Source organism: Lactuca serriola, chromosome 6 (assembly GCF_051521515.1).
Source record: "Lactuca serriola cultivar US96UC23 chromosome 6, Lser_US96UC23_V15, whole genome shotgun sequence".
Lineage (NCBI taxonomy): Eukaryota > Viridiplantae > Streptophyta > Magnoliopsida > Asterales > Asteraceae > Lactuca > Lactuca serriola.
Genome location: NC_136413.1, coordinates 4,514,686 through 4,586,774, shown reverse-complemented (window position 1 = coordinate 4,586,774; position 72,089 = coordinate 4,514,686). Strand labels below are relative to the sequence as shown.

The 72,089-nt window shown below is 37.6% G+C and overlaps 5 protein-coding genes across 5 annotated transcripts; 1 reads left to right on the top strand and 4 right to left on the bottom strand.

Annotated features, from left to right (window-relative positions):
* Positions 1-25,300: 25,300 nt before the first annotated feature.
* Positions 25,301-27,289, bottom strand: LOC145058959 (NADH dehydrogenase ubiquinone 1 beta subcomplex subunit). The gene is made up of 4 exons (XM_079006835.1): positions 27,024-27,289; positions 26,658-26,744; positions 26,458-26,553; positions 25,301-25,541 (listed from the first exon to the last, which is right to left on the bottom strand). The coding sequence occupies exons 1-4, from the start codon at positions 27,159-27,161 to the stop codon at positions 25,485-25,487; spliced, it is 378 nt and encodes a 125-aa protein (XP_078862961.1). The 5' UTR covers positions 27,162-27,289; the 3' UTR covers positions 25,301-25,484.
* Positions 27,290-29,499: 2,210 nt separating this feature from the next.
* On the bottom strand, positions 29,500-30,901 carry LOC145058327 (L-lactate dehydrogenase A-like). Its single transcript, XM_079006248.1, has 2 exons — positions 30,224-30,901; positions 29,500-30,151 (listed from the first exon to the last, which is right to left on the bottom strand). Exons 1-2 carry the CDS (start codon positions 30,830-30,832, stop codon positions 29,699-29,701), a joined length of 1,062 nt encoding a protein of 353 aa, XP_078862374.1. The 5' UTR covers positions 30,833-30,901; the 3' UTR covers positions 29,500-29,698.
* A 4,522-nt stretch (positions 30,902-35,423) lies between these two features.
* LOC145059470 (uncharacterized) lies at positions 35,424-40,890 on the top strand. Its single transcript, XM_079007320.1, has 9 exons — positions 35,424-35,451; positions 35,543-35,665; positions 35,801-35,950; positions 36,064-36,231; positions 36,315-36,560; positions 36,650-37,085; positions 37,180-38,120; positions 38,247-39,464; positions 39,590-40,890. The coding sequence occupies exons 1-9, from the start codon at positions 35,424-35,426 to the stop codon at positions 40,888-40,890; spliced, it is 4,611 nt and encodes a 1,536-aa protein (XP_078863446.1).
* A 7,712-nt stretch (positions 40,891-48,602) lies between these two features.
* On the bottom strand, positions 48,603-50,648 carry LOC145057952 (autophagy-related protein 8f). Its single transcript, XM_079005867.1, has 6 exons — positions 50,510-50,648; positions 49,943-49,985; positions 49,805-49,860; positions 49,451-49,503; positions 49,257-49,375; positions 48,603-48,860 (listed from the first exon to the last, which is right to left on the bottom strand). The coding sequence occupies exons 2-6, from the start codon at positions 49,977-49,979 to the stop codon at positions 48,766-48,768; spliced, it is 360 nt and encodes a 119-aa protein (XP_078861993.1). The 5' UTR covers positions 49,980-49,985; positions 50,510-50,648; the 3' UTR covers positions 48,603-48,765.
* Positions 50,649-69,111: 18,463 nt separating this feature from the next.
* Positions 69,112-71,012, bottom strand: LOC145057983 (autophagy-related protein 8f-like). Its single transcript, XM_079005901.1, has 6 exons — positions 70,880-71,012; positions 70,329-70,371; positions 70,189-70,244; positions 69,790-69,842; positions 69,547-69,665; positions 69,112-69,338 (listed from the first exon to the last, which is right to left on the bottom strand). The coding sequence occupies exons 2-6, from the start codon at positions 70,363-70,365 to the stop codon at positions 69,244-69,246; spliced, it is 360 nt and encodes a 119-aa protein (XP_078862027.1). The 5' UTR covers positions 70,366-70,371; positions 70,880-71,012; the 3' UTR covers positions 69,112-69,243.
* Between the last annotated feature and the right edge of the window lie 1,077 nt (positions 71,013-72,089).

Here is a 72,089-nt window from a genome sequence, read left to right as displayed (position 1 = left end):
ACCCTAACACTAAGAATCAACACCAAAACTGAAGAAGGTCCGAGAATAATACCTCAATGCAATCTCTATGAGCTCAAAACCACCAAAAATCACACCTCCTTCAGCCTCCTCTTGCCTTAAACACTTCCTTCTTACAAAAACACCCACCAAATTTCAAGATTAGCCTTTCCTTCCTCACAAACGCTCTAGATCTCTTTAGGGTTTCTCTCTGGGGTTGGTGGCCGCAAATGACGGACATAAGGCCCTTTAAATAGGTCTCAAACCCTGTAAATTAGGGTTTCATTAAACAGCGTGGACTCGCCGAGTCCAGCTATGAACTCGCGTACAAATCCGCGACCATACTCGACGAGTCTAGATGCCAACTCGCCGAGTTCCCCCACAAAACCCAAAAATAAAAGAACAAATATATCATACCTGGGAATCCGGGTGTTACAATTCTCCCCCACTAGAATCAGACTTCGCCCTCGAAGTCTCACTCTACAAACAACTCCGGATGCTGCTCCCGCATCTCACGCTCCGGTTCCCAAGTCAACTCTGACCATTTCCGATGCTGCCACTGGACCTGCACCAGCAGCACTTCCTTGTTCCTCAAAACCTTGATCTTCCGATCCCTGATCGCCACCGGTCTCTTGGCATAATTTAGGCTCGCATCCACCTGAATATCTTCTAATGGCACCACTGCCGACTCGTCGGCTATACACTTTCGCAACTGCGACACGTGGAAAGTGTCATCAATCTGACCCAACTCTGCTGGTAACTCCAAACGATAGGCTACCCTGCCTACCCTCGCGATCACCCTGAAAGGTCCAATGTATCGGGGCCCCAACTTGCCCCTTTTCCTTAATCGGATCACTCCTTTCCAAGGAGAGACCTTCAGGAGCACAAAGTTGCCGACCTGAAACTCGAGCTCGGACCGACGTCTGTGCACATAACTCTTCTGACGACTTTGAGCGGTCAACAACCTCTGCCTGACCTGTTGGATCTGCTCTGTCGTCTGAAGCACAATCTCTATGCTGCCCATCACACGCTTCCCTACTTCTCCCCAGCAAATAGGGGTTCGACACCTTCTCCCATACAACAGCTCAAAGGGTGGCATGCTAATGCTCGAGTGATCGTTGTTGTTATAAGAAAACTCCGCCAAGGGCAAATACGTGTCACAACTCCCGCCGAAATCCAACACACATGCCCATAGCATGTCCTCAAGCTTCTGAATCATCCGGTCACTCTGCCCGTCAGTATGTGGGTGGTATGCAGTACTAAAATGCAGTTTCGTACCCAATTCCTCATGAAACTTCTTCCAGAATCTGGAAGTGAAACGTACATCTCGATCTGAGACAATCGAGATCGGCAATCCATGTCGCGATACCACCTCTCTCACGTACACCTCTGCCAACTTCTCCGCGGAAAAGCTCTCACTGATGGCCAGGAAATGAGCACTCTTCGTCAATCTGTCCACAATCACCCAAATTGCATCGACACCCCTCGCGGTTCTTGGCAATTTGGTGATGAAATCCATGGTAATATGTTCCCATTTCCATTCGGGAATCTCTAATGGCTGCAACTTACCATGTGGACACTGGTGCTCGTCCTTCACCCTGCAACAGGTCAAGCACCTCTCTACAAACCATGCGACATCCCTCTTCATACAAGGCCACCAATAATCCTTCTTCAGGTCCAAAAACATCTTAGTGGCCCCGAGATGGATTGAGAATTTCGATCCATGAGCCTCTTCCAACAAAATGGCACGCGTTCCACCCACAGACGGTACCCAAATCCGGCCCTGAAATGTCATAAGCCCCCGGATATTGGTAACAAATTCCGACACCAGACCGACAACTCGCTCCCTCTTCTGGCTCTTTGGCTTCACAGCCTCAGCCTGGGCCCCACGAATAGCATCCAACACCGGGGTCATCACTGACAATCTCAAACGAACATCTCGAATTGGGGCGCCCTCCGCCCTATGGCTCAATGCATCGGCTACCACATTAGTCTTGCCCGGGTGGTAAAGGATCTCACAATCATAATCCTTGACCACGTCCAACCACCTCCTCTGGCGCATATTCAGGTTGGGCTGATCTATCAAATACTTCAAGCTCTTGTGGTCCGTGTATATCGTACACCGGACCCCATACAGATAATGTCGCCAGATCTTGAGAGCGAACACTACCGCTCCCAACTCCAAATCACGAGTGGGGTATCTCGACTCATGAGGCTTAAGCTGCCTCGATGCATATGCAATCACATGCCCCCTCTGCATAAGCGTCGCTCCCAATCCGGATATCGATGCATCACAATATACCACAAAATCTTCCATCCCTTCCGGAAGGTCTAACACTGGGGCCGCGCATAAATTCTGGCGAAGTGTCTCGAACGAGGTCTGCTGCTCCGGACCCTAAGAAAACGCAACACCCTTCCAGGTCAACTTGGTGAACGGCACGACGATCTTGGAGAAATCCTTAATAAATCTCCGATAATAGTCGGCCAAACCCAGAAAACTCCTGATCTCGGTGGGTGACCTCGGCACCTCCCATCTCATGACCGCCTCAATCTTGGCCGGATTGACCAATATCCCATTCTGGTTAACGAGGTGTCCCAGAAACTGAACCTCTCGTAGCTAGAACTCACATTTGGAGAACTTGTCATAAAGCCTCTCCGATCACAGAACTCCGAGGATCTCCCTCAAATGTTCCTCAAGCTGCTCTCTGGATCTCGAATACACCAAAATGTCGTCGATGAACACGATCACTGACCGATCCAACATCGGTCTGCACACCTTGTTCATGAGATCCATGAACACCGTCGGTGCATTGGTGAGTCCGAAAGGCATCACCACGAACTCGTAATGCCCATAACGAGTCTGGAATGCCGTCTTCTGGACGTCCTCCTCCCGCACCATCACTTGATGATACCCAGACCTCAAATCGATCTTGGAGAACCAAGATGCTCCCTGCAACTGATCAAACAAATCATCGATCCTCGGCAATGTGTAACAGTTCTTGACCGTTAGCTTATTCAGCTCACGATAATCAATGCACATCCGGAGCGAGCCATCCTTCTTCTTGACAAAAAGGATCGGCGCCCCCCATGGCGAACTGCTCGGCCTGATAAACCCCTTCCCCAGCAGCTCCTGAAGCTGAGAGGATAACTCATGCATCTCCGGAGGCGCAAGGCGATACGGCACCTTAGCGATAGGCGCAGCTCCTGGAACCAACTCATTACCGAACTCTACCTGCCTCTCCGGAGGCACACCCGACAATTCCTCTGGAAACACATCCGGAAACTCGCGCACTATCGGAACCTCATCCACCAACTTCGGTCTATCTGAAACAACCCTCACATCCATCACATATGCCACAAATCCTCTACAGCCCTGCTGTAGACTCTGTCTCGCTCTGGCGGCCGAACAAAATGCTGACCCCACACATGTACCCTCGTCGTACACTGTAAGAACTCCCCGACTAGGGTCTCGAATAGTCATTAACTGACGCTCGCAGTCTATCACAGCTCCATATCGGCTCAACCAATCCCTATCCACTATAACACACACGTCCCCCATCGCGATTGGAACCAGATCTATCGGGAACTCCACACCGAAGATCTCAAGGACACATCCTCGAATCACATCTGAAGCATACACTGCTCGCTCATCAGCTATGGAAACTCGCAGAGGCCGATCCAACACCTCTCGACGGACACTAATATGCTGACTAAATGCTAAGGAAACAAACGACCGACTCGCACCCGAGTCAAATAATACCAACGCAGGCACAGAACTCACAAGAAAAGTACCTACGCATATCATCATATAAGCATAAAAACTCAACTCAAATAAAAGATGAAAAGAGAATACATACCAGCCACAACATCGGGCGCCGCGCAGACCTCTTCCATGGTCAACTGAAATGCCCTCCCACGAGCCTTCGGGGCCTCGACCTTCACCGGCTGAACCGTGGTAACCCTAGCAACAGGCACAGATCCCTATGTTGATCCCTAAAGAAGCTGCGGGCACTCGGCCTTCCGATGGCCGGTCTGGTTGCAATGAAAGCACACCGAAAATCCCTTGGGGCAATCCCTCGCGATATGCCCCTCCTTCCCACACTTGTAGCACACCCCATCCCTGCACGTCCCCTCGTGACTCTTACCGCACTTCCCACAGGTGCGGCCCTTCGCGCCACCAGATCTCGAATCAGCGGGTCTAGCCCACTTGGCTGCCGGCTGAGACTGATCTGGTCGCCGATCCATCCTCTGAGACTCGGCCTCCTCCCTGGCCTGAGTCTCCAACTCGATCTCCCCTTTCCGGGGATTTGCCTGGAGCTCAGCAAATGTCCGGTAAGTCAAGTTCGCCACGAACTCCCGAATATCTTCATCAGCACACTCAGATAACGGCTCATACGAGCCTGCTCAGACGACACCTGCTCAGGGCAAAACATCGCCCTCTCATGAAACTTCCTGGTGATGACTGCCACAGAATCAGTACCCTGCTTGAGGGTCAAGAACTCCTGAATCAACCGTTCCCTCTCCACCGGGGGAACATACTCCTCTCTGAACATAGTGGTGAATCTCTCCCGGGTCACCTCAGAAATCTCAGCCAAAGTGAAGTTCGGCGTCACGAACTTCCACCAATCCTTCGCTTCCAGGCGGAGCTAGTTAAAGGCGAACCGAACCCTCAAGTGCTCTGGACAGGAGCACGTATAGAAACATCCCTCGATTTCAGAGATCCATCTCATAGCGGCAACCGGGTCCTGCGTCTCGTCGAACTCTGGTGGCTTCGTGTTTCTGAACTCCCGGAACAACAACGAGTCACCTCCCTGAGATCTGGCAGCAGCAACAGCAGCAGTAGCCACAGCTGCAGCAGCCTCAGTCAATGCTGTGTACCGCTCATCAAAAGTCTCAATCAACGTGGTCTTGATGTCCCCAAACATCTCAGGAATCTCATCCCGAATGGCAGCAACAACCTCCTCATGAATCAATCGACGGATCTCCTCGTCGCTGAGACCACTGCTCTCAGGTGTGTGTCGAGTCCCAACCATGATGCTTCCGAAATACAACAAAAATTATCAGAGGCCCAATCGAGCATACACATACTCGATGACGCAACCCTACTTGTCCTCCGTTGTCCAAAAGATTCTTACTTGGAATGCCGACTGATCCGGTGTCTTCAGTAGTACGGGACCAATACTACTGACCACACCGCATCAGTATTCACTCCAAGTCCTCCTCCTTGGATCTTGGATTACAAGTACTCTACTCTCAAAGCATCTCAGCAGCAGAAATCTCCTAGGCTAAGGCATCACAAATCAGGCCACTCTAGTCCTAATATGTATTCCTAGCCTACTCTAGCATGCATAACATAACATATCTCATAACACATAATGTAAGGGTATTTTTGGGGATTCACCGTTCGGGCGCTGGCTGATCGTAGACACGGCTCTGCTCTGTTTGTCTCAAAACTCTTTTTACTCTTTTCAAAATTTTTACTTTATTAACAAAAATTTTCTCAATTCCTCAGTGTGAGTTCAGATACGCCCGAAAATGCATCTGAATCCATCAAACCAAGGCTCTGATACCAACTTGTAACAACGTAAATTTTCAAAATAACTTTTTCATTTTTAAAACATTCATTCATTCATAAATATTGTCAAACACATTGTATCAATGTTATTATCACAAAACATTTCCCCAAAATTGTAGCACCTGGTTCCTGGTACGTAAATTTCATTTGAGCTTTTTTTTTCATTTTAAGCCTTGGACTCGGCGAGTTGTAGGTCCGACTCGCCGAGTAGAGACGGGACCCGGGACACGTTTAAGTTGGCGACTCGGCGAGTCACCGCTGTTTGAGGAAACCCTAAGTTTCAGGGGTTTGCACCCTATTTAAGCCCTCATTCCACCCCAAGCCAGCCCACATTCACCCTCAGAGCCCTAACCCTCGTTCAAAGCTTTATTCCTTGAGAGTTTGAAGCATTCTTAGTGTGTTTTGAAGTTTTGGAGAAGGGAGAATAGTGGATCAAGAAGAGGAAGAGGAGGTCAGCCATCTTTGAGCAATCTCAGTGTTTTCCTTGAGGTAAAACTCGATTTTCCCCTATGATTTCGTGCTTATTGTTCCTTATAACTCCATCTAAGTCCTTCTTGAGCCATTTCCAAGCTTGTGTATGTTTAAGGATTCGTAATAAGCTGAGTAACCTCTAGATCTAGGTGGGATTGAGCTCCAGGAGCTTGGATCTACTACCTTTATGGACCCATATTGCATGAAAACCCTAGATCTACTCTTTTGGTGCATTTTGAGCCCTAAAACCCTCATTGGTGAATATCTACACGTAAAGTTGGAAACTTTACGTGTTATTTGTGCTCTAGGAAACCAGATCTATGGATAGCATAAGCTGGATTCAAGCAAAATCGTGTATGTAGTAGTTGCATGTGGCCGACTCGGCGAGTCGTTCATCTGACTCGATGAGTCGAGTCGCGAGTCCCCGAGTTTTCCCTTTTCGCGTTTGCTGAGTGGGAGTAGTGAGTCACAGGGTGTGACTCAGTGAGTTGGAAGCCGAACTCATCCATGAAGGAACTCGGCGAGTCAATGCCCTGACTCGGCGAGTTCAAGGCAATCTTCTTAGATCAAGAACAGACTCGGCGAGTTGTTCATACAACAAGGCGAGTCTCAGTATAAGTGTTCATCGGATGAAGATGAACTCGGCGAGTTGTTCATACAACTCGGCGAGTAGGATGAAGGAGTTGAACATCAGTTTAGAAGGAGAACTCGTCAAGTCAACGCCTAACTCGACGAGTAGAGACGGGATTCAGGACAATCGATTGGATAGGGACTCGGCGAGTTGGAGAGCCAACTCGGCGAGTCGGGTCAACTGAAAGTTGAATTTGACCTTGACTTATGACATGATCAGGGGTAAAATGGTCATTTTACCCAAAGGACTATTATCAGTAATTGATTGAGTATGTTGTGGGAATTGCAGCCGGAGGATTTCCGGAGTAGCAGCAGCAGCAGTAGGCAGTCAGTTCCCGATCAGATCAGCAGCTACTTCGAGGTGAGTTACCTTCCAGTAGCGGTGGGTCTACGGCCACAATGCCGGCCCACCAGTAGGAGTTGTATGTAGATGATTGTCTCCGTGATATTCATCTAGGGATTTCTACTACCTGTGTTTTGTTTATGTGCTAGTATGATATGATGATATGTGCTAGTGACAGTAGGGGAGATAGTCCCCCAGATATCCGGTCGGTAGGGCCGAAGGGGTAGTCATACTCAGCCATGTTAGATAGATTCTGATATTGTGATACATGTTATGTGGTAGTAGTAGAGGGGAGAAATAATTCCCCAGCATCCGGTCGAGAGGACCGAAGGGGAGGCCAGCACCCAGATATGCTAGGCAGTATCCGGTCGAGAGGACCGAAGGGGAGGCCAGCACCCAGATATGCTAGGCAGAATCTAGTCGAAAGGACCGAAGGGGAGGCCAGCACCAAGATATGCTAGGCAGTATCTGGTCGAGAGGACCGAAGGGGAGGCCAGCACCCAGGAATGCTAGGAAACGTCCGGTCGAGAGGACCGAAGGGGAGGCCAGCACCCAGGAATGGTCCAAAATGGTGATTTAGCCCCAAAAATGACATTCCAAGCTTATGACTTCCAAAATGACTCATAAAGCTCCAAGGGTTAAGGTCTCTGGACCTCTTTGGGTCCAGATCCAGAACACAAACTCGAGGAGGGACCAATACACCACTTAATCAATCTCTAAAAGGTTTAGGAAACCCTAACACTAAGAATCAACACCAAAACTGAAGAAGGTCCGAGAATAATACCTCAATGCAATCTCTATGAGCTCAAAACCACCAAAAATCGCACCTCCTTCAGCCTCTGCTTGCCTTAAACACTTCCTTCTTGCAAAAACACCCACCAAAGTTCAAGATTAGCCTATCCTTCCTCACAAACGCTCTAGATCTCTTTAGGGTTTCTCTCTGGGGTTGGTGGCCGCAAATGATGGCCATAAGGCCCTTTAAATAGGTCTCAAACCCTGGAAATTAGGGTTTCATTAAACAGCGTGGACTCGCCGAGTCCACTCATGAACTCGCTGAGTCCAGCTATGAACTCGCGTACAAATCCGCGACCATACTCGGCGAGTCTAGACGCCAACTCGCCGAGTTCCCCCACAAAACACAAAAATAAAAGAACAAAATATCATACCTGGGAATCCGGGTGTTACAAAAAACTTTTCATTTAGTTTGTTTCCCTTAAATTTATCAAAGTGCTTATTAGAGATGAAAACTATTTTACTTATGTACCCTTGTGAATCTTCAAAATCACTGTTTTTAACCAAATCTATTTCGGTTTGGTACCTCATAATAAGCACTTTTGATTAAGTTTGTTTCACTAAACACTATGAATCTTCATTATTATATCGTTCAAAATCACGGTTTTAACCAGATCTATTTTCGTCTTTGTAATCAAAATCCTTGTTTCAAAACCCATCAAGATCCACTATGAATTGTATTAGTTAAATCCATCTTTTTGGAAGGATCCTAATGTCCATGTCAATTATATGATTACCTTTTATTACTTTATATGAAGTAAGTTTTATCAAAATGTATAAAATCTAACAAATACAAAAGCCATGACAAGTTGACAACACGTCCATGACAGTCTTTGTGACAGAGATTTCCATCCTTCCTTTTCTTAAAAGAAATAAAATAATAAACAGGAACACATCTTTATTAGAGATTAACATACACATGGGGATTGTATTCTTGTATAATAATCAATGAAGAATCACTTATGGGTGGGTTTGCAGAAGCAGATGAGGAAAAACGCAATAAAACAGAAGGAAAATAAAGAGTGAAAATTTGTCTTGATTCAAAAACTTTATATTCAACGGGAGCAAAATATTTGTCTCTCGTTTCTTCTTTTTCTAGTTGTCTGATCCTATCTTTAATAATAAAAAACATGTGATGTGTACTAAGCATTAAGAGGCCAAGAACAAGAATACTGATATGAACATAGGGCTCAATAAGCCATATCTGACTTAACCTGAGGCAAGTGTAGTCACCATGGAATTCCAAGCCACTGAATGATTCAGCCAAAAATGTGAAAACAGATAGAATAATCATGGGCGCACGGCTAGGGTTCATAACAGAAGAAACAATAATTAGGTTTTAGCGTGAAGGGAAAGAGTAAGATTTGACCTTCGGCTTGTGGCCCTGATTAATCTTAATAACTATTTAGGGAAGAAATAGGATAAGAAAGGTTCATTTAACTTAAATTTTCGAAGTTCAAGAGTTTTTCTGACGATGCAGTTTTTGCCAAAGAGGGAGAACATGGTAGGGAATGAAAATCTGGTGTGTAATGATGAAAGTTAAATCGATTCAGGGTTGTTGTAATCTTGAATACCTGGTGCTTGATCTTCATGGAGAGAATGAGAGGAAGAGGAAGAGAAGGATTCACATAACTCAAAATCCCCATTAAAGAAAACAGAAGAAGCAAATCCTATCCCAACCAAATCAGTTGTGATATTTTTTGCGTGATGTGATTGGAGTTGTGGTTAGAAAAGATAGAGTCAATGGATGAATGCATAGGATACTTGTGTTTCTCAGAGAATGGGTACTAAAATGATTTGAGGGATTGTACAGGAGTTCCGCTAGAAAAAATCCTCCCTTCTGAAGGTTGTACGTGAGGAGGATACTTCATGCGGCGATTTGATTTGATGTTATGTCCATGTGTAACATCTGTTTTCTTGAACGAATCGAATTAGGGTTTCAGAGGGTCAAAAGGTTAGATTTTGGTGAAAAAAGGGGTCCTCACGACATGAGGAGGGACGCATTAAGATTCCATCCAGAACTGAGCTCACGACGTGAGTAATAAGAACTCACAATGTAAGGAGCATTGCAGCCCATTCCAACGAGTTTAGGGTTTCCCATGTATTTAAGCCCTCTTATCTCGGTTTCAGGGTTCATTTCTCATAATCCACCTTCTCCTAACTCAGAAAACCCTAACCCTAATCTATCTTGGTGATTTTGAATCCATTTTAGTGTTTTGGTGGCTAGAAGAAGAAAAAGAAGAAGAAGAAGACGAGGCTCTAGAGTGTTGGTTCAGCAAGGAGGCTTCATCATCATCATCATCATCTTGTGCAAGTTTTAGACCATTATAAGTGTCCAAGATCCAATCTTTATGAGCTCAAATTGCTAGATCTAAGTTCTAGGCTCCTTTTGACATGGCTATGTTGGGTTGCATGCTTAGGATCCATAAAGTTGGCAACTTTATGGATCAATCAGTCATTCTCTATGATTTAGTCATATGGATCTAGAGTGTGGTTGTGATTTATGAATCTTGTTTGAGTTTGGGGCCATTTCTTTTCATTTTGACCTAAGATGTGTTTAGGACATGCTTGGGCACGCATGTCCATCAAGTAATCATTTTTATTGGCCTTTGGAGTCCTCGTTAGCTTCAGAAAGAAATAGGATTGAAGTCTTAATGGACTAAGGACTTAAAAGTTGGATTTTTAGCATCAGACTGTTCTCACGACATGATCACATAGGGTCTCACAACATGAGAAGCGTTGGTCCCATTTCTGGTCATCTGTTTGGGCTCACGATGTGAGAAAGGATTCTCACGACGTAAGGGCAGCCTCATTGACTTTTTCTTTGCTGAGTTGACTATGTTGAGTCGTGATGAGTTGGGAACTAATTGAGTAATCTCTCACGACGTGACCAAGGCTGGTCATGATGTGAGATGTGGTTTTGGGCATTTAGACCTTGTTGGGCCCTTGTTTTCTATATGTGGGCCTTTTGGCACTTGGGCCCATTTGGATCTTTAGGTTATGGACCAATTATTAATTTGGTATTATTTGTTGGTGCTAGCGTGCGGGGATTTTCCGGATCGGCAATTAAAGCTTTTATCTGAGATATTTGGCAGTTTGAGGTCAGTTTTCCTCACTGTACTTTTGGGTTGAAGGCACCAAGGTTGGCCCATTGGATTATTATCCTGGTTTATTGTATGCCAATATGTTGTAGTGATCTGTTAGATCTGTATCCTGGTATATAGAATGATGGTATGCTTAGTGATTTGCAGATCTGATTGATTGTATGTTGACTGGTTATATGTTTACATGTTGCACATGTCGACGTAGTGTGGTTGGGTTGAGACTGTACTGCTTCATCCTGCCAGTGAACAAACCCAGTAATGTTTATATCGATATGTTGTTATTGTTTGTTGGGCTTATATATGTTTATTTGTTATGTATATATCGACATGTTATATGTGGTTGGGTTGAGGCGGACCAGAGGAGACTGAAGGCCAAGAGACCCAGGGCAGCCCAGATAGACTGAAGCCCCATGAGGCGGACCAGTCAGGCCGAAGGCCTAGAGAACAGTCCAGATAGGCTGAAGGCTCGGTGAGGCGATCCAGTCATGCTGAAGGTTCTGTTACAGGTCCAGGTAGTCTGTAGGCATGCGAGGCGATCCAGTCATGTTGAAGACTCTGTATGCATGTTGTTTGTTTGTTATTATGTTTATGTAGTGGTATTTGGGGGAAATCACTAAGCTTTGTGCTTACAGTTTTGGTTTATGGTTTCGGGTACTTTAGTTGACCTTGGCAAAGCAAAGGCGTGACCGTCTACATCCATGGTTTTCAACTGATCTAATCTTGGGAGACTCTGCTTTTAAATAATGTTTTGAAAACAATGGTTTTGTAACACTTCTTTTAGTAAATGGGTTGTTTGAAAAGGTTTAAAATTGTTGAAATTTTTAGGATGTTACAAGTTGGTATCAGAGTCTTGGTTTGAGTGAATTGGAGGAACACTCGTGTGAATCCAATCTCAAACTAAGGAAAAGATTTAAAAATGATTTTCAAATTGTTTTCAAAATAATCAACAAGGATGCGATGTGTACGATCATTCGGAGCCAGTAAGTTGACCCCAAATTACCACACTGTTATTTGATTTTGTGATATGTTAGAACAACATGTTGGTGATAGGCTATGGATCTTCTGGAATTACATGATAGAATTGTCTGATTATATGATGTCTGATAGTCGAGGTCTTCCTTATATGAAATTGACATCATTACTGTAGTTGCTTAGTGTATGCATCATAGTTGTACATAACTAAGATTCTATAGACTGAGAATATGTGGTTTAGCCTTATTTCCTATTCTTATTTAACGAAGGTCTTAGGGTAGAATCAAGTATTCAACTGTCTATAGGATCGAGTGTTATGTATGATTAGGATACATGAGTGTTGTAGGGTTAGTGGAAGTTTGATAAGTGAGTGCAGTTCATGGTCGGATAGTGCGTGGGTTGGTTAGCCACTCTTGAGATAGTGAGGTTAGGACGAAGGTGTATCCGAGATGCTAGGAGTTAGCGATCAAGAATTTCTTATGAGGACCTGCCTTATTTTTATTATGTCTTAGTACCAGTCGTCTCCGTTGCTCAAATGTTGCTTGCTTTGTGCTTTGTGGGCTCACATTGATGTGAGATAATTATCGAATGAATACATTAAGTTACATGCTATGGAGGTTATATAATCTTAGAGTGAAGGATTTAGAACTATTGCATAGCTCTCATTTGAGTCTAACCGTTGTAGGGTTGGGTCCTTTAGTCGAAGGATTATTTAAGTTTTGTTGCATGTAATTGTATTCATGAAGTGATTAGTTGACATTGATTGGAGCCCTTCAGCAGCTAATGGCAGGGGGTGGGGGAAAACCTATGAGAACCTAGGAAGTATTTTAGTGCGGTTGTTTCGCTGTTGAGCACGTATCGGGAGTATATTTTTGGAGTAGGTCTTAGAGAACCTAAGATGATTCTTGAGGAAAGTATGGATAGGTGTGGAAGGTAGTATTGGGCCTATACTACTAGAAGCACATGATTCATACTCAACTCGAGGATAGTTTCGGGGATTCTAAGGGATGATCAGGAGAGATAGCATGGTTTGATACCATGATTTGTGGCAGTAGTTCCGTATCTGTCGATCTTGTGGTTATGGTTACTCAGGCTTGAGGATGGGTCTAGTAGTTGTGTAGGGCCCCAGTGGCGATATCGGTCTAGGTTAAGTGGTGCAGACCTAGATAAGTTTGTTGGTTTTGAAGTCTCGAGGGTTTTACTCGAGACCTTGCTTTCGAGTCGCGGGACTCAAGAATGGAACAACCATTATGATCGACTTGGGAATTGCAGTTGGGAGTAGAATGGTTGATTGATATTTTGGTATGTCGCTATTTATGGTGGGTATTTTCCCTTTCGGTTTTCCGAGTTCGGGGATTGTGACCCTCAATTTGGGATGTAAGCCCAGCTTGGGGTCTGTTGGTCGCAAGGTTTGGCGACGGTATGTCAGTGCAGGAGTGCGCAGGTGGATTAATATGTTATGGATGCTTTGTGATGTGATTAAGGGTCTGTGTTATTGGGTTATAGCAAGACCAGTATCGGATTGTCGGTTGGGATTGCAGTTAAGGGGGACGCGTTTTGGATCGTAAGTCGGGAATTGCTAATGTTTTGTGTGAAATCCCTAATGTTGAAATGGTTATGATTGGAAATTTCTGAGGTCTTCAGCTGAAATTCAGGATTCTCTTAGGATTGGTTTGATCCCTATCGGGAAGGTCATCCTGCATGTGTTATACATTCCAAGATCAGAAATGGTTGTACCTAGTTGAGCCAGTTGAGTTATGGTTTGGTTTCAACACTAGTGGGTGGTAGTTCGAACCCTAAGTGGGGGAGAACTGGGCATCCTGTTTGGAGGGTCATCGATCTGTTCGAGTTCGTGATGTTGGAAGAATGGCTCATAGTATCTTTATTTTTTATTTTTGTCAAGATTAAAGTATTTTTGCTTGAATATTTTAAATTGAATTTCTTGAGACACAGAGACTATAAAGATTAATCCATAAAAATAACCATGCACAATCAACCAAAACATCCACCAAATTCTAATTTGATTCCATTCCCTAATTTTCTGACAATCGGAGTCTAAATTCCATGTATTAATTTTTTAATTCATGAGCAAGGTAAGTAATAGTAAACTAAAAAGGTTTAGTACATAATCCGGCTCACATGGACGATTTTCATTACTCTTTGCTCTTTATTGTATTTGTACCTACTCTACGTAACAACTCAATTGTTTTTTCTTCCTCTTTCCTTTCTCTCTGGATTCACCGAAAGGTAGCACATCTTGATTGATTTCTATCTTTTCGGTGCACTATTTACCGTTATCCCAGCCTAAAGGTTATGAACGAAATATAATAATGTATAATTTGTCATTGGGTCCTTTTGTCACTCATTCTATATGCCACATACAAGTCATGTGGCGTATTTATTGCATATTCCAGTCGATATAATATATCGTTTATTTTAGAAAAATATCACAAAATATTGACGAAGTTTTATATTTATTTCAACCTAGCATCTCAAACTTTTTAATAATTTTTTATCACTCAGGCTTTAATTTTTATTGTTGTTATGAAAGCAATTAAGGAAAAGTAATGAAACTACAAAAACAAAAACAAAAACAAAAACAAAAACAAAAAATAAATAAATAAATAAATAATAATAATAATAATAAGAATAGAAAAAATATGGTTTGGATGATGTGACCTACGTCTACAAGCAGAAACCAGAGAACTTTATTATTATTATGTTGTTTTTAAAGTGATTACTTTGGAAATGCATGTCTCGGTGAAGAAAAAAGTATAGTTGACATGATTTTTTGCACGGGAATCTGGTATATATAAAGATTCAGGAATGACAGTTTTTTCGGGAGGCACTCTCAAACAAAGCGAGATTGTTGATTACATCCGTCAATTCTTTTTTATTTGGTATGCTAATAGAAATACAAAATGTAATATAGATAGACTTACTTGGTTTTAAAAACCCTTGAACTCTTTGAAATTAAGTTCTAGCTTTTTGCTAGTTTGGTTTTCTTTTCGTTTTATATATGGTTTGCTATTTCTAAAAAAAACATTGGAATCTGTAGCTATAAATATTTATAACCATAAGACATAAACTCTAACAACTTCATGGTCCGAACTCATATACATCTAAACATGGAATAACTAAACAAGTTGCTTATCCCTTCAAAATCATCGGTCATGTTTATACACATTGTCATGGGGCGGATTACTTATCCGGATCATTAAATTCCAAGTCACGCTCTAGCAATTTCATTTATACAAAATTAAGTAATTTGTAAATTGTATTTTGTTAGTCTGGTAACTTGATAATGACGTGCGCTTGGCATGATAGTGACGTGAGACATATAGTTGGAAGCAATTAAATCAAATGATAATCAACAGGGGCGGTCCTGAGGAATTAAATATTCTCAAAGGTCCGGAACCAACAAGGAAAAAATAGCCCTTTTCGTTATTATATGTTATCATTTTTAAATAAAAATATATAATAAAAAGAATTTGGTTTTTTGCATTGTCCACTTTACTCTCCTCAACGCCCCATGATAACCAAGTTCTAGACAAATACCTTAGTTTTTTAAGAGGTTTAACCACTAAAGTTCACACAAAATGTAGTTTTAAAGAAAATATTTGGATTAATTTATCCGGTATTAAAACATAATAAGTTGATAGGTTAATTTTTAATGTTTGTGAAAATCTATTTGTGTAAAATGAAACAAAAAAAAAACACTTATGTTTTGTTGATTTTTTTAATTCAGTTTATAGTTTGTAATTTATAATAATATTTTAATATAAAGTTAATGTCAATAACATTAAAAAATATATATATTATAATTCTAATATTGTTTATGAACTATTTGAATGGCATTAAACAGAAACCACTAAAAAAATTTATAGAAATAACCTTCTATTAATTAATAGACGAAGAATCATCTAAATTAAATCACATACAAAAATGAGAAACAGAATGTATATATAATAACCGATAAATAAGAATCATTATAATACAAATATTACATTTATATTACTACGTATTACATTGTGAGAAGGGTTAACTATTGAAACGGGTGCATGTATAATTGTGTATTACTTGATAAGAATCGATATATTATAATACTAACCAATTACCGAGAGTTGATGATGTAAGGGGTCGTTTTAGTCCGACGAACTTGTCATGTTTGTTTTAAAAGGTCGTTCAATTATTATGTTTTTGTACATTAACGGAATGGAGTCTAAGTTTACCGCTTAAAACGTTATTATTTAACTTGATATTGGGTAAGCTGGTAGAATGTGTGCCATGGTTGCTTAGATGGTTCCATGTCATTAAATGAAATGGCAACGTGTAGTTCAGTCACATTTGCTTGGATCTAAATTAGAGAGGCTTGTACTTGTATTGGTTCACTTTCATTCTCGTCCTCCCGGCTCAAGAAAAACCCTTGCTCCCGTAATCCTCTCAATGACAATATTCGTCTGGATCAAAGTTCATTTTCAAAGTGTGTTCATCAACAAACTTTTTTGCTACTCTAATGGTATATAACAGGTGTTTGAGAATATCGATTTTGTTGATATGTCTCATAAGGAATTTGTTGGTTTTCTTGAATGATTCATACAATAGAAGTGTTAGAAGCTTTTTTATTATATGCCAGATTTAGAAATTCCAGAACGTTTAGGTAGCATTTGGCACAAGAACTCGATGGAACTGAATTGAAAATGATGTGACTTGACTGAACTGAACAAAATATTGATGTAATATTTGGTATGACTAGGACAGAACAAGACATGACAATTAATCTACCAGATTATCCTTCCGAACATATTGATAACAATTACAAGTAAATACTTCATATTATATAACAATAATTAAATTTTATTCATAAATTTTATATATATATATATATATATATATATATATATATATATATAAAATAGAAAATCACAAGAAGATTGTAGCAGTGCAACAACGGCAAAAGCAATTTTGGTGGTTTGGATATTTTCATAATCACAAAAGTGGAGATTTTTTTTTTTCTATTAATGTAACAGTGGAAGGTTTTGGTTTTTTATTTATCTAAAAAAATAAAAAATAAAAATTCATAATAAAAGGTGTTAGATGGTACGGATAGAATAGGACAAGAGGTGAAATTTGAAGGTATTTTAGTCTAAATGATTTAGTCCAACTTTGTTGCATGTTTTTAGTGGGACTAAAATTTGGTAAGTGAGTCTCATTTGACTTGTTATTGTTTCATGTTGTTCTAGTTCTGTCATTGCCAGACACTACTTACAAATAATTTTGTTTTGTCCTATCATGTCCAGTTCTACGTACCAAATGCTATCTTAAAATTGATTTCTAATGAACTTCAATAGCAAGAGTTCATTTTTTTAATTTTTTTCTTGAAAAGTGGAATATATTAATTTAATTGACATTGATGATCAGTATGAAGTACAACTGTCGGTGTGCATGGACCATTTTGGTATTAATCTGCAGGTATTCTCTAATGGACTAAGTAAGGAAAATGGAAATGAGGACAACTGTTCTATTAGATCAAACATGTCAATGGAAATGGAAGATGGTATTAACATAACTGATTTCTTGAGTACAATGAAGAGCAACATGGAATGAGCAACCTATGATGGGGTATGTTGGGAAAGTGGAAATGAAGATGCCACGGAAGTTGAAAACCCACAAGATTATGAAGATGATAATGTCCCAAATCTAAAATGTAAAGCAATGTTCAATAAAGACATACCTTGGAAAAAGCAGTTGTCAATTCTAGGTATGATGTTTACCAATCCTAAATAATTGAAATTCATGCTTTGTAATTATGTTGTAGCCAATGGTTATCAATTGTGCTATGAAAAAAAAATAACAGTAAAAGATTATTGGTTAAGTTTTGTGACGGTGAATGCATATTTAAACTCTAGTCTTAATAGATGAGTAAGGAGCATTCATTCCAAATCAAGTCCTTTTTTAATGAGCATAATTATACTAGGAATTTTAAATTGGGGTCGATTGTTAATTATAGATAGTTTGGTAGTCATTTCACTAAGGAAGTTCTTAAGAATGAAAAATTCAATGTTAGGATGCTAAATCAAGTCCCTTTTTAATGAGCATAATTATGCTAGGAATAAAGATAATTACAATAGCTTGGGATGTGATATGTGTAGAAAATAAAGATAATTACAAATGGTTTATATTGTGCAGCCATATAGATGAACATTTAAAAGTACTCAATAGAAAGTTTGAATGGAAGTATAATGTGGCCCCTAACAGACTATATACCACCATTGCCACCACTAAAAATGAAATTGCCAGGAAGACCTACTATTAAGAGGAAGAGGAACATTCAAACATTAGTGGATCACACAAAGTGTCAAAGGTAGGAAAAATGATTGCATGTGGTGCCCATCATAAGGTAGGGCACAAAAAGTCGACTTGTGATGCAGTGGCAAGGCCCCCAAAAATACAACTAAAAAAAGAAAGGTACAAGATAAAGGTAGTCGCAGCAGGAAAAAAAAGGAAGGATCAAGATGAAGGTAGTAGTGGCATGAAAAAAAGAAGAAGGGTCAAGATGAAGGTTGTAGTGGAATGAAAAAAAAAAAAAGAAGAAGAAGAAGAAGAAGAAGGTTCAAGATGAAGGTGGTAGTGGTATGAAAAAGAAGACGACTCAAGATGAAAGTGGTAGTGGCATGAAAAAAAAACAAAGGAAAACAACAAGTTACATTGAATCTAATGGAAAATCAGAGAGGGTAATAATGAAAAGTTGGCAAAAAGGTCTAAAGAAAAAATGGTGAAGGTGATAACCCATCCAAACTAATAGACTTAGATTAGGTTTTCTATGGTGAGGGAATATGAGAGTTCTTTATTTATGTACTAGTTCTAAACATGTTTAGATGTGTTTGTTTTATGTTGTCATGGTTACTCTTGCACAATATCATTTATGGTCTTGTTTTGTTTGTAAGTATGTAATTTAAACAACAGTTGAAAAATATAATAGTGTACTTTGTATGTTGACAATTACTCCTAATGACTCAAAATAAGATTGTACTGTGAATGGTACCCTTACCTGGTAAACACCTCAAAACCAATGGACTTGGATTAAGTTTGTACACATTGTACTTTGATCAAATAACCAAAAGTACAATATAATATGAACATTTTGTGGTCTTAAATATGTTTCTCAAAATGGCAATGTACTTTAAAGACGAAATGTGGCAGTGTAATTCAATAGTATTCAAGATAATTAACATAATGTTTCTCAAAATGGCAATGTACTTCAAGAAATTGAGGTCAAAAATGTCTCTCCGAATGTCATTACATGCACTGCTTTGATCAAAGCATAAAGTGGTTCTTGAAATATTTGAAAAAAAATTATGGTTGAGAGAGATTTATGCCAAATATTTTCACTTACATAAATATTTAAAAATGTACTTTCAACAAAAAAAATCATACATTCAGTTATACATAAACACTTATACAAAAACAAACAATCAAATGACAATGTAATATTACAATATATATATATATATATATATATATATATATATATATATATATCATTACTATTCAAGAACATTAACATTACAACCACCTCTTTTGGGTACAATAAATTGGTTTGTGTACAATAATCGGGGTAATCAATACCCCCAAAACACCATTGCAATAGTCTAATCCCAAAAAACCAACAAAACCCCCAAAATATCACAACTAAACCCCTAAATTAACCAACATTACAAACTAAACCACCATTACCACCGAATCAACAGAAACCCAACAAACACTATTACTTAATACAACATCCACGAAACAATTTCAGTAGAGCACATAGCCACACTACTTCCAAGATTGACTCATTCAGCTTACAATAGAACCTACCTCAAGAATCACAATCCACAAACTGAAATTAAACATCTTCTACACCACCATCACCTGGTCCCTTAGTATCATTAGCCTCTAGTTGGTTGATGTCGTTTCTCATATTTTCCATTTCCACTTGCATCTCCATAGCCAAGAGCTCGTTTTCAATGGAGATATCCAACTCCAAGGTGTGGAAACCATCATAAGAAAAGCTACCGGATGAAGACATGTTCATTAGGTTCTTTCACACTTAAAGTATCAGTTTTAAACTCCATGCTTTCACACTTAAAGTATCAAATTTCATAACTAACTTATCTTTGTTTGTATTTTCAGAATTTTGGTGTTTTAAATTTCTAACTTTTTCTTTTTCAATTTATAGTGACATTAGGTTTTCAAAAACTTGGGACTGATTTCAGACTCGAGACGTATGTATTCTTTTCTTAAAGTAGTGTTATTTAGCTATTGACAATCATATAATGTTTTCTAAAAGGCATCTAGACACAAGCGAAAAAGCTAAAAATGAAAAATTAAAGATGCTTTAATACATTCTCAAAAAGGAATTATGGATAAGCTTTTTAAACCGTTGAGTTCTTGTAATTTAAATTAACATGAAACTAATTCAAATGACGAAAATACTACATTACGTTGTTGATTGTTACCAAACGTTTTTATTGCATATAACATCTTATTAACCATTTTTTGCTACGGTAGTTGCATCTATAGAGAGAAATTTTCAAGTAGGAAGTGGTTGAAGAATTATTTAAGGACTTTAATATTACAAGAAATGTTGAATGGTTTGACAATATTATATATTGAGAAATATATGTTAGATAAAGTTGATCTTAAGTATTAACAATGACTTTGCATCTAAAAAAGCTATAAGTATTTTTCTTTAAACCAATTGTTTTTTAAATGTGGTGGCTATATGTGTGTTATTATTTATTAATAATATTATTAATAAATTTTGTAAATGATGTCTAAATTGCCGAATCTTTGTTATACTTATGACTTATAGGGCCCTTTTTCTTCTCGCACCGGGCTTAAAATATGTTTAGGTCAGCCCTACACACACGTCTGATATAATGTGTATCTATAAGGAATATTTAAGTACATTACATCAAGCCAAGGAAAGAGTATTGTTTTAGTACTAAAAATCTTATTAACTTATTAAGAACCAGACCTAAGTGGTTCCCAGGGGTCCGGGACACTATTCTGTTTCTATCCGTTAATAATAATAATAATAATAATAATAATAATAATAATGTTTTTTATCTTTAAAAATTAGCGTAACTACTATATACTAGGATGGAATTTTTTTTGTACCACTACTATTGAAAATTTATGCATCCGCCATTAAAAACTTAATAAATTAATTATGCAGTAACTCAACGAGGAAAAGTGAAGGGTAAATTACACCAATCGTCCCTCGACCAGGTGCTGAAAAGCACGTTTAGTCCCTATTTTTAAAATTAACTCGGACCGTCCCTATATTTTATTTTTCTTACACGCTTAGTCCCTATTTACATGAAATAACTTTTTTGCCCTTAATAATTTCTTTTGCTTTTTCTTTTATATCATTAACAAATTTAAATTAATAAAAATATAAACCAAAAGTCCCCACACCCCAATCCAACCCTCCCTTCCTACTTCTCTTTCCGTTTTCCTTCTACATTGCCTGGAAACCAGAACCACCATCCACCACCACCGACTACCACCAAAAGCCACATTCCACCACCACCGGAATCCACCAAATAGCATCGCTTCTCTCCGTCCCTCTCACTGTCTCTCATGGAGCTTTCTAGTTTTCTCTATTTCATATCCTCTCTATAATCTCTATCACCTCCATCACTTCCCTATCCTCTTCCTCAAATCTGGCACCACCACCTATCACCTCCACCACCTCCTGAAACTTGTAATCAAAATCAAACCCCCAAAGTTAAAATCAAACATAAATGTGACAGTGGAGCTCGAACTGAAACCTGTGGTGGTTGTTCGGAAACCTAGCAACGACAATCTTAGATTTAAGACCCTAGGTAGAAGTGGTTTTCACGATAAGGCAGACGGAGTAGTTCCCGACGGTTTCTTTCACGATCCACACCCTTTGATGATGTAATTAATGATCTTAAACTGCTGATTCAAAACCCTTGACAGTTTGAAACCCACCTTACATAGATCTTAGAGGCAGTGGTTCTGAAACATTAACCAACATTGATGGCGACACAGATTTCACGAAGTGCTAGCCGATGGAGAATGTGTTTGACCTACCTGGTTCCCTTTATCGGAAAGATCTTCACCAACCCTTTATGGTTTGATCATCTTCTATGTCGTCGCTGCCTGTAAACCCTCTCAATTGCCAAAAAGATCTCGATCGATCTCTGTTTTTTGTCTATGGATTTAATTTTTTTGTGTTTCATATTAAGATCGGGGAGAGAGAGAGAAAGAGACGGGTGGGTTATGGTTCATCAATGGTGGTAGGCGGTGGTCCGATGACTCTCTTCTCTGATGGTAGCTTAGGGAAAAGAGGGTTTAAAGGGAAGGGGGTTAAGATAAGGTGGGTTTTTTTTATTTTCTTTTGTATTTTATAAATAATTATAAGAAAGAAAAATAATTCAAAATAATAATAATAAGGGCATAACAGTCATTTCATGTCTCACAAAGGATGGAACATGCAAAGTTAAACTAACGAGGGATGACATGTGCAACTTTCAACCAATCGAGGGACGGTCCGAGTTAATTTTTGAAAATTGGGACTAAACGTGCTTTTCGGCACCTGCTCGAGGGACGATTGGTGTAATTTAACCAAAAGTGAAAGACAAAAAGAGACAAAGAGAAAAGACAAGAAAGGGAAATATAGTTAGTTTTAAGTGATTACACAGATTACCCAACAAACTATTTAGTTTCCAAAAAAATTACGACGGATTAATAACACATAAGGACTTTAAATTTATTAAAATCCGTGTGTAAGCGTATTACAGAATTCGTAGTTAATCGTTCATCGAACTGCTTCAAATGTACTTAAAAGTTGGTTATTAGAATTTGTGGGAGATCTGTTGCCATTTAGTCCGTCGTTGGTGTGCACTACGTAGTTTTGTTGTAGTGAAATTTACAGAAAAGTAAAATGTTTTATAATAATGAAACAAAAAATTGAAAGTTTAGTGGTTAGCTAACGTATGTATATGAAACAAAAATAAAACTTAGTTACTATCGACCCTTTATAGTTTATCAAAAATAATGTGAGACAGAGAATCTTTCGTCAAACCAACTGTATTTGATAGATGATGGTTCATAGCCGATGTTGTGCATGGATGCTCTCGATATACTTGAGCTCCTATCAAAAGTTATGGTAGTTTAGATTTGTCATATTTCCGATGCGTTTGGTGTTACTAACATATCCATGAATGATTCAATCAGTTGCTCCATTTACTCTCATTTGTTTATAGTTATAAGACTACCTGCCCTTAATTATAGATTTACATAATAAATCCCACATGGATCTCTATAAATTTTTTATTCCTCTAAATTAGAAAAAGAAAAGTTGATGAAGAAAAGCTATCATGAAGCATTACATTCAGCATCTTTATCGATCTATAAATACCATTAGACACTTCAATGGTTTTCACACCACAAAACTAGCGAATTCTTCCTTATACTCAAAGTAATTAAGCTAGTTTTCATTTCGCATCCCAATATCTTTCATCAAAATGGCTTCAAGTGCTTTGAGAACAACTGCCTTTCTTGTAACTCTCAACCTTATCTTCTTCACTTTGGTAAGTTCAGAGCCATTACCAGAAGCCAGTTGTGCTATAAATGGCCTCAAGTTGGGTGTGTGTGCCAATGTCCTCAACGACTTGGTGCATGGCATCATTGCAGGAACCCCATCACCCTCCCCTTGCTGTGACCTCTTATTCGGCCTTGTTGAACTTGAGGCAGCAGCATGCATTTGCAAGGCCATTAAAGCTAATGTATTGGGTGTTAACCTCAATGCATCAGCCTCCATGAGCTTGTTGCTTAACCATTGTGGAAAGGAGGTCCCTTCTGGTTTCGAATGTGCATAGAAATCAATGAAGAAGAAATTCATGTGTGTTTCCAATTTTTCATTGACATCCTTTCTCTTTTATTTTTGGTGTTATTTTGGAGTGTTATGTTTTGTTATCATGTTTCTTTAAATTTTAAAGGCTCGCCACCTTTGGGCGTAGCATTGTACTTTTAGATCCTGTCACAATCAATGTGATAGGACTTTTTTGTATTCCATTCATGAATAAAGATGCATGTTCTCTAGTCTTGATTTGTTATTGTATAATAATCGACAATCTTTTCAGTATACAAATCCCCTATTTGTATACACAGTGCAAGGATAATCTTAATCTTAACAATGTATCACAGTGCAAGGATATATATATATATATATATATATATATATATATATATATATATATATATATATATATATATATATATATATATATATATATATATATATATATATAAAGAAACCTTCTCTCCGGTGTCTAAACTTGTCGATGTGAGATTTGTATTTTGTCTTATTGTTAATTTAGGCTAGAAATTGTATCAGTTAGATATTAATAACATTTCCTATAGATGACTTTGGAAGAAGTGTATATGACATGTCCTATGGTATATTTTTATAAAAGATGATAAAAGGTTTGTAAGATTTCAAAGTCCCTTTATAAGCCTTAAATAATGAAAAGAGAAACTTAAACTTACCTGTGAGTTTGGATTTATTAAAGTAAGAAATGATTTTGCCTTGTCTACAAACAGTAAAATTTGTTTTTTTATGGTTTCATCTGTATGTTTAGATAATATTTTTCTTAGTGATAATAATATTGACCAAAGGACTGGTAGCCTAACGATTCCAAGTGTTAGGTGTCATTCGTTTTTTCGAAACGAAAATTCATAAAATCTACGGACCACCTCTGCAGTAGAAGAGGTGGATCAAACGACAACAGCCTGTAATAATAAGAAACATGTTTGTCTTTTAACATCTGCAGACTGCTGTCACTACAAGAATATGACTCTATAAAGACAAAAGATATAGTGACGACAAATGTCGTCGCCATAGAGGACCATATAGGGACGACAAGTCGTCACTATAGAGTTGACAAATTTAGTTTGACTGCCGACCCTAAAGCAACGACAAATCGTTTCCGTAGGTTGAGCGAAAAAAATAAAAAAAAATAAAAAATAAAAAAAAGACTTTGTAGGTATCCGAAAAACTGTAGGGACGGCATATCATCCCAAATATATATATATATATATATATATATATATATATATATATATATATATATATATATATATATATATATATATATATAATCTGGATACAAAGCAATGGGTCTAGTAACTTGTAAGATTCCTTGGGTATTAAAGGTTTTGAGAGATCTAAGTATGGATGTTTTGCCTCCTTTTGTGATAAACTGATAATAGATCTGCCATTCATGTGTTCATCTACACCTAGGCTATTTATTATCCATGAAAGAACCGTACTTTGAAATTCATGTACATTTTGGTTAACCAAAAAGTTGGATTTGGAATGTTGAAGAAGATGGTATATTTCACTTCAATATTTTGGTTGATGTGGATTATTTATTACATAGAAGAAAATACAAACTTTCTCATTACAAAATGGTGTGAAATCATAAATAGTCTCAACTGCTTGTTCAAAAGAGAAGATGATACATTATTAGTTATCAGTTCAAACACCAAATGCAAACAAATAGACACCCTCCACTTCCTCCTAGGGTTCTCCACCAAGCTCCACTCGAAGATTATCATATGGAAACACCTTTGGAGTCTATTCAACAACAGCAACAAAATAATAATAAATTAGTAGTTATTACAGATGAATAAAACTGTAATTCAAATCTGCTTATTATCACTTCATTTAGTTTCCATGTGTGGATAAAATGGGCTGAATGGATAATCATGTTAATGTTTGTGTGGATATAAAGATTGTTTTTTTTTTAACTGAATGTAGTGTCTGAATTGTCTTGAATCTTTAACAAATGACTATTTTACCCTCCTGTTAGAAATTATGATGAAGGGTAGTGGGGGTAATAATCCAGTTCTTAATAGATAAATTAATCATCCATCCACTTAGCCATATAAGAAGATATAATGTATCTATAAAGTTAAAAAAGAAAAGAAACAAACCTATACAATACATCATCTTGTATGTGTAAACATAGCGTCAAGTAGCAAATTTTGTCTACTTTAAACTATCTCCTAACTTATTTAACATATAATGCTATATTTTTTTTTTTTTTGAAAAATAATAGTTAGATTTATAGTTTTTATCTCTTATCTAGAATCACAAAAAGATTAGCAAGGTTAAGTGTGTTATTTGATTTCCTTAGTTTTATCTCTGTTAGAGCATATTTAGAAATCAAATATATATGGGTTAAATTCACTTCAATGGTTAAGTTTTTTTAGAACCCTAGAAAGGTTCTTGCAAGCCGAAAGTAAAAAAAAAAAAAAAAAAAGTGAAGAAAACACCAATTCACAAATATATGAACCCTATTCATGTATGTATTTACCCTTAAGTAATTTTATAATCACAATTCCATCCCTCACATTCATCTCACTTGTTTCAATACTTGCAAGAACTTGGTTCTTTTATGTGGTTATTATTCATTCAGCATATGATGTTTTCATGGATTTCTCCTTATTAAATAAGTAACAATATTTGGTATCAAGATCATGGGACTTACAAATGGTATCTTAGAAGCTTTGTCGTTCAAGGTAGCCATCAATCCAAGAGTTGCAAAAAATCCCAATCCACCACATAACCAACCAAGTGCTTCATACTGAAATCAACAGTAACTTGAATGAGTTCAATATCAAGAGAGAAATGAAGTTGATTCAAATTTTCCCCAAACAGGAAGCAAAACGAGGAAACATGGAATTTTACCTTTCCAACAGTGTCAGCTATGCGATCAATACAGGGTTCGGGGAATGCAGTTCCATTATCCCACATCAGCTCGTCATTTACAGGGAGCTGAAGCACACAATGAAATTGTTCAAGATTTTCTACAATCGTCTAATTCAGTACATAAGACCATCAAGTTCATATAAAATCGAAACTTTTTAACCAATTTTTATCCTATAATTTGGTTAATCTTCGTAACTGATCGCTAGGGTTTCGTTCTTTTTTTTTCTGAAGGTAACTTCAAAGCAATTTCCAACCACGACATCCAAATTTAACTTTGAACTGAAACTGAAATTGACTAATATGCTTGTGATCTGAGAAATGAGGGAAATGGAAATTACAACTTACCGGCTTATCGGGAACGATATGTTTGCCAACTGGTAAGCCCATACCGGAGCGGAGACGAAGAGAAGATGCGACAGAGCGGCCAACGACGCCGTTTCCACCCATAATCTGAGACGCCACATTCCTCAATCTTCCGGCCATTGTTATTTTGATCAGATTCTTCAAATTGATAGATGGCACAACGATGACTAATTTTGAGATCGGCTGACAAAGGGTGATTTGTTCATGTGAAAATTGGGGATTGTTATTGGGTATGGGTCGGACCCTCACAGCCAAGCCCATTTAAGCGTGTATATATCTAATTCTAGTAAAATACAGAAATGGTCCTTTGGTTATCATTAAGCAGCAGTTTTAATCCTTTTTTGTTACAATTTCATACTTAAATTTAGACTATATTACAATTTTGATCTCTAAAAATATGAAATTGACATTCTCATTCTTTTTATTTTTTTTACTTTTTTATTTTATTTAATTTCATACCAACGAGAACACCAAAAAAACCGAATTCAGCTCCACGTAAGATAGCCAAAGTACGGTTGAGCAAACAACATGATATATTTGCTCACATCCCGGGGGAAGGTCATAATTCGCAGGAACAGTTTATAGTCTTAATAAGAGGAGGTAGAGTGAAAGATTCGCCAGGTGTGAAATCCCATTGTATTCGAGGAGTCAAGGATTTGTTGGGAATTCCGGATCGAAGAAAAGGGAGATCAAAATATGGTGCAGAAAAACCAAAATAGAGATGAATGGAAGATGCCTCTGGAACTCTTTTTTCTCCAATTTAAAGTACGAAGTTATTGGCTCTAAGAAGGAAATTGCATCTTTTTTTTAAAGTCGAATGGCAAAGGATGCACATCAAATGGCAAGGGGTGCACGTAGGGTGGCTTTTGGTTTGCCAACTTGGAATGACTAATTAATAACGGATAGGCCTCTGAATAAGCATGTATTACTACATGATGATAAAACTCTACAAGTATTCAACAAACCATGAGTTGTTGGACACTTGGACTCACCTTAATCAAGTTTGTTCTCAACAGCCTCCCCACCTATTATTAGTTCCTTTTTAAGGCACTTGTTGGTATCATTGAAGATCTCGATAAATTAAGAAGAAGATTTTATGGGGAGATGAGGATACCAAATCAGCTATACATTGGGTGTCATGGTCAAGAGTTGTGGCAGCAAAAACTAATGGGGGTCTGGGTGTTGGTATATTAAGGACCCAGTATTTGGCATTCTTGACAAAATGGTGGTGGAAACTTAAAAACGGGGTTCTAATAGCTTATGAAAGACGTGCATAAACTGCATACACAATTTAAAAAAAAAAAAAAAAAAAAAAAAAAAAAAAAAAAAAGACAATCATAAGTATTTCAAAGGAAACGGCCAATGGAACTTGGTGTAATATTGCAAAAGCAAGCCACCATGACATATTTTCTATAACTGCCAATTCAAACACAAGTTTCTTGTTTTGGAAGGATAGATGGTGTGGACCTCTTACACTCCAAAAACGTTTTCCATGCCTTTATGCTTTGGAACAAAATAAAGTTTTGCTCGATCTCAGACAGATCACAACCACAGGCTTTACATGGAATTGGAAAACACAACATATGGTTGATGAGGTTGCAAATGATTTTTAGAGCTTATGCTCTTTACTTTGTGATGTTAATATGATTCCCGTTGCTAATGGTTTTCATTTCAACTGGAATTCGGATGGCAAATACACGGTGAGTACCTTAAAGAAGTTGCTAGAATCAAAAGCCCCTAAACCACACTCTGATGTGCAAATCAATTGGTTAAAGGTTATCCCACTGAAAATAAGATGCTTTATATGGAAAGTCTTGATGAATAGAATACCGGTGGCTACAAACTTGGAAGTAAGGGGCATAAAAGTAGAAACAGATATGTGCCCTCTATGTAATAAAGAGAAAGAGACATGTGATCACTTATTGATTAGATATGAAGTTGCTATAGAGGCTAGGTCATGGATCTTCAAATGGTGTGGCATCCTTCTCACCACGTTCAATAAGGTGACAGATTTCATCAGATTTGTGATAAGCTAGGGAACTTGTAAACTCAAGAAGGAAAAGATAAATGTAGTAATTTATGGACTGTTATGGTTCATATGAGTGGCAAGAAACAATAAGGTTTTCAAACAATTAAATATAAATCTTGCAAAAATTAAAGACGAGGTAGTCTCTCAAACATATACATGGTTCAAATATAGAAATTGTGATGTAAAAGTTAGGTGGATTGTTTGGAACATATCTCCATTTTGTTAAATACTATATTTTTATTTTCATCTTTGTACATGTAGCTTTTTATAATATATTTCATTTGCCATTTTCAAAGAAAAAAAAAATCAACGTTTGATTTATCAATCCTATAACTCTTATACCATGCAAATATTCGCAAATGGAATCCAATTTGATGACAAATCGAGATCGAGATTGTTGTAGAGCCACAAATGACAAATTCGTTAATGTATTGAAAAGAAGAACCGTTGTATTGCATATTGTACCAAAATACGATAACAAAATCTTCGATATAGGTTAAAATACGGAAACTACTACTAGTTAGGGGAATTTACAAAACCAACCCCGAGTAATGCAGAAATACCAAAACATACTCTTAAACATAAATAAAACATATGGCTCAATCAAATCAAGTCAACTCAAGTCAAGTCAAATGCCCAATTGGCTTTGCACCTCCAAGATTGTCTTAGCAGATTCTTGAAGCTGTTTTGCTTCATCTTCCGTCAGATGAATATTCGTCACCCCCAAGACGCCGCTCCTCCCCAACTGCGCCGGCAAACTCAGAAATGGCTCGCCGACACCATCACCATCAATGCCGTAAAACCCTTTAGCCAACACAGAAACAGGGTGAATGCTACGTTGATCCCTCAAGATGCTTCGAGCTAAACTAGCCACCGAATACCCAATTGCCCACGATGTGTATCCTTTCAACCTGATTACTTCATATGCACCTTCCACAACTTCTCTGTGAATCTTCTCAAGTGTATGCTTCTCATATGCGATTTGTTGCCTCTCTAAAAAGCTAAGTATCGGAACCCCTCCTACGCTTATGCTTGACCATAACGCCACCGATGAGTCTCCATGTTCTCCGATGATGTAAGCCTAAAATACCAGATGAGTGATCGAAATAGAAACGAGAAGCAAAATATGAAGTTTGATATGAAAATAACTCACCTGTACATCTTGAGCATTGAGATCTAGATGATCAGCAATGAGGAACCTGAATCGGGATGAATCGAGGTTAGTACCAGATCCGATAACTCGATTCGACGGAAACCCAGATAGCTTCCAAGCAACATAAGTCAAAACATCCACCGGATTCGAGACGATGAGCATGATAGTCTCCGGCGACCCTGCAGCCAACGGCGGGATCATTTTTGAGAACAGGGCGAGGTTTCTCTGTAACAAGTTAAGCCTAGACTCCCCCGGTATCTGTCGTGCACCGGCGGTGACGATGACAAGATCTGATGCGAGAGTGCTGGAATAATCAACGGAAGCGGAGATTTTCGTTCGTGGGAGGAAGGCGGCGGCGTGTTGGAGGTCTAGCATCTCTCCACGAAGCTTTTCGGCGTTGACGTCGACAAGTGCGATCTCGTCGGCGAGACCTTGGGTGAGGATGGTCTGTGCGATGGCCATACCAACGTTCCCGACACCAACGACGGAGATTTTGGTGCTCCGGCTGGTTGGTGATGGTGGCGATGCGCCTTGAATGGGCTTGAAGAACGATTGTGCTATGTCTAAACCATCTGGACCCAAGGTTGAAGATGATGCAGTTTTCTGCATTTTGTCGATCTAAAAATCCTCTTTTCTGTCTCTGTAAATGTGTATGATATTTTTGATTCTTGACTGAATTTGGATACGATGGAGTGTATTTATACTGCTTTCCTTGACTAATAAAGTTAATAATAATAATAATAATAATATATGCTTAAGTATTTATTATTTAAAATAAAAATATAAAATAATTGTTAATACTTTTAAACTTTATAAAGCGCTCATGGGGTGTAGGGACTAATGCTACGGTCGCACCGGATACTAACAACTTGCATGGCCGTATGTACGAATATATTTGCATAACGTACAAACTACAAACTTATCCAATCCAAATGTAATTTAAAGTTCGATGAGGTATACGTATAATGGTAGATTATAGGTTATATTGATAAAACAGATTTAACGGGTGAAGGTAAGAAATATTATTAAAGTATGAGAAATCAAATATCTTATTATTATTATTATTATTAATTGTTATATTTATTAGATTATGGCAACTTTCAAAATCAAGAAAGAATAGTAAAAGAAAAAATTAGTAGATTTGATCGTATCATTGTTTTATATGAATATAAATATAAATAGAAACAAAATATAGAGTGATATTTAATTTTTTTAAAAGGATTTATAATAGGAGAGTTGTTATTGGTGTTTTTTTATTAAAAAAGAAAAAAACTTATTTGTTTTTTTAAGAGAACAAGTTTTTTAAATTGCTTATTTATGGCCCCTTATTACGTAATTGTCCATTTCTAATTTGTATAAAACTATTGTTAAAAATAGCTCAAGCCAACAACTTGTCAATTAACAAGTTATTTGAAAAAATTTACGTTTGAAATTTGAAAAAACTCTATTAATAGTTTTTTCATATTTTAGAATTTATAATAGGAGAATATTTTATTGGTCACTTAGATTCAGTGTGTAGGGCATTTTATATGTGATTTATGCGGTACAAGCATGGATGCATGACTTTATTATGTCGGTAATACTAATAATAAGAATTAAAGTCTGATGAAATCAATAATAAATCTCTCAAAGAGATCCAAGTATCCAACAACTTGTAATTGGATGAAATTCGTATGAAAATTGACCGATTAAGAAAACTCATAATTTGTCGTCATGTGTGATGTTTTTGACCATTCGTAATCATTCTTGAGCCTAAAAAATGCAGTTGTTTGTTTTTTTTATTATCGGCAACATTTTTTTGATTCGATATAGTTAATTCATTAGGAATCTTGTTCTAGTCAATTCTGATCTTCTAGAGGTTAAGAAATAAAGTTTATCTTCACCTCCTTATAAATATTTTGTTTCCTTTGTTTGTTAAACAACTTTTCAATTATCAAGCAAGAATCTGTTTCAGAGTTATCTTTTAATTTTTTGAGACCATATAGCCATGTAATCCGATCGTATGGGCATCAACATGCATCTCTTGTACCAATGAGATATCATTCATTTATAGGTTTTAAATCATAATAGTGGTTTACATGTGTAGGTGAGTAGTTTTACAAAATGAGATATCATTCATTTGTAGGTTCTTAGGTTCTTATCAACTCATTTATAAAAAATTAAAAAAAAAAAAGCATTTTATTTTTTTTAGATTCTTCAAAAACATTGTTATAAAAAGACGTCCGAGTCAAAAAGATAAACCAAAATCAAATATAAAACCACTTAATATAAATTTAAGGCACAAACAATATTCAAATTTTCAAATTATTACAAACGTTATCAAGTTTTCTGTGATCATATTTTGTTGGATACAAAAAATTTATGAGTTTATGTGAACCGTTCCCTTATTACCTTATATTGTATACACACGTACAAATACTAATATTGAATTTTGTTTGATTGAATTTGACCCACTCTATCAACATTCTTTTCTAGAAACATAGTATGTTGTGTTTGTGTTTTATATTTACGTATTAATCAGGCCCGTCCTAAAGGGTGGACGATAGGGGTGACTGTCCATGGCCCATTTTTTAAAAGGACCCAAATTTTTTATGGAAATTGTTATATTTAAAAGATAATACAAATAATTTTTTTTAATTATTGACTTATTATAAAAAAACTCGATGACATTTGTGTTTTTAAGGGCCCATTTTTTTCTCTCGTCCTAGGCTCAAAATATGTTTGGAACGTCCCTGGTATTAATGACGTAACATCGGACACAGAATCCATCATCATAACATATAATAAAACTATTAGAACAATATAACTATTAGAAATAATAAATATACTCTTAAATCATATTTCATAAAATAGGAATTTCTTCAAAAATATCTATCATTTTCAGACAAGTTTATTCCCAAAACAATCTTGTGTAATTTTCTCACTATTTGTACGACACAGTCCCGTATATTGAAGATACCCACATAAAAAAACTTACTAATATTTTTTTTCACCTATGTTCAAGATCAAGAAAAGAAAACAACACGTCATATTATTGAACTAGAAGCTTTTATTTATTATCAAATATTCGGAAAAGAAAACAGGGAGCTTATATGGGGTGGGGTAACTATGGGTGCATTTACTCTTATAAACTTATAAAAACAAATAAATAATACAACAAAATCTATAAGGTATTTGATAGGGACTAACTACGCAACAAAATTAAAGTTAAACGGACTTTCCGAGTTACAAATAAAAGTTAGGGATCAAATAGATAGGTTATCCCAAACCTCAGGGACCATTCGTGTAATTTACCCTTTATTTTATTATAGTTAATTGCTTAGTTACTTAATTTTTGTTAATTCAGTATTACATTATCATTTTCTCAATTCGCATGTCCAAACACCCTAATGTTAATGAATTAAATAATACTGAATACCATCAAACTTAAGAGGTATTTGATACTTAGACTATTTCTTAGGGTTTGAAAAGTGAAATAGCTTCAAGTTCAAGATCTTAACGTGTGGCCTAAAAGTCCAAACTGACCATAAGAATAAGATTGTGGTTTGTTTGATTGTTTGGAAATACCATCAACCTTAAACAATAGGCGATTCCATGATATATATTATATAGTAAAAGTTTTTAATTAATAATCAAATACCTAAAATATCAACAAAAAGTTAATGCATTTTCTTGAATAAGAAGTTATGATGGAGTATGACCGAGACTCGTCGGAAATTAAAATAAATTGAAAAAATGAAAACAAGTCATAAAATATCAGTCAGTTATTTATTAATGAAATAGAATATAAAGTGATTTATGTCTTAAAATGTTTCATAATTCTTTCTTCTTACAAGCATAGCGTATGAATAAACTTTTTTCAATTATATAGTTGAAACTACCATGAATTTACAAACAGACAAAAATAATAATAATAAAGGACAGTTAATCTTTAATTATTTTCTATAGAGAAAACTACAAAAAACCTAAATACCTTTTGCTGATATACGTTGATCACGCTCTAATCCCTCTCCGTTCTCAGTCCCGACTCTCTGTCTTCACCCTCTTCTTCAACTGTCGGCATGTCGCTTGCTACCCGAGTGAAATAAGTCTTACAATCCCCTTCGATTTTTGCCTCCGTCCGTCAGCCTACGATAAAGGTCTGTCGGTAGAGTCATACGGCGTCACTACACTGTAGGACTCTCCAAATCCCGTCTACCACTGCTGCACGACTCTTCGTTGGTATATTTCTTAGTTTGCTTTTGGAAATCCTTTCATCATTTACTTCACTATATTCTTTATCCTTGAAGATAAGTTCCCGTGGTATTCTTTTTGTGATACAGAACAATCAACTTTAATATTATACGGATTATTTGATATATAATTAGAATTGTTTATTTTCTATTTGTTGTAATAAACTTTTATAATTTATAATATAATTTGTGTCTTTTTTAATTATGGTTAAGTTATTTATTGAATCCTTTAATATTTTTATTTTCATTGGTTAAAAAGTAACTAATTTACCAATTTCTATATTTGTACTTTGAAAATAAATTATATTATTTTTTGGGTTCCCACTTTATGTTGATTAAATCTCACATTGGCAACATTAATTGAAGGCCATTGCAATCACCTTACATTTTCAAACCTATTTTTCATTTATACAAATACATGAGGGTAAAATATGATCATTACCTATTTTTCAATTACTTTTAAACTACTCATCATATTTTATATTTGTTTTATAATATTTGTTATAATTGTAACATTATACATAAGTTTTATTTAACGTACCATTTGTATTTTAAATTCTAATTAAATTTTTTATATATACAGATGATAGAATATACCATGGATTTCACTTCAGCTAAAGAACGACGAAGATTAAGGAAACTATATTTGGATAATAGAAGATTTAAAAAAATACCTACCATATCAGACGGTCATACTTCATCTACCTCAACACCTTTTAACAGTACCTAAAACGGTAATTTATTCGTATGTTAATTTTTTTTTGTATAATTACTATGTTATTTGTTAGAAAATATAAAAATTTTAAATCTATATAATTAATTAATATTAATGCTATTTTCCTTATTAACTATATTTCAAATTATATGTAGCTAATGTCTTCGGTCATCGTTAACATTTGAAAAGTAGCTATAATAAAATTTCTCAATATCATTGCTCAAGCTTTCAATGTACTTCAAATATCAATTATATGACTCCCCTATCCAATATATCAAATGGTATGTATAATTTTTATTATTGTTATTATACATGGAGTATTCTTTCACATTACAATAAGTATATGATTAAAAACTAACATTTTTATTTCAGCTTTATCTAACAATCCTTATAAAGGTCCAACATCCTCATCCAAGCAGTTTTCTCCAGGAGTGCACAACTTAAAACGAAAGTCTACACATATATCTCCTATACGTATGTTCGACCTAACAACAGGTGATCATATTAACGATCCACATATTCTCTATGCATACATGCAGTTATATCAAAAACCAATCATAACAGATACAAACATAACTTACAAACTTAGTTTATAGATTATATTTTAATTAAACTTTCTTTCTATTATAGATTATGAGAGAAAAAATGATTCTTCTTCGGCTAAAGAGAAACGAAAACTAAGGAAGTTATATTTGGATATTAGAAAATATAAAAATAAATCAACCATATCAAACGGTCAAAGTTCGTCTGCAACGCCACCTGTTAACACGAGCCTGAACGGTAATTATTTTGTGTGATTTACTTATTTTTATTATCCTAACTATATGTTTTATGAAATTACCCAATTGTGTTTAATTTTCATTATTATTAAACAAAGTTAAAATTATATGCAGGTGATGTCTTCAATCGACGTCAACATTTAAACTCTTCAAAAAAGCTCACACATATTTCCTCTCAAAAGGAAAATATCACCTCTGACAAGACTCCTCAATATCATTCTACAACCTTGTCATCTCCTTCAAATCTAAATTTTAGGAGTCCACTTTCCAATATCTCAAATGGTATGCATATTTTTTTTTATTATACATACAATATTATTTTATATTACAATAACTACATGATTACCATATTGTTTTTCTTTCAGCTATTTATAGCAGTCAACATAATGTTCCAACACACTTATCAAGTAACCGACGATTTTCATCATCTTCTAATTCCAAGAAATCAAGCAATTTCTCAACGGCTACACACAATCAAAATTCTTCACGAGTACACAACTCAAAAAGAAAGTCTGCACATATATCTCCTATACCTATATTTGGCTTAACGAGAGATGATAATATTAATGGTGGAGATATTATTCAACCCACACATGTTGGTATATCAACAGGTAATAATCATAAACAACATTTTACATATTTTATGTTGGTAATTATAACTTTTTTATACTTACATTTTTTATAATGTTCTATTTAACAGGTTATTTAGATCATGGTGATCAGAATGTTGTTTGTGAACTATGTCACGCTAAATTATGGAAAGACGAATCTTCGAGAGGCAATAAAACAGGGGATAAAATCTTTTCTCTATGTTGTGGTTATGGGAAGGTAGAACTACCTCCTTTAAAAAAGCCACCGCAAAGTTACAAACAACTTTATCTTGAGATAAATTCTAAAAGCAAATACTTCATGAAAAACATTCGTCGTTACAATTCAATGTTTTCATTTACATCGATGGGTTGGAAAGTTGATTCATCCATCAATAAAGGAAACGCACCATACATATTCAGGCTTAGCGGTCAAAATTATCATAGTATCGGAAGCCTTCTCCCTACGAATGGATGTCAACCAAGATTTTCCCAGTTGTACATATATGATACCGCAAATGAAACATCAAATAGACAAAAATGTTTCGAGTATACATTCTAATTTACTAATACTTTCTATTATCACATTAACAATATTACTTTTATATTACTCATTTGTATATTAAAATAATTTTATTTACAGGGGAACCAAGCATGACTCTACATCAACTGATGATTCAACTGATCTTCAAATTATAGAATATTTGAAGCTTATGTTGGATTCAAATAACGAGTTGGTCAAGTGTTATAGGATGGTTAGAGATGTTTTTAATTCAAATCCTTGTGCTGACCTAAAGTTACGAATTATTGGAAAAAGAAAACATGATGGAAGGACATATAACCTACCAACTGCATCTGAGGTTGCCGCTTTAATTGTAGGAGACATTGATGATTTTATTGATAACAGAGACATTGTAGTGCAAACTTCGTTTGGAGCTCTACGTCGTATCAGTGAATTACATCCTTCTTACCTTGCTCTACAATATCCTCTACTATTTCCATATGGTGACGATGGTTATAGAGTTGACATCCCCCATAGAGGTGTTACGTCTTCGAGCAATAGCAAGCGTTCGAACACTACAATGAGGGAATTTTTCGCTTACAGAATTCAAGACAAGGATAATTATTTTTCATTGATTTTGAATTCAAGAAGGCTTTTTCAACAATTTTTGGTAGATGGTTATACAATGATTGAAAGCGAGAGATTATATTACGTACGGAAGCAACAAAAAGTTCTCCGATGTGAATCTTATGAGAAATTGCGTAAGTTTCAAGATCAAGGGAATAAGAATATTTCGGAATTGGGCCAACGGGTTATATTACCTTCTTCTTTTACTGGTGGTGCACGTTACATGATGCAAAACTACTTAGACGCCATGTCGCTTTGTAAGTGGTTTGGATATCCTGATTTTTTCATAACATTTACATGCAATCCAAAATGGCCAGAAGTTCGAAGATTTCTTAAAGACACTACTCTTAATCCAGAGGATAGACCTGATATCCTATGTAGGTTGTTTAAGATCAAACTTGATGCATTGATTAAAGACCTACGCGAAAATGCAGTATTTGGCATGGTTCAAGCAGGTATTTAAAATTTTTACTTCATACTAACCATATTTTATGCTAATGGCATGTTTTATTTAAAATATTGTTACATTTTCTACATTATTAAATTTATTAATACAAAGTTGTTTATTTCTATATATGCAGTTGTGTATACAATTGAGTTTCAAAAGCGTGGTTTGCCTCACAGTCATATTTGTCTATTCATGCAACCTGATTACAAGCTTCCTACCGTGGAACACATTCATCAATTTATTTCAGCTGAGATTCCCGACATTAACCAAGATCATGCTTTGTATAAACTTGTGAAGGAGTTCATGATACATGGTCCATGTGGTGCTCAAAATGTTAATTGCCCTTGCATGGTGGATAACAAATGCTCTAAAAACTTCCCAAAGAATTTCTCTGAACATACTTCAATTGATCAGAATGGTTTTCCTGTATATAGGAGAAAAAATGATGGATCGTTTGTCGAAAAATCTGGTGTCCAGTTAGATAACAGAAATGTTGTTCCATACAACAAATACCTTTTGAAACGATACCAAGCACACATAAATGTTGAATGGTGCAATCAAGGATCTTCCATCAACTATTTATTCAAATATATTAATAAAGGTCCTGATAGAGCAACTGTTGGTTTTGTACAAAGCAACAATGACTGTGATAAAGATGATACAGTCGATGAGATAAAAGAATACTATGATTGTAGATATCTTTCTGCATGTGAAGCATCCTGGCAAATTTATGGATATGATGTTCATTACAGGCATCCTTCAGTGATGAGACTTCCTTTTCATCTTCCAAATCAACAACAAGTTATCTACGATGCAGATGACGACATCGACAATGTTCTCAACAAGCCTTCTGTTGCTTCTTCCATGTTCACGTCTTGGATGGAGTGCAATAAAGTTTACAAACAAGCAAAAAAACTAACTTATGTTGAATTTCCAACAAAGTTTGTTTGGAAGCTTGATTTGAAAACTTGGAAGCCAAGGGAGGTTGGATATTCGATTGGTAGAATTCATTCAGTGTCACCTAATCTTGGTGAAGCATATTTCTTAAGAATTCTTTTAGACAAAGTGAAAGGACCAAAATCATTTGAAGAAATCCGCATGGTTAATGGTGAAATATGTCCTTCATTTAGAGATGCATGTCATGCTCTCGGCCTCTTAGATGATGATAAAGAATACATCGAAGCAATTAAGGAAGCAACTCAATTTGGATCCGGTTATTACTTACGTTTCTTATTCGCTATCATGTTATTATCTCACAGTTTGTCTAGCCCGGATGTTGTGTGGGAAAATACATGGGAATACTTATCAGATGGAATTCTTTACACTCAACAACGAAGATTAAAATCTCCAGGTATTATAATATTCTTTACTTTTTTATTTTAAAATACATGTTTAAATCAATATACAGTACTAATTTATTTCAATAACAAATTTGTTTATATTTTTTTTGTAATTATTATACCAATTTTGTTTCAGGTCTATCACTTAATGAAGATCAAATTAAGAACCTGACTTTGTTTGAGATTGAACAAATTTTACTTCGTAACAATTCAAGTCTCAAAAACTTTACAAGAATGCCTTTACCCGATGTTGATTCTGTATCCTCTTCAAACAATCGTCTTATCAATGAGGAACTAGATTATGACATACCGAATTTAAAGAACGAGTTTGAATGGCTTTATATTGCATTAACATCCGAACAACGAAACATTTTTGATGATATCATGACTGCAATAAATAATAATGAAGGAGGTGTTTTCTTTGTCTACGGTTATGGTGGAACAGGTAAAACCTATCTTTGGAAGACATTATCTGCTGCAGTTAGATGTAATGCTCAAATTGTTTTAAATGTTGCGTCAAGTGGGATTGCTTCTTTATTATTAATCGGTGGTAGGACGGCACATTCACGGTTTATAATTCCTTTGGTTCTTACTGAGGTTTCTATTTGTTCGATATCACCAGATAGTGAACTCGCCAGTTTATTACGAAAAACCTCATTAATCATTTGGGATGAAGCACCCATGATTCACAAGCATGCATTTGAAGCTTTAGATCGAACTTTGAAAGATATATTCAAGTGTGATGATTCTAGAAACTCAAATTTGCCATTTGGAGGGAAAGTGATTGTTTTTGGAGGAGATTTTAGACAAAATTTACATGTTATCCCAGTTGGTAGTAGACAATACATTGTCAATGCTTCCTTAAGTTCATCATATTTATGGCAACAATGCAAAGTCTATCAACTAACCAAGAATATGAGGCTAACTGTCGGAAGTCATACATCTGCTATTCAAAAGACAATGGATTTTGCAAAATGGCTTTTGGATATAGGAGAAGGGAAACTTGGTGGTTCTAACGATGGCGAAGCAATTATTGATATTCCAGATGATCTTCTAATTAATGATCCTTATGATCCTATAGGTTCATTAATCGAGTTTGTATACCCTTCAATTCTTGAAGCTTCTAGCATTCCAAAATATTTTCAAGAAAGGGCAATACTTGCTCCAAAAAATGAAGTTGTTGGAAAAATAAATGATCGTTTGCTAAAATTATTTCCAGGAGATAAAGTCGAATATCTAAGCTCGGATAAACTATGTGAATCTGAGTTTGTCGATGATCACTTTGATGCTAATTTATACTCACCAGATGTTTTAAATGGTCGTAAAGTCTCAGGACTGCCTGATCATAAGTTAGTTTTGAAAATCGGGGTTCCGGTTATGTTATTGAGAAACATTGATCAAAAAATGGCTTATGTAATGGCACTAGACTACAAGTGATATCTTTGGGCAAACGTGTTATTGAGGCAGTTATCATAACTGGAAGTAATATTGGAAATCGGACATTTATTCCAAGAATGATCTTGACACCATCTGAAAAAAAAATCTCATTCAAATTCCAAAGAAGACAATTTCCATTAGCTGTTTGTTTTGCAATGACAATTAACAAGAGCCAAGGACAGTCCTTATCTAAGGTTGGTTTATTTTTGAAAGATCCGGTTTTTACACATGGTCAGTTGTATGTTGCCCTATCTAGAGTTCAAAGTAGAGAATGATTAAAATTGTTAATTTTAGATAAGGATGGTAGACTTACAAATAAAACTTCTAATGTTGTTTATAAAGAAGTTTTTAGAAATTTGTAGGTTATTTGTAATATAATATTCCTCATAACATGTATTCTTATTATTATTAAAAGACTTTGTTAAATTTTCTTTTATAATTTTTTTATAATATATGTTTATTTTAACAACTTATTTTTTTGATTGTTTTACCAAATTTTATTTACTTCACTTTTTGGTGTTGTTTTATTTTTACAATAAATTAAATATTTAATTATATTATATCGTAACTTTTTTTTATTTTATTCACAAATTAAAACTATATAATATACATTGAAAATTAAATTCACATCCTAATTTAAATCAATGATTTTAATTTTATATAACTATATAAAATACCTATTCGTTAATGATTTAATTATATTATTTGTTTTATAATTACGACATTTTAGTATGAAAATGTGATTAATTTTGCAACCGTGGTTCCCACGGGTTATAAACTAGTAATAATAATAAAGGACAGTTAATCTTTAATTATTTTCTATAGAGAAAACTACAAAAATAGCTATTTTTCCTTTTTTTTTTTTTAGAAAATAGCCAAAAAAAAAAAAAAAAAAAGACAGGATTACAAAAATAACCACTAAAATCGTAGATGGATTAGAGTCATCTATGATTTTCCATCGATTACATGTTTACATTTCTTTACAAATAACAACAATATACAAAATGAAACTTGTAAGCTCCGTTTAAGAACAAAAAAACTTTTTTCCATTTTGAGTTCTCGAAAAAATCAAATGAAAGTTTGAGTATAAAATTTAGAAAATACTTTTGAAATAACATACAACTTATGGCCTAACCATCAACCATATCCCCACCCGATCTCACCCAACCTATCACCACATCTTTATCCCTACTCAATGTTGCAAAACTCATTATGTTCCCAGTGCGGCGAATAACAAGTAAAGAATATTCGGTTTAGCGGAAAGTATTCTGATTGGATAAATTATGTGAAATTAATTTTAGGAAAAGTATATATATATATATATATATATATATATATATATATAACAAATCTCATAAGTTTATTAAAATTTATAATTAAATAGATAAATATCAATAATAATTATATATTTTTTTCTAATAGAAATCAAAATTTCCTAATTTGTCTAAGTTGTTCGCATTAACCGAGTTGGACCGATTTTCTCCGAGTTTTATCGAATTGGAGCCAAGTTTTACCGATTTTGACCGCGTTCGACCGATTCCGAGTATTTTGGCCAATTCCTAATTAGGTGCCTTGGGATATGTCTGAATCCGAGTACTCGGCCGCCTAGACTGAGTTTTGCAAAGCTACCCCTACTCTCATCGCACCCCCTCACCTTAGGTGGTGGGAAAGGGTGAAAGTATTGAGTAGGGTGGGGTGGACATGTGATAGTTTAGGTGGGTAGGTTGGGGTGGGGGTGTAATGTGTGGGCAAATAGGGGTAGGTGTAGGAAAATTATGAGAAATAATATTTATTGTTTTTTCAAAGTTTCTGTAACAGCCCAAAAATTTAGGTAAAATTTTTCGTTTAATAATTAGAAATAACATCCGTAGTTGTTTCCCAAAAATTACATTACATAGCACATTGTTCAAAAGATCAGAGTATCCAAAACAACTAGTGCGGAATAATGGAGAGTGCACGTTGCGACATCAACTTGGGCACTTGCCCTTAGAACCAGAACTACTTGAAACACCCAACAAAACTGTAAGCACATGCTTAGTGAGTTTTCCCAAAACATATAAAACACATAACCACATAATACCATGCACATATATACAAGTTTGTTGTGGATTCCTTCTATGGTCTTCATTTTGAATGTCATGGGCTACCCCTTTGGTCTTGTATCCAAGGGTGATGGGCTCCCCCCATGGTCTTGCCAAGTGTCATGGTTTCCCCCCATAGTCTTTACATAAGTCAGCACATATACCAATTAACAAAACCATTGCATACTCAATTACTAAAAACCTCATATCAATTAATAGGTCAGCCTTGGTGCCTTCGACCCATGAGTGTAGTGAGAAGACTCTCCTCAATATGCTAAACAATAGTTGCTCGACTACTAGTCCAAAATCTCACACTGAACAATGATACAAATAACCCTAATTAGAATTATAACACAACCTAGCCAAAAAGTCCCACAATCCTAAGTCCAAATCCCTCCATGAGGGCCCAAAAGTCTATCCTTCATTAATGGGACTAGGGTTAAAGTCTAAATCTATAATGGGCCACATGGCCCAATAAAGCCCAAACATGACATCAATAGCCCAAAGCAATTCTCAAGGCCCAACATCTCCAAACGGTCCAGGCCCGAAGCTAAGTGAAATCCAATTGGCCCAAAAAGTCCACCAAAGCCCAATCCCCACAGCACAACATATGCCCAGCGTACTACAAAACTACTCTAAGCATATTGGGTTCCTCGGCTGTACGTGCAGCGTACTAATTGGTACACCCAGCGTACAAAGTGGACAAAGCATATCCCCCATTAAGTGCTTAATACATAAAGACTATACATTCCAATTTCAGATCTAGGTCGTTTAAAGAGTCCCAAGGCATAAATTTTGCAACTTTATGCCTTTGCATGCCATATATGCTCCTAACAACTCATTGTAACCCATTAAGACCTTTCCAAGGGTCTTAACTCATGCATGGAGCCAAAGAACCCATCAAGTTTGCATTTTAGGACATAATCAAGCTAAAGGACCTCAAATCTATCATTCCTTACCTTTGGAGTTGCCCAAACTCCCAAGAGATGATTTATGAACTTAAAAGAGGACTCTTAGAAAACCCTAGCTCAATAAACAACAAGGATTAGCAAGGAGAAAACTTTTTACCTCCACAAGCTTCCTAAGTTGCTCCAAATGCAAGATCCAAAAGCTTTTCCTACGATCAAGCTTGCTTCCCCTTCCTTATCTTTGCTAAGACACCAAAAATGAGGTATTTGAGGCACTCACAAGCTCAAGAGGCACACACAAAGGTTTTTGGTTTTTTGGGACGATTGAGAGTGATGGAGGATGGTTAGGGTTAGGTCCGAATGACTTAAGGACGTTTATATAGGTCACAAATGCGATTATTAGGGTGGTACACCTCCGCGATCAGCCATCCCCAGTACGCTAAGCGTACCCTTAAGTACACCCAGCGTACGAAGGGACCAATTGTGCAATGAAATTTCATTCTAAGGGAAAGAAAGGTAAATACCTAGATTCCGACCGTTACAGTTTTCCACGTTATTTGTAATTTTGAAAATTGGAAAATTTCATTTTCTTGGAAGTTTTTTTCTTTAAAAAAACATTAACCAAACAAGTTTTCATAATTCTCATTTTCTTAGAAATGTTTTCCAAAAAAACCTCATTTTTTTGTAACTAAACGGAGCCCTAAGTATTTTACACGTTTTAGGTTATATATTTTTATAATCAGTAAAGAAATATAAGTATATCACTATTACTTGTAAAATGAAAAAATTGCAAAAATAGTCCTTATGTTTAGCCAAAAATTGTCACTTTGGTCCAAAAAGTTTTAGATTAGCACCACCAGTCTAAAATTTGATTTTGTTGCAAGTTTGCTCCATGTTGTTTTGAATTTTCTTTTTAAATAATGAGTTTGCCCTTAATAATTTATTTTTCAAATTTTTTGTTTGCTTAAATACTTATCTTATTAAAAGAAAAATAGAAAAGAAAATTTCAACGCTCAACCCACCTCCTACTCACCCACCATCTCTCTTTTAACATACTAATTCTTTCCCTCTCCCTCTTCATTTGATATTGGACCACCACCATCAATGGTCACCGGATCTTTCGACAAAATACCATCATTTTTATGTCAGATCTTTCGCCGGAGCTACTCCTTTATGAAGACATAGATAGGGTGCATCGACGACAATGATAGGGTACCATCGTCGGTTCCACCCGTGTCAACGTCGACTTACAAATCTGTTGAGAACACGGGATTCATCTGAACGAGATGATGTTGAAAGTGAATGTAGCATTCCACTATCGGAGAACACGAAGGGTGGTAGCTGGGGAGTTCATAGCAACAGAAGATAGAGAAAGAGAGGTGGCTATAGTAGCAACCAAAATAAAGAAGGAGGGAGACGAAGAGAGAAACAAATGAAAAATCAGAAGAACACTGCCCCAACCACCAATCCTTCTCCGGCAACGATGTAAGTGGATTAGGGTTTCTGGCGACGTAGATCTGAGAAAGGGGGCGGTGATCCTAGTTTTTCCTCTCATATCCTTATCGTCACCACCACCACCATCTTTCAACTTCGCTCTTAGAGATAGAGATAGAGATAAAGATAGTGTAACGCCCCCAAAATTGGGCTAGACATTTAAGATATAATATAAGTTTCGTATTAAGAAAAATCTGAAAAATCAATCAAATCATCTGTAAATCGTAAAAATAAATATGTCATAACACACACACACACACACACACATATATATATATATATATATATATATATATATATATATATATATATATATATATATATATATTGAAAGTATATGTCGACGTGATCCCGAAAATATAAATTTCATAGAAATCCGAGTTCATATGAAAAAAATCTAAGTTTTATAAGATATAAAAATCAACCACATAATTAAAAATTTCAAAAGTTACGAAGAAAATAGTTGACTTTTGGGTAAAGTCACCAAAATGAAAGTCGTGGAACTCCTTAAGATAAGAATTCTGGTAAAACGAATACCAAAATCGGAGTCCATACGAGAGAGTTATGATTTTTGCAAAATCATTAAATCATATAAAAAGAAGTGCTAAAAATAAAATCAGAAATAGCCGATGGAGCCTAATGGAAAGTTGTAGTACTCGCTGAAAGTTACACGTGGAAAAAAAAACCGTAAAAATTGAATCTGTATGAAGAAGCTATGGAATTTACAAAATATGGGTTTTGCGTCCCGCGTGGTGCGCACCTAGTGCACGACGCATGCTTCTAGAAGGTGAAAATGTGGACCACGGAGAGCCTGACATGTGGCACAAATTGGTTGGGGAGTCGTCACCTTAAAATAAGCTACATGCACCCTTGTTACACGTCGTGCCCCCAAAAACGGCTATAAACAGGAGGCCAAGCCTCATTCCCTTCCCACACCTCCTAAGTTCTTCTCTCTCCAGTCGCTTTCGATTTTAGCCCATTTTCCATTAGTTTTAGTCTTCGGCGAAGCCTTGCAACCCATGAAGTAGTAGTAGCTAGCGAGTAGAAGCTTTGTCAGTGCAATTTCCTAACTTTTGTCAAGAAAAACCTCTATAAGTTAAGCTACACTCTAGTCTTTTCAGTGTAACTTATATTTATAATCATAAGTCGTTATTATGAACCTATAAATAAAATTTATCAGTAATTACATGTCATTATACCAATCGATCTATTTACGGGAAATGTGTATATAATGGTCACGTTGACTTGGTTGTTGGATTCCAGAAAATTTTTTATGTTGAAATGGTACTGCCTCCCAATTGTCCTGCCTAGGGATGAGCAAAGGAACTGACTCGGCTGGAACCGGCCCGAACCGGACCCGTCCCGGGAACCGAAGTCGGCCGAAAGTAAGAACCGAACCGCCGGTTCTACCGGTTCCTGGTTCCTACCGGTTCTTGCCATGTCTTTAATGTTGGAACCGGTCCTCGATAAATAGCAACAAACGGTTCCGGTTTTTTCGGTTTTACCGGGTCTAGTTCTACCGGTTCCAAAAATCCAAAAGAATATTGTCCCGGTCCCGGCCTGACCGGTTCCATCGGGTTCCGTTCTCGGTACCGGTTTCGAGCGGTTCCCCGGTCCATATGCTCATCCCTAGTCATTCATCCTTACTTGATAAATCTTGATGTAGACATTATGATTAGTGAGAAATCTAGACTATAATTATTATGGTCACCAGGATTACAAAACTAGACTGAGGCTTTGTACTCTATGCGTCTAGGTATTTTCAAAGTACTAAGCGAAGCGCTGCCGAAATCGCCAGGTATCCACTTTATCAAGAGAGTGCATAGTTACATTCATCTTACACATAGATATGAAGTATCTAGATAATTACATGCTTTATGTGCTTATTATTTGTGTCGAAAATGTTATGTGTTAGATAAAATAATATGTGATGACATTTAAATTGATTTAATCATATAAGTATTATACACTTATAAATATGTGTTGGGTAGTGATAGAGGATGGTAGATAGGAGATGATAGATAGGTGATGGTAGATAGATAATGATAAATAGATGATGATAAATAGGAAATGACTTGGAGATGCCTTGACCTTGACTTGCAATGTTGCGATGTAGTCATCTACTAGAGTATAAATGACGACCACTGACTAATCTAAACAAGTCACGTGGAAACACCAGTAGGCTCATAACCTGTATGTGATGAATTATGAGTTCAAACGATGTAGTAACTACGTAGTCATAAGATGATACTCCAACCCTTACTGGACACATATTGGGGGACTAATCCTCGAAACAGTATTGTCTATGCGTTGTAGGCGATGGACCTTAGGGAAAATCCTTGGCAACAAATATATATAAGGAAATGCAATGTAGGATATGATAAGTAAATGTGATGTAGGAGATGATCCTTAGGATAAATCCTTAGGAAAAAATAAATAATAATACAGGGGTGGGTAATTTGGTTAATTGTTTAATAATTAAATATATTATTGTAGGTTGAAAACTCTATGTACTCACCAAGTTTCTCACCTTGACCCACTCAGTTATTTGTATCATAGGTATCGATGCAAATATATCTTACACTGAGAGATTAAGGAGATGTAAATCATTAGTATAAATTATGTTTTATATCAATTATGACATCCCAAGTTTTGAAAACATATCAATATCAAACGTTTCTTTAGAAATGTTTAATGTTAATATTATCTCACATTGAAATAATATTTTATGTAACAATTTCACAACAAAAGAAATATTTTGTTTCAAAATAAGTATAAATAAAAAATTTAAAATGACCATAAATTTGGAGAGAGAGAGAGAGAGAGAGAGAGAGAGAGAAATTTATTTTTCCTTTTTTTTTTCTAAATTTTTGCAATAAAAAACATTAGAAAATATAATAGAAAGGGTAAATCCTTCGTTATAAAGAGTTTCAAAATTTACTAAACCAAACTCATAACAAAATCAAAGTTTTGGAATAGGTGTCAGGTGGTGCTAGTCGAAAACTAACTTTTTAAACCAAAATGGCAATCGACAAACTACATTTACCATTATTTCAATTTTGTCATTGTAAAAGACTAAGTATCTTGCTATTATGAATAAAAGATAAAATACATTGCCTTTATTGGTAGCAAGAAGAAAGTGTTGCTAGAATACGGAATACAGAAACACCCATGAATCAATATCAAAAAAAAAAAAAAAAAAAAAAAAAAAAAAAAAAAGACTCATCAATAAAAATAAAAGGTAAATGATTATTAACAAACCCATTCTTCAAGTTTTAGACTATATACAATTCTCCAATTATATGATTGTAGACAAATCCTTGATAAAAGAACAAGATTCCAAGAAAATATAAAATCCATTATTGGAAAATGTGATGAAAACATATAAAATGTCAGTTGTCTCCAAACGTGTTCTCTCCACTGTAGGTAACATACAAGAAACCATCATCGTCCTTCTTTTCTTCATATATCGCGGACATAATTGCCCCTGAAAAATAACACCACAAAAATATTACCCATTTGCCCTTTTTAGTCCTGAAAGTTTTAAATAGGACGAGTTTGCCACTAAACATAATCATTTGGTTTTATTACACCATTGTGACTTGATATAGCAGATAAAAATGTTTTTCTTTTGCCTATGTGGTGCCCATGTGGACTATTTGTTTAACTCTCATTTTAATTATGGAAAAAGAAGTTTTAAAAATGTTTGGGAAATATAACTAAATTTTAGTTTTGCAAAATCCATTCAAGAGAAAATTCATTAAATTTAATTTATATACCATTTTAATACTTCATTTTGAAATAAATACAGAACACCAAGTTCAGTGAGAATTTCAATCATTTTAGAAGTTTGAAGAGTAAAAGGGTAGATTGGTAAAATTACCTGTTGGGGGCAGAGCATTGTCAACAAAGATGAATATGGCCTTCTCAGCACTCAGTTTAATCCTTTTACGTATCACATAAACAAATTGACCAACAGTCAAATCAGCTGGAACAAGGTACCTGCAATTTTTAATTTCATGTTAAACAATTTTCAGCTTCACTGAAAAAGACCATTTTACCCTTAATGAAACTTACTTTTTCTTATCGATGTTAGGAACATCACTTCTCTCCCCTTTCTCCACAATCACCTTTAAAATAACAAAATTCAAGAAGCTTACATTGAAACCATATAACAGAAACTATGAAAGTTGTAACTTTTATGGCACAAATGTTAAGGACAGAGTCGAAAATGAACGGATTTACTAAAATGCCCTCGAAAAAAAAAAGAGGTTTTTAACTGTAGGTAAGGGAACCTGGAGTTAGAATCTTCTCAAGTACTTGTTAGTAGAAGAAAAAAAAAAGATAAGGGTAAACAAGTCTTTTCATGCCAAATATAAAAATGAGTCGTCTATATAAACATGATAAATCTGGAGAAAGATTGATACTTACAGGAATCCTATCAGGGTATTTCTCTCTAATTCTAGCAGCCTCTGCTCTCCTTTTTTCTGAAACAAACATCAAGATTCATTAATAAATTGAAACCGATTATAGATCAGAAATATTCATACAATAAAAGGGAACACTCACCAAGATCATGTTCTTGCTTGAATAAACTCTTTGCCATTTCAATCTACTCAAAATGAAATGAAAGGTTTAGAAATATGAACAATCAATAACAAGTAGAACAGTAGCAAACTTCAAAAAGTCAACAATACTTTCTTCGTTTGATGATCAATACATAAATCTTTCGATCACATATTGACATTTCTCAAAAAGTCAAAATTTAACCCTAAAATTGAATAAAGCTCATACGGTATGTCGGTATGCACAATTAATGAAACTAATAAAGTGATCGGAATGAGCATAATCATTACCCCTTTTTATCACCAAAATCCAAATATACATACAATATTGTAAACCAAAGCAATCCCTAAAAGAAATATATATATTTTTAAGACATCAAGTTCAACATCTTTAACATCAAGAATCATCCGTCTGATAAAACTAAAATAACTTGATAGAAATCGAAACAAACCCAAGCAAAATCACTCGAATTTTCCTCAAGATCATCGCAGGAAGAACATAAATTTAGTCAAACGGAATCAAAGAAGCGATATTTAAAGAAACTTTGTGACAGCATATGAGAGAACTAACCTCTTCGAAGAACTTTAGAGACCAAACTTGATTGAGGGTATGAATTGATTTTTGATGATAATAAAACTACTCTGGCCTTTTGTTTTGTACTCCAAGAAAGTGTGTGCTTTGGGAAAATAATAATCAAGGGATTATATATTTGTATTTTACTAAATCTTTTAGGGCCTTTGTCAAGCAAAGAAAAAGTTTTTGTTATTTGATTTTTCGAAGATATGGCTGAGGCCGGACTAGACCCGGCAAAACCACGTCAACCTCTTGTAAAATCAAAGGTTAATGACTTAGAAATGTAACAAATTTTTGTTTTTGTCAATATTTAGGTAATCATGTTTTTTTTTTTACACATTTGACCATTGAACTTGTTTGACCTGTTCAATATAGGGTAACATGACCGGTAATTACGGTAATATTACCTTATTATGAACAGGTCAAACAAGTTTATTGGTGAAATGTATAAAAAAAAATATAGTTATCTAAATATGGACAAAAACCAAAGTTTCTTACTCGTTTTGGTAATACTGGACATGAACCGTCTTAGGGATTGTGTGCCCTGGGATCAGGCTCCGACAGTCAATGAACAATTAGTTTAGGCTTAGTCTAATCCATTTTAGTCCCGGCTAGTCAGGGGCTAATCTGTGTTGCTCGGTCTTTAAAACACACACAACCTAGCCCCTTAAGCGTATACAACCTAACCCCTAACTAGTTGGGCCTAATTGGGTTGACCCAAGCCTTAACCATCTCCTCATACACAAGACCGGACAACCCAATTTCATTTCACATCAATGGATCTTATGACTACTTGCACTTAACATAAAGAACCCAATATTACCAAAATAGGTAAGGAACTTTGGTTTTTGTCCAAATTTAGGTGACCATGTTTTTTTCGTACACATTTGACTAGTAAACTTGTTTGACATGTTCATAATAGGGTAATGTTACCGCTAATTACCGGTCATATTACCCTATTTTGAATAGATCAAACAAGTTCAATGATCAAATATGAACGAAAAAAACATGATTACCTAAATGTGGATAAAGACCAAAGTTCGTTACCTTTTTAGGTCATTAACTCTAAAATTAACGGGTTTAGATAATGGATTTCGACATTTTTATATAAACTGGATGACACGACAGAACACAAAAAATAAACGTGTTGAGTTAGGGTCAAAACTTTTAATTCAAAGATGACTCGAATATGATTTGTTTAATTATATATCATTTATATAATTGTCTATTTTTATAAATATATTATATATTATAGATTTGCTGTTGATCAAACTCAAGAATCAAAATTAAAATTAAAGCTTATGATGAAATAAGTTGAATCAGATTGGGAAATGAATAGTCTAAAAGTATTTCAAACTTTCAAAGTAACTTAATTTTATTCTTCTTCACCACTTATCATCTTGGCACCCCAAGTCCAACTCTATCCATTTTGCCTTCAAAACTAACTTATTATTATGAATTTTGTCATATCACCTCTCAACTCCAATGTTTTACTTTTTCCTTTTCGCCTCCTCATCTCCTATTTCCCAATTCCCACCTTGCAAAATGTTTCAACCCAACATAACACAATATATTTACAAGGTTTGAACCTTAACCTGAAACCCGCCATGAAATCAACACGAAAATAAATGGGTTGACACAATACGATAATTAAACGGATCGGGTTAGGGTAAATCCATCTCAACCCGTTTAATGTCTTGACACGACATGTTTTCCATATCTAGATCTATTTCTAGGCCAGACGGTGTGAGTGTAATTGCACTTTGCGGTTTGTTGATCGGGACTAAAACCATATTAGGTTAGGGATTTTGGGTAGCCTTTCCACACTCTTTCTCCTTCTCTATTAGCCAACGAATAGAAAATGTTTTTTTTTTACTTTTTATAATATATATTTAAATTATATATATATATATATATATATATATATATATATAATGTAACATCCCAAAATTCTAGACCAAAAATTTCATTTTTGATATAACGATTCATAAAAACAATTTATAGAAAACATCATCAAGTTAGTTCATTTCATAAAAACCATAGATCATATGTCTCAAAAGCATGTCATAAGATAGTAACAATGTTATAGTACAAATCCCAAGAATCTAATATGTAGAAAACCATGTGTGCGATGCGTTGCTACCGTGCTAACTCCTTTCCCTTCGAACAAGAAGGACCTGAAACAAAAACTGAAAACCGTAAGCATAAAGCGTAGTGAGTTCCCCCATCATACCATATCCCATACAACATACATACTGTCTAACATATCCGGGTAATAGACTACCCCTTCAGTCTCTTTCAACCGGTAACTGCCTAGCATATCAAGGTGTTGGTCTACCTCTTCAGTCCCATCGACCGGTACCTAGCCTAGCATATCAAGGTCCTCGCCTAACCCTTCGGGCCTCGACTGGTACCTCGCCTAGCATATCAGGGTGCTGGCCTACCCCTTCGGTCCTATCGACCGGTACCTAGCCTAGCATATCAGGGTGTTGGCCTATGCCTTCGGTCCTTTCGACCAGTACCTCGCCTAGCATATCAGGGTGCTGGCCTACCCCTTCGGTCCTTTTGACCAGTACTGGGGACTATTTCACCCCTACTCTACCATATACCATCCTAGTGCATAGACATATAAATCATATAGTGTCTAGCTTATCCGGGTGTTTGCATACCCCTTCGGCCCTATCGACTGGTACTGGGGTCAATCCTACCCCTCCTACCACTATCACATAACATCTTAGCATACTAGCACATAAAGCATAATTGATAGTGACATACCAGATAATTATCACAAAGACAATCATCTCTACTATAACTCTTACTAACGCACCAACAACGTTCATGGATTTGATGAAATAGGTGTGTAGACCGACGCTCGATCGGTCGACCATCGTCTTCATTGATGATATCTTAGTCTACTCCAAGACCAGGGAATAACATGATTTGCATCTCCGGGAGTTGTTAGGAGTATTGAGATGCTAAGTTCTCCAAGTGTGAGTTATGGTTATGAGAGGTCCGGTTTCTAGGACACCTCGTCAATCTGGTCAGGATTCTGGTAGATCCGGCCAACATTGAGGCAGTGATGCAGTGGGAGATCCCAAAGTCCCTATCTGAGATTCAGAGTTTTCTATGTGTGGTTGGTTATTATTGGAGATTTATTCAAGATTTCTCCAATATTATTGTTCCTATGACTCTCTTAACGAAGAAGGGTGTGGATTTCCTTTGGGGGGCTGAGCAGCAAGTCGCATTTGAGACTATGAGTAGGAAGTTATGTAAGGCCCTAGTGTTGACCCTCCCTGAGTTTGTTGAAGATTTTATAGTATTTTGTGATGCATCAATCACAGGTTTAAGGGTGGTACTTATGCAGAGAGGTAGAGCCATAGCTTATGCATCCAGGCAGTTGAAGCCTCATGAGACTAGGTGTCTGAATCATGATTTGGAGTTGGGGGCAGTGATTTTTGCCCTCAAGATTTGGCGATATTACCTTTATGGGGTCCGATGCACCATCTACATGGATCACAAGAGTCTAAGATACCTTATGGATCAGCCGAATCTGAACATGCGACATCGTAGGTGGCTTGACGTGGTCAAGGATTGTAATTATGAGATTCTCTATCATCCAGGGAAGCCCAATGTGGTCGCTGACGATTTGAGCCGCAATACTAGTACTCCTACTCGAGGGCACTATTTTAGGATGATCATTGAATCCTCACTTCTGGATTTTATTAGGGAGGCTCAGGTCAAGGGAGTTAAGAAGAAAAAATGGAAGCATAAGGGGGTCATGGGTGAGATTGACAGGTTTTTCGTCGACAGTCGCAAACTTTGCCCCAATGTGGCAGGGTTTGGGTGCCATTTTCTGGCGGAGGCTGACAAATAGTATTAGAGAAGGCTCATAAATCTAGGTTCTCGATTCACCATGGAGCCACCAAGATGTATTGGGACTTGAGACATAGTTATTGGTGGCCCTGTGTGAAGTGGGAAGATAACATGGTACACGGAGATGTTTGACTTGTTAGATAGTCAAAGTTGAGCACCAGATTCTGCATGTCAAGTGATATCCCTTGGAGGTTCCCATGTGGAAATAAGAACAAATCACTATGGATTTCATAACCAAGTTCTCGAGGACGGCAAAGGGATTTGAAGTAATTTGGGTCATTATTGACCCGTTGATCAAGAGTGCCCACTTTCTTGCTATTCAAGAGAGTTCGATTGTCGAGAAGTTGGCCGATGTGTATGTGTGTGAGATCGTTTGTAACGTCCCAAAAATATGAGCCAAAAATTTCATTTTTAAAACATATACTTAGCAAACATTAGAATTAAAACGTTCACCAATCATATCATTTCATAAAAGTTATCGCATGTCTTGAAAAACATTTTATAAAACATAATAATGCCATAGTACAATTTACCAGGAGGGTCTCATGGTGCGGAATACAAGGCATGTGTGTGATGGGCCGCTACCGCGCCAGCTCCTTCCCCTTCAAAGAAGAGGTACCTGAAACCAAAACTGAAAACTGTAAGCATGAAGCTTAGTGAGTTCCCCCACTGTACCACATACCACATAATCACATAACATACATATACTGTCGGGCACATCTGGGTGCCCGACCTACCCCTTCGGTCCTCTCAACCGGATATTGTCCAGCATATCTGGGTGTTGGCCTCCCATTCGGTCCTCATGACCGGATACTGACTAGCATATCTGGGTGCTGGTCTCCCCTTCGGTCCTTACGACCGGATACTGGGGACTATTTCACCCCTACTGCTACCACATAACACATATCACATAGCATCATATCATACTATCACATAAACATAACACAGGTAGTAGCAACCCTAGATGAATATCACAGAGACAATCATTTGTCATACAACTCCTACTGGTGGGCCGACATTGTGGCCGTAGACCCACCGCTACTGGAAGGTAACTCACATCAAAGTAGTTGCTGATCTGCGTGGGAAATGACTGTCTTCTGATACTGCTGCCCCGGAATTCCTCCGACTATAATTCCCACAAAACACTCAGTCAATTACTGCTAACCGACCTCAGGGTAAAATGACCATTTACCCTTAACCAAACCAAGAGTCAAAGTCAAAGTCAACTTCCAGTTGACCCGACTCGCCGAGTTGGCTTGCCAACTTGCCAAGTTCCTATCCCTTCGACTGACCATAATCCAATCTCTACTCGTCGAGTTAGGCATTGACTCGATGAGTTTTCCTTCTAAACCAAAGTCCAATAGTCCTTCATCCTACTTGTCGAGTTGTATGAACAAATCGTCGACTTCATCTTCATCCGAAGAACACTCTATGTTGAGACTCGCCGAGTCTGTTCTTGAGACAAGAAGATTGCCTTGAACTCGCCGAGTCAGGGCATTGACTCGCCGAGTTCCTTCATGAGTGAGTCTGGCTTCCGACCCACTGAGTCACACCCCATGACTCAGTACTCCACCCCACAAACACGAAAAGGGGAAAACTCGGGGACTAGCGACTTGACTCGCCGAGTCAGATGAACGACTCGCCGATTTTGTCACATGCAATTACTATATACTCGATTCTGCTTGAATCCAACTCATTCTATACATAGATCTGGGTTTCTAGGACCTGATTAACACGTAAAGTTTCCAACTTTACGTGTAAATAAACACCTATGAAGGTTTTAGAGCTCAAAATGCACTAAAAGAGTAGATCTAGGGCTTTCATGCAATATGGCTCCATAAAGGCAGTAGATCTGAGCTCCTGGAGCTCAATCATGCCTAGATCTAAGGGTTAATCAACTTATTACAAACCCTAATTCGTGATCAAGCTTGGAAATGGATCAAGGTGGACTTTAATGGAGCTATAAGGGACTACAAGCATGAAAACAAGGGGAAACTGAGTTATACCTCAAGGAAATCACTAAGATAACACAAGGATGCCTGGCCTCCTTCTTCTCTTCTTGATCTACTCTTCTTTCTTCTCAAAATCTTCAAGAAACACACCAAAGCATTTCAATCTCACAAGGAATAAGGGTTTGAACGATGTTGGGATCTCTGAGGGTGAAGGGGGCGAGGTTGGGGCGCATAAGGTTGGTTTAAATAGGGTGCAAACCCTTGAAATTTAGGGTTTCATCAGATAGTGGGGACTTGCCGAGTCCAGAATATGGACTCGCCGAGTTGCCAACTTAAACGTGCTCCCAAACCCGTCTCCACTCGGCGAGTCGGGCCTACAACTCGCCGAGTCCAAGGCTAAAAAATGTAAAATACTTAGATAAATTTTACGTACCAGGAACCAGGTGCTACAAATCTCCCCCACTTATTTTAGACTTTGTCCTCGAAGTCTGCTGCTCGATCCTGAAACAGCTCGGGGTAATGCTCCATCATTTCTTCCACCGGCTCCCAAGTCCATTCCGAACCCTTTCGGTGCTGCCATTGCACCTTTACTAATTCCACCCTCTTGTTCCTCAGATCCTTCGACTTTTGGTCGAGGATTGCGACTTGGCGTTCAATGTAATTCAGGCTGTCATCAACATGTATATCCTCTAGCGGCACCACCGCTGAATCATCCACTAGGCACTTCCGCAGCTGGGAGACATGGAAGGTGTTGTGGATCTGATTGAGCTCGGTTGGCAGATCCAACCTATATGCCACCTTGCCCACCCGGGCTACAACCCTGAACAGACCAATGAATCTCGGGCCCAACTTGCCCCGCTTCCTGAATCGAATGACGCCTTTCCAAGGCGACACTTTCAGGAGAACCATATCCCCGACCTGGAACTCCAGGTCTGATCGACGCTTGTCGGCGTAATTTTTCTGCCGACTCTGCGCAGTCTGAAGCCTGATTCAAACATGCTGGATTTTCTCTGTCGTCTTGAACACCACCTCGGTGCTCCCCATGACCCTCTGGACAACTTCACCCCAACATATCGGGGTCCTGCACCTCCGTCCGTACAACATATCGAATGGGGAACGGTCAATACTCGCATGGTAGTTGTTGTTGTACGAGAACTCAGCCAAGGGAAGATAGGTATCCCAGCTACCACCGAAGTCTAGCACGCATGCCCGTAACATATCCTCCAACGTCTGGATGGTCCGCTCGCTCTGACCATCCGTCTGCGGGTGAAAGGCGGTGCTCAAATGCAGACGAGTGCCCAAATCATCATGAAACTTCCTCCAAAACCTGGAAGTGAACCGCACATCTCGATCTGATATCACTGACACTGGCACCACGTGCCGCGCCACTATCTCCCTGATGTAGATATCGGCCAACTTCTCGGCCGATATACTCTCCTGAATCGGAATAAAATGGGCACTCTTGGTCAGCCGATCCACGATGACCCAAATCGAATCTACTCCACGCGCCATCCTGGGAAGCTTTGTGATAAAATCCATCGTAATATCCTCCCATTTCCATAACGGGATATCCAATGGTTGCATCTTGCCGTGCAGTCTCTGATGCTCGGCCTTGACCTTCCTGCAGGTCAAACACCGCTCGACGTACCACGCCACATCCTGCTTCATGCAAGGCCACCAATAGTCTAGACGAAGATCCCGATACATCTTCGTCGCCCCTGGATGAATAGAGAATCGGGATTTGTGCGCCTCCTCCATCAAGATCTGGCGCACGCCTCCGTGATACGGCACCCGCACCCTACGGTGTAGTGTCAATAACCCTCGGCTATCATAATCGAAGGAGGTGACTTGACCCATTATTCGCTCACTCTTCCGATGCTCCTCCTTCATATCCTCCTACTGAGCTTCCCGAATCTGCTCTAACAGTGGAGTCACCACTGTCATCCTCATACACACATCCCTGATCGGTGCCGCCTTACGGCTAAGCGCATCCGCCACCACATTGGCCTTCCCCGGGTGATAAAGGAACTCGCAATCATAATCCTTCACCACGTCCAACCACCGAAGCTGCCTCATGTTCAGATTCGGCTGATCCATGAGGTACCTCAAACTCTTGTGGTCCGTGTAAATGGTACATCGAACACCGTAGAGGTAATGCCGCCAAATCTTGAGGGCGAAGACCACTGCCCCCCAACTCTAAATCATGCGTCGGGTAGTTCGCCTCGTGAGGCTTCAGCTGCCTCGAGGCATATGCAATGACATGCCCCCTCTGCATCAATACTGCGCCTAAGCCCGAGATAGACGCATCACAGTATACCACAAAACCCTTTACACCCTCAGGCAGGGATAAGATTGGTACCTCACACAATTTCTGCCTCAGGATCTCGAACGCTGCCTGCTGCTCAGGCCCCCATCGAAAGACCACGACTTTCCTAGTCAACCGTGTCAGGGGTACGGCTATCTTGGAGAAATCCTGAATGAATCTCCGATAGTAGCCTTCCAATCCGAGGAAACTCCGAATCTCAGATGGAGACTTCGGAACCTCCCATCTCATCACGGCCTCTACCTTGGCCGGGTCTACTGAAATCCCGTTCTGGTTGACGAGGTGCCCAAGAAACTGCACCTCGCGTAACCAAAACTCACATTTGGAGAACTTGGCGTACAAGCTCTCCTTCCTCAAGGTCTCCAAAACTTCTCTCAGATGCTCCTCGTGCTCCTCCTGTGTCTTGGAATAAACCAAGATGTCATCAATGAAAACTATCACATACCGATCCAACATCGGTCTACATATGCGGTTTATGAGGTCCATGAACGCGGCAAGAGCATTGGTGAGCCCAAACAGCATCACCCTCCTCTCTGACCCTCATCTGATGATAACCTGAACGTAAATCGATCTTGGAGAACCAAGATGCTCCTTGCAACTGATCAAAGAGGTCATCAATCCTCGGGAGTGGGTAATGGTTCTTCACCGTTACCTTATTCAGCTCCCGGTAATCTATACACATCCGATGCGACCCGTCCTTCTTCTTCACAAACAGGATCGGGGCTCCACGGGGTGAATTGCTCGGTCAAATAAATCCCTTGTCTAGCAGCTCTTGCAGTTGCGTAGACAACTCCTGCATCTCGGGAGGAGCCAACCGATAGGGTGTCTTGGCTATCGGAGCCGCACCAGGAACTAGGTCGATGCTGAACTCTACCTGACACTCCAGAGGTATTCCAGGAAGCTCCTCCGGGAACACATCAGTGTAGTCTCGCACCACTAGAACCTCGCTCACCGTCGCTTTACCCGTCTCCCGGGTATCCATAACATACGCAACATATCCCGTGAAACCCTGCTGAAGGTAGCGCCTAGCTGTCGCTGCTGAACATACTGTAGGTCCACGCTGTGGCCTCTCGTCGTGGATCACCAACTCTCCCTCACTCGGGGTCCTGATCCGCACTAGCTGCTGTGCGCAATCTATCACCACCCCATTAGGGCTCAACCAATCCATACCTATAATCTCCTTATTCCCTCGTAAAGGGATGGGAACCAAATCCACCAAATAGCGCTCCTCAAATAACCTTAGGACACAATCCCTGAACATTGCTGACGCTCGCACCGATCGATCATCGGCAATTTCTACCTCTAAAGGGAAATCCAACATGCCCGAAGACTCAGTAAACCTCTTGCTAAGCGCAGGGGAAACAAATGATCGGGTGGCAACCGAGTCAAACAACACCTGAACTGGGATACACTCACATGGAACGATCCTAATGCATAAACACATAGCACATACCAATAACATAACATCATATAAAATAAAATAGAGGGAAAGAATCATACCCGTCACCACATCGGGTGCGGCGCGTGCCTCTTCTGTAGTCAGTTGAAACGTCCGGTTCCTCATCACTGGAGCCTCTGCCTTGCCCTGTCGTCCATTAGTAATCCGCAGGGTAGCTGGAGCTGGCGCTGATGCTGTCAACTGGGGGCAATTGGCCTTCTTGTGGCCCTTCTGGTTGTAGTGGAAACACATAAACTCAGACGTCTGTATCACGGGTGCAGGGGCGGTACAATCCCGGTTGAAGTGCCATGACTTGCCGCACTTGTAGCAGCCTGACGATCCCATATTGCACGCTCCTTCGTGCGCCCAACCGCATTTCTTGTAGCGGCCCCGCATCCGATCCCTTGGGCTTCTTCCGCGAAGCCCCCATAACATGCCCCTCTTCTGCCTTCCTCTTCCGGATGTGATCCAGATCTATCTCCCTCTCCCTTTCCCTGGCAATCATAGAGTCTTGGGTAGGGCAAGCTGAAAAACTGACATGCTCCCGAATATCAGCTCGTAGCATGTCATGATAGCGGGTCCTCCTCATATCCTCATCACCCGCGTACTGGGGCACCAGCAACGCCCTCTCCCGAAACTTGGCGGTGATCTCCGCCACAGTCTCCGTCGTTTGTCTCATATCCAAGAACTCCCTGGCCAGCTGCTGAAGCTCGACAGTCGGCGCGAACTCTGCCCTGAACCTGTTCGCGAAGTCCGACCAAGTCATAGCCTCGACAGCCGAGGCTCCCAACGAGTCACCCACGGACTCCCACCAATCCCTAGCTCGATCTCGTAAACACCCTGCTGCGAACCTCATCTTTGACCCCTCGGGGCAGAAGCTAATCATCTGTGTAGACTCAATGTCTGCAATCCATCGTCTGACAGCTATGGGGTCCTTCGCCCCGTGAAAAACCGGTGCACCACTGCCCCGGAAGTCCTTGAAGGACAGTGTGCGAGATCCCGACTGGCCAGATGCCATGTCGCTCCTGAATGCCCTGAGGCGATCCTCCATCAACTCCAATATCCCTTCCTTGATCGACCCGAAGATAATGGGGGTCGAATCAAGGATGCCTCTGGTGATCTCTGACGCGATGAACTCGCGTAGCCCCTCATCTACTGGCTCGGAACCTGATCCCGAACCCGATCCCTCTCCTGTACTGCCAACTGCTGGCCTCGAGTGTAGCACCACCATTATGAAATACATAAATAATAATTGTTAGCGATACTGATACCTCTGGAGGGATCACACCTACTTCAAGTTCCTTGGTCTTATCTTGGCCTTCCTCGGTTCGGGTACGGATCCTCTGCTTTCAGTAGTAGGTCCCATACTACCTTCCACATCTATCCGTACCTTCTCCAAGGACTGCCTTGACTCCACCAGGTCCCTTTCACTACTGCTAATCACTGCTATACTCATCTTAGGCTTGCCCCAGGAAAATCTCTAATTCCATCCTACCCAGTCCTCAGCTGCTGAAGGCCTCCTTGTAATGTTAATTAGTCATTACCTGAATACCATCACATGTGGTGAGGCTCAGATAATCCTTCGAGTAATAGACTCATCCCTACAACGGTTAGACTCAGACAAGAGTTGCGCAATAGGGCCAAATCCAGCACTCTAAGATTATTCAACCCCCGATCACATGTGACGTGACGTATTCACCTAATGTCTAACTCCCATCACTCAGAGTCCCACCAAGCACAAACCATGCAACATTCAGACAAAAGGGAACAGTCTCAAGCAATTCCGTCCTTATAGAGAAAAGTTGAACTAGCATACAATGCTAAACTCATACTATCAGGCATAACCCTAACAGGCTATCCTACTGTTGTCTACTTAATTTTAGCATGCAATTTTCATACACTGAAGCACATAAGGCATCACTCCTAGATCCTTAGTCCTATTCTAGCATGCCGTTGTACTACAACTGGTAAACATAACATAAGTCGGTATGGGTACTTTAGGGAATACTTACTTGAGCTCGGCCGGTCGCGCACATCACACACTTCGTTCCTTCTTAAAACTCTTTACTTAGCTTTTTAGAAAATCTTTTCTTCTTTACAATCTTTTAATCCCTCAATTTGAGTTCAGACACCCCCGAAGGTGTGTCCGAATCCCTTAAACCAGGGCTCTGATACCAACTTGTAACGTCCCAAAAATACGAGCCAAAAATTTCATTTTTAAAACATATACTTAGCAAAAATTAGAATTAAAACGTTCACCAATCATATCATTTCATAAAATTTATCGCATGTCTTGAAAAACATTTTATAAAACATAATAATGTCAGAGTATAATTTCCCAGGAGGGTCTCATGGTGCGGAATACAAGGCATGTGTGTGATGGGCCGCTATCGCGCCAGCTCCTTCCCCTTCGAAGAAGAGGTACCTGAAACCAAAACTGAAAACTGTAAGCACGAAGCTTAGTGAGTTCCCCCATTATACCACATACCACATAATCACATAACATACATATACTGTCGGGCATATCTGGGTGCCCGACCTACCCCTTCGGTCCTCTCGACCGGATACTGTCTAACATATCTGGGTGTTGGCCTCCCCTTCGGTCCTCACGACCGGATACTAACTAGCATATCTGGGTGCTGGTCTCCCTTTCGGTCCTTACGACCAGATACTGCCTAGCATATCTGGGTGCTGGCCTCCCCTTCGGTCCTTACGACCGGATACTGGGGACTATTTCACCCCCTACTGCTACCACATAACACATATCACATAGCATCATATCATACTAGCACATAAACATAACACAGGTAGTAGCAACCCTAGATGAATATCACAGAGACAATCATCTATCATACAAATCCTACTGGTGGGCCGGCATTGTGGCCGTAGACCCACCGCTACTGGAAGGTAACTCACCTCAAAGTAGTTGCTGATCTACGTGGGAACTGACTGTCTTCTGCTGCTGCTGCCTCGAAATTCCTCCGGCTATAATTCCCACAAAACACTCAGTCAATTACTGCTAACCGACCTCAGGGTAAAATGACCATTTACCCTTAACCAAACCAATAGTCAAAGTCAAAGTCAACTTCCAGTTGACCCGACTTGCCGAGTTGGCTTGCCAACTCGCCGAGTTCCTATCCCTTCGACTGACCATAATCCCGTCTCTACTCATCGAGTTAGGCATTGACTCGACAAGTTTTCCTTCTAAACCAAAGTCCAATAGTCCTTCATCCTACTTGCCGAGTTGTATGAACAACTCGTCGAGTTCATCTTCATCCGAAGAACACTCTATGCTGAGACTCGTCGAGTTGTATGAACAACTCGCCGAGTCTGTTCTTGAGACAAGAAGATTGCCTTGAACTCGCCAAGTCAGGGCATTGACTCGCCAAGTTCCTTCATGAGTGAATCTGGCTTCCGACCCACTGAGTCACACCCCATGACTCAGTACTCCACCCCACAAACACGAAATGGGGAAAACTCGGGGACTCGCAACTCGACTCACCGAGTTAGATGAACGACTCGCCGAGTCTGTCACATGCAATTACTATATACTCGATTCTGCTTGAATCCAGCTCATACTATACATAGATCTGGGTTTCTAGGACCTGATTAACATGTAAAGTTTCCAACTTTACGTGTAAATAAACACCAATGAAGGTTTTAGGGCTCAAAATGCACTAAAAGAGTAGATCTAGGGCTTTCATGCAATATGGCTCCATAAAGGCAGTAGATCTGAGCTGCTGGAGCTCAATCATGCCTAGATCTAAGGGTTAATCAACTTATTACAAACCCTAATTCGTGATCAAGCTTGGAAATGGATCAAGGAGGACTTTAATGGAGCTATAAGGGACTACAAGCATGAAAACAAGGGGAAATTGAGTTATACCTCAAGGAAATCACTGAGATAACACAAGGATGCCTGGCCTCCTTCTTCTCTTCTTGATCTACTCTTCTTTCTTCTCAAAATCTTCAAGAAACACACTAAAGCATTTCAATCTCACAAGGAATAAGGGTTTGAACGATGTTGGGAGCTCTGAGGGTGAAGGGGGCGAGGTTGGGGAGCATAAGGTTGGTTTAAATAGGGTGCAAACCCTTGAAATTTAGGGTTTCATCAGACAGTGGGGACTCGCCGAGTCCAGAATGTGGACTCGCCGAGTCGCCAACTTACACGTGCTCCCAAACCCGTCTCCACTCGGCCAGTCGGGCCTACAACTCGTCGAGTCCAAGGCTAAAAAATGTAAAATACTTAGATAAATTTTACGTACTAGGAACCAGGTGCTACATCGTTGCTCACCACGGGGTGAAGGTTTCTATCGTCTCCGATCGTGATGTATGGTTTACTTCTCGGTTTTGGCAGAAGTTTCACAAGGAGTTGGGTAGTAGACTGCTTTTTAGCATGTCTTATAACCCTCAGACTGATAGACAATGTGAGCAAACCATTCAGACACTTGAGAATATGTTGAGGGCTTGCATTATCGATTTAGGTGGGAGTTATGATTCCTACCTTCCCCTAACTGAGTTTTTTTACAACAACAACTATCGTTCCAGTATTGGTGTGCCGCCTTTCGATCTTCTATATGGAAGCAAGTTTCGTACACCAGTGTGTTGGGGTGAGGTTGGTCACAGGGTCATGGGGAGGACCAAAGTGGTCCTTCAGACTAAGTAGTTTATCCAATAGATCAGACAGAGATTGTAGACAACCTAGAGCCGACAGAAGAGTGACCGTCAATGATCTGAGATGGAGTTCCAGGTCAGGGATATGGTTTTATGGAAGGTATCGCCCTAGAATAGTGTTATACGCTTGGGAAGAGGGGAAAGTTGGGTCCCTAATTTATTGGACCATTCAGATTAGTGGCCAGGGTAGGCAAGGTAACTTACCGCTTGGATCTACCTGAGGAGCTCAGCCAGATTCACAACACCTTCCATGTTTCTCAACTTTAGAAGTGTGTGGTCAATGATTCAGTGGTAGCTCCCATGGATGGAATTCAGGTCGATGAGCGCCTGAATTATGTGGTGAGGCCGATGGCTATTCTGGATAGGAAGACGAAGGCCTTGCGTAATAAGGTGGTACATTATCAAGGTCCAATGGCAACATCATAAGGGTTCCGAGTGGACTTGGGAACCCGAGGCAGAGATGTGTGAGCATTACCTAGATTTATTTGCAACATTGTACTTCAAGGACGAAGTCTGATCCAAGTGGGGAAGAATTGTAACACCCAGTTACAGGTAAGCACCGATTTAATTTTCAAGTTTAAACCCCGCTCACGACGTGAGCACTTAGGTGTCACAATGTGAGCCCATATGGAAGAATCGTACATATTTTGATTCTCACGATGTGAGCCCTTATAGGTTACGGAGTGAGACCGACTGCGAGGAAAAACCTAATTTTGGGGATTTATTTTGTATTTAAAGGAAATGATGGATAGGGTTAGCCCACCCTTAGCCTCCATCACCTCCTTGCATTTCCATTTGAAACCCTACCACCCCATAGTTGATTTTGAGCTCATTTTCGATGATTTCTAGCAAAGAAGAAGAAGAGGAAGAGCATCTAGCTCATCATTTATGCATTCAATTCTCACCATCATTCATCTTTACACCTTCTGGACGTTTGCGAGCTTCCAAGTTCAATGCTTTATGATTCTATAAGCTTAGATCTAGTTTTTATGCTTTATCTTTCATGTATAGAATGATATAGTGGTTGGAATCCATAAAGTTGCCAACTTTATGGATCTCCAGTGTCCTTTTGGTAATATAAGTGTTGGATATGAAGTATAGTTGGGTTTTAAGACTCTTGCATGAACTTCTAATGCAATTTCTACCTTTTGTGCCCTAGCTTGTGTTTGGGACATGCATGTCCAAAAAATTATGATTTTTATGATGTTCTGAAGTAGATAATACATTCTGGAAGTGTTGGTTGCATATCTTAAAGGATTAAGAGCTTTGTTCATCAAATATGTCTAGAGTATTCCTCACGTCATGCACACTTGGGTGTCACGATGTGAGTGAGGAATCACGATTATTTTGTCTAATTAGGTCACGATGTGACAAGTAGCTGGGTGACTTTTGAGTAACTATTTTGACCATTGACTGCTGACTTTTTTACTGTCCAAGTTTGACTTTAGGTCAAATAGAATAATTTGAGTAGTAGATTGAGGTTTAGACATTGTTTATTGTATAGGTGACCTGTAGAGTCGGTTTTTGGAGCAACATTTAGTTCAACCATCTTTCAGACATTTAGGTGAGTTTTCCTCACTGTACTCGTGGGTTGAAGGCACCAATGCTGACCCATTAGGTTATGTATCCTGATATATAGGATGATGCTATGTTAGACTGGTAGATCTGTATGATTACATGTATTCGATGATTATATGTTGGATTGGTATATGTGTATGATTGCATGTACTTGTTGGTTATATGTTTATTTGTTGCATATGTCGACATAGTGTGGGTGTGTTAAGGCGGTACTTATATATGTTGTAGGCCAACAAACTCGGGGCAATCCAGTCGGGAGACTGTGACCCAGATGGACAATCCAGTCGGGAGACTGTGGGCCAAGGGTAATCCAATCGGGAAACTATGGACCCAACATGCAATGTGTGACTATGGTTTGTTGTGCAGAGTACATTGGGGGAACTCACTAAGTTTTGGCTTACAATTTAATTTTATGGTTTCATATAATACAAATGGTAGGGGCAAGGCGAAGACTTGATTATGCAAATAGTATTTAAAAATGAAAAATCTCTTTGTAATTTCCGGGACGTTACAAGTAGAAAATAGTATTTAATCAGATATGATTATTATGAAAAAAAATGGAATATGATATGACAAAATAATTGATTAATAATATATGAATAAATCCACCTTAATACTCTTAATAGCATCTATAAGGTTCGTATTCTTTTCTAACTAATCCAACTTTTAATACCAATTCTAATACCTAGTTATGATTCCAGCCATAACTAAAGTGTTATGCGGTTATGCCGATTCCTAATTCACCAATGAAAGTGTAAAGTCATAAATACTTTGATTTATGGTTATTGTCACCAAAAATACATGAGTTATTATTGTATAAAAAATAAAATCATTTTCCATGTTTGAATCAGGTTGTTTTTAAACCTCTCATTTATTATGATGGTGTCTTCTCCATTAGACTTGTTAATTTCACTCGAAACTTCAAAGATGAATTATGGAATCATAACAATAACCAAAAAATAATCATTAATTACTTAAGTTAACCTGCAATCATTATCAAACTCCATAACTCATTAGAGCATATGTATAACTCAAACATGAAATTAGAGCTTGAAATGTCGAATTCCACCATCAAAACTCCATCAAACAACTTATTGGGCAAAATGTTGATGAAATAATGTACGAATGAAAAATCAAATGTTAGATTTTGGGTATAAGAATATCAATAAACTTGGATAATTCAAGAAGATTTTGGGTCTAAGAATATCAATATAAACTTGGATAATTCAAGAATCGTGATTGCAATCATTTTCCAAAATCTATGATTTTGACCCTATTGCATGGGGTATCACGAAATCTGATTTGAGATAATCCATTAATGACAATTTAGAAGTCAGACCACTTCCAAATTCAAAACATAGAAAAGTATCTTGTTGTTTTGCATTTGTTAGAGAAAAATAGTTTTACATAATCAATTTCGGGTGTCACCGCCAGGGGCTCTGCCCCTTGGACCCCGTCAGGGGCACTGCCCCTAGGAACCATGTACCCAGGGGCATTGTCCCCGGACCCCTATATTCCTGAGTTTGTGTCGATAGTAAATATAATTACACTAAATCACCAATATAAACCACTAGAATCTAATTTGGATTAGTAGGAACATAAGGAAATTCATATTTATGAATCATAGGGTTAGAAAACCCACTACCATCCAAATCCCCATAAGTATCTATGGAAGGGATGTTGCTTGTAGATTGAATCTAAAAGGAGAATAGAGCTTAGAAATCACATAAAACCCTAGGTTAATCAAAAATTTAGGATTTAACAAAAAAACCAAACCTAACTTAAAATTTATAGGAGGTAATTAAGAATTATACCGTCAATTCACTAAGAGACGATGAAGAGATGCTTAGATCTTCATTAGGACTCCAATTATACTTCAATTCTTCAAAATAGTCCCTATATAGGTTCTCCCTATGCTAATGACATTCCAAATAAGAGAGTGAAGAAGACACTAGCTTTTATACTCATCTAGTTACACATGAGTTTCTAGTTTTGCACAAAAACCACCATAAGACTATACATTTCACCAAACCCTATGGAAATTCATAATCGGTCCTTCACCACCAATATACAAACATTCAAATCCTAAATTTATAACACAAAAAAAAATAGAAAAAGAAAATGGAATTCAGTTTAGTTCTTGTTTCCACGAATAAAATTCATGAAAATTTTCAGTTCATTAACATATTGTATTTTTCTTTAAATATAAATAGGAACCAAAAGCGACAAGTATCCGACCAATCTATGGCTTAATTTTCCGAACATCATGATTGACCATTATTCGTTTTTTATAAAATGAAGGGCAAATATCAGAAATTAGCAATATGGTTTCTCTTTTTTATCAATATATATAATATACTTATTTTTAATCCATAATAATAGTAATATAATTACATGTTTGGACAGATAAAGCAACATATTCACATTTTTTATTTCCGATAATAGAAACATGTAAGCCCATAATGGAGACATACGTTCAATTCTTTACACCCAATAGCAACCTACTTACAATTACTTACCCATAATAGCAACATACTTAGATTTCTTTTCCAATAACATACATATACAAAATGAAACTTGTAAGCATTTTACACGTTTATAATCAGTAAAGAAATATAAATAAAATCAGTATTACATGAAATAGAATATAACTAAGTTCCTATTATGGATAAAAGATATAACAAACAACTACTCATTATTTCCTTCGGTCTCAATCAGAATACAGAAACACCCATGAAAATTAAATATAAAGATTCATGAATAAAAACAAAGGGTAAATGATTATATACAATTCTCCAATTATATGATTGTAGACAAATCCTTGATAAAAGAACAAGATTCCAAGAAAATATAAAATCCATTATTGGAAAATGTGATGAAAACATATAAAATGTCAGTTGTCTCCAAACGTGTTCTCTCCACTGTAGGTAACATACAAGAAACCATCATCGTCCTTCTTTTCTTCATATATCGCAGACATAATTGCCCCTGAAAAAGAAACACCACAAAAGTATTACCCATTTACCCTTTTAGTCTTGATAGTAATTTTAATTCATTTTTGGAAAACATAATTTTAATTTTAATTTATATACCATTTTAATACTTCATTTTGAAATAAATAGAAAACATCAAGTTCAGTGAGAATTTCAATCATTTTAGAAGTTTGATGAGTAAAAGGGTAAAATGGTAAAATTACCTGTTGGGGGCAGGGCATTGTCAACAAAGATGAATATGGCCTTCTCAGCACTCAGTTTAATCCTTTTACGTATCACATAAACAAATTGACCAACAGTCAAATCAGCTGGAACAAGGTACCTGCAATTTTTAATTTCATGTTAAACAATTTTCAACTTCACTGAAAAAGACCATTTTACCCCTAATGAAACTGTCATATTCAATGCAAGAATGGTAGGAAATGTTATTATAGCAGATTACTTACTTTTTCTTATCGATGTTAGGAACATCACTTCTCTCCCCTTTCTCCACAATCACCTTTAAATAATAAAATTCAAGAAGTTTATTTTGAAACCGTATAACATAACAAATAGTCAAATACTAATAATCTAATACAAAAAGATTTTTAACTGTTCCACACTATGAAAGTTGCAACGATTATGGCACAAATGTTAAGGACAGAGTTGAAAATGAGCAAATTTACTAAACTACCCTTAAACTAAAGGAGGTGTTTAACTGTAGATAAGTGAACATGGACTTGGTATCTTCTCAACTACTTGTTACTAGAAGAAAAAAGATAAGGGTAAACAAGTCTTTTCATGCCAAATACAAAAATGAGTATTCTATATAAACATGATAAATCTGGAGAAAGATTGATACTTACAGGAATCCTATCAGGGTATTTCTCTCTAATTCTAGCAGCCTCTGCTCTCCTTTTGTCTGAAACAAACACCAAGATACATCAATAAAATTGAAACCGATTATAGATCACAAATATTCATACAGTAAAAGCGAAATACTCACCAAGATCATGTTCTTGCTTGAATAAACTCTTTGCCATTTCAATCTACTCAAAATGAAATGAAAGATTTAGAAATAAGAACAATCGATAACAAGTAGAACAGTAGCAAACTTCAAAAAGTCAATGATACTTTCTTCGTTTGATGATCAATAGAGAAATCATTTGATCACATATCGACATTTCAGAAAGTCAAATTTAGGGTCAAATTTGAATAAAGTTCATATCCACAGTTAATGAAACCAATAAAGTGATCAGAATGGGCATTAATCATTACCCTTTTTTATCACCAAAATCCAAATATACATACAATATTGTAAACCAAAGCAATCCCTAAAAGAAAAATATAATTTTAAGTCATCAAGTTCAACATCTTCAACATCAAGAATCATCAGTCTGATAAAACTAGAATAAACTTGATAGAAATCGAAAGAAACCCAAGCAAAATTACTCGAACTTTCCGCAAGATCATCGCAGCAAGAACATAAAATTAGCCAAAAGAAATCAAAGAAGCGATATTTAAAGAAACTTTGTAACAGAATATGAGGAAACTTACATCTTCGAAGAAATCAGAGGCGAAACTTGATTGAGGGTATGAATTGATTTTTGATGATAATAAAACTACTCTGGCCTTTTGTTTTGTACTCCAACGAAGTGTGTGCTTTTGGAGAAAAATAATCAAGGGCTTACATATTTGTATTTTAGTGGATCCTTTAGGACTTTTTTTCAAGGAAAAATAAAGCTTTTCTTATTTAAGTTTTCATAGATGACTCAATAATTGGGGTGAAAACGGGTCTAAACCCGACCCAAATGAACCCAGAACCTAAAAAGTGTGTTTAGAACCGGAAATTTGAAAGTAGATAGGTGGCACCGGGTTTCGGGTTTTAGAACCGGAGTGTGTTTAGAACCGGAAATTTAACTGGGACTGTTTTGTCATACTTTTGTAATCATGAGTTGTTTTGGTATTTTTATATTAAGTGGTAAGGTAGATATTTTTTTATTCCCAATGTAAAAAACTACAATGTTAGGAGGTTTTTTTTTTTTTTTTTCTTCCTGATTTGAGTCCACCTAGACTCCAAGTCGCATGGATGTTTTTTTTATTTAAGGTCTTTAAACTATTCAGTTTGATTCTCTTTATCCGTTTTACCCATATCCATTAAAACACTCTACCCGATATCCGATACCCGTTTTAAGCTTAAGGTGATACTTGGTACCCAAACTAGTTTAACATATATCGATTCTAACCGCTTCGATTCTAGGGTTTACGAGTTTGAAGCTCATCCTTACTAAAAAAGGTCTCTTTTTGATACAATTTTTCAAATCACGATAAAATTTCCATTTTTCAAATCACGGAAACCATTGTTTTCAAACTAGACCCAAAACAAAACCAAGTATAAAATACAAATATACGCAAGATCAATATATCATAAGTCCCAAAAACATGTCATCGAAGAATGTGTACGATCACGCATTCGTCTTGCCACAGTCATCAGAAGTACCTAAAACAATAAATTGAAACTGTAAGACAAAGCTTAGTGAGTTCCCCCAAAGTACCACCACATAACAGATAACATATAGAATCATGCATGTTGGGTCCACTCAGTCATCAGACTAGAATCCCCTCGGGTCCACAGCCATTGGGCTAGATTACCCCCGACTCAATCAGTCATCGGACTGCAATGTCAACATGTAACCGGTACATTCATTCATCGGACTAGAATACCCTCGGGTCCACAACCATCATGCTGGATTACCCCTGGTCTGTT

What these genes read in the sequence shown, in the direction of transcription:
- LOC145058959 (XM_079006835.1), bottom strand. Translation starts at nt 27,161, where the DNA reads ATGGCCGGAAGATTGAGGAATGTGGCGTCTCAGATTATGGGTGGAAAC. An exon ending in TAGCTGACACTGTTGGAAAG is followed by an intron (nt 26,554 to 26,657) that starts GTAAAATTCCAT and finishes TGTTGATTTCAG; the next exon opens with TATGAAGCACTTGGTTGGTT. An exon ending in AAGCTTCTAAGATACCATTT is followed by an intron (nt 25,542 to 26,457) that starts GTAAGTCCCATG and finishes GTTGTTGAATAG; the next exon opens with ACTCCAAAGGTGTTTCCATA.
- LOC145058327 (XM_079006248.1), bottom strand. Translation starts at nt 30,832, where the DNA reads ATGCAGAAAACTGCATCATCTTCAACCTTGGGTCCAGATGGTTTAGAC. An exon ending in TCAATGCTCAAGATGTACAG is followed by an intron (nt 30,152 to 30,223) that starts GTGAGTTATTTT and finishes CTGGTATTTTAG; the next exon opens with GCTTACATCATCGGAGAACA.
- LOC145059470 (XM_079007320.1), top strand. Translation starts at nt 35,424, where the DNA reads ATGACTCCCCTATCCAATATATCAAATG. An exon ending in TGTTAACACGAGCCTGAACG is followed by an intron (nt 35,951 to 36,063) that starts GTAATTATTTTG and finishes AATTATATGCAG; the next exon opens with GTGATGTCTTCAATCGACGT. An exon ending in ACGAAGATTAAAATCTCCAG is followed by an intron (nt 39,465 to 39,589) that starts GTATTATAATAT and finishes ATTTTGTTTCAG; the next exon opens with GTCTATCACTTAATGAAGAT.
- LOC145057952 (XM_079005867.1), bottom strand. Translation starts at nt 49,979, where the DNA reads ATGGCAAAGAGTTTATTCAAGCAAGAACATGATCTTG. An exon ending in AATACCCTGATAGGATTCCT is followed by an intron (nt 49,504 to 49,804) that starts GTAAGTATCAAT and finishes GTTATTTTAAAG; the next exon opens with GTGATTGTGGAGAAAGGGGA. An exon ending in CAATGCTCTGCCCCCAACAG is followed by an intron (nt 48,861 to 49,256) that starts GTAATTTTACCA and finishes GTTATTTTTCAG; the next exon opens with GGGCAATTATGTCCGCGATA.
- LOC145057983 (XM_079005901.1), bottom strand. Translation starts at nt 70,365, where the DNA reads ATGGCAAAGAGTTTATTCAAGCAAGAACATGATCTTG. An exon ending in AATACCCTGATAGGATTCCT is followed by an intron (nt 69,843 to 70,188) that starts GTAAGTATCAAT and finishes TATTATTTAAAG; the next exon opens with GTGATTGTGGAGAAAGGGGA. An exon ending in CAATGCCCTGCCCCCAACAG is followed by an intron (nt 69,339 to 69,546) that starts GTAATTTTACCA and finishes TTTCTTTTTCAG; the next exon opens with GGGCAATTATGTCTGCGATA.